At 33.8% G+C, this 60,948-nt stretch overlaps 3 protein-coding genes across 6 annotated transcripts; 2 read left to right on the top strand and 1 right to left on the bottom strand.

Annotated features, from left to right (window-relative positions):
- The first annotated feature begins 13,417 nt into the window (after positions 1-13,417).
- On the top strand, positions 13,418-18,537 carry LOC128206313 (uncharacterized). The gene is made up of 6 exons (XM_052908688.1): positions 13,418-13,430; positions 14,664-15,115; positions 15,240-15,380; positions 15,630-15,912; positions 16,294-17,229; positions 17,385-18,537. Exons 2-6 carry the CDS (start codon positions 14,672-14,674, stop codon positions 17,927-17,929), a joined length of 2,349 nt encoding a protein of 782 aa, XP_052764648.1. The 5' UTR covers positions 13,418-13,430; positions 14,664-14,671; the 3' UTR covers positions 17,930-18,537.
- A 13,091-nt stretch (positions 18,538-31,628) lies between these two features.
- On the bottom strand, positions 31,629-47,526 carry LOC128206312 (receptor-type tyrosine-protein phosphatase kappa-like). 3 transcript variants are annotated; one of them, XM_052908686.1, is made up of 21 exons: positions 47,390-47,526; positions 43,666-44,986; positions 43,366-43,474; positions 43,089-43,162; positions 42,153-42,287; positions 41,189-41,355; positions 40,929-41,016; positions 40,338-40,402; positions 40,177-40,213; positions 39,822-39,925; positions 39,337-39,462; positions 36,516-36,664; positions 35,547-35,682; positions 35,023-35,151; positions 34,632-34,734; positions 34,342-34,418; positions 33,941-34,072; positions 33,577-33,714; positions 33,217-33,365; positions 32,999-33,071; positions 31,629-32,593 (listed from the first exon to the last, which is right to left on the bottom strand). In XM_052908686.1, the coding sequence occupies exons 2-21, from the start codon at positions 44,618-44,620 to the stop codon at positions 32,510-32,512; spliced, it is 3,030 nt and encodes a 1,009-aa protein (XP_052764646.1). In that variant the 5' UTR covers positions 44,621-44,986; positions 47,390-47,526; the 3' UTR covers positions 31,629-32,509. The 3 variants fall into 3 exon arrangements, with proteins under 3 accessions (XP_052764646.1, XP_052764644.1, XP_052764647.1); XM_052908684.1 differs by having other exon boundaries at positions 43,089-43,165; XM_052908687.1 differs by lacking the exons at positions 31,629-32,593; positions 32,999-33,071; positions 33,217-33,365; positions 34,342-34,418 and having other exon boundaries at positions 33,584-33,714; positions 33,941-34,063; positions 43,089-43,165.
- A 2,238-nt stretch (positions 47,527-49,764) lies between these two features.
- Positions 49,765-58,038, top strand: LOC128206314 (multiple epidermal growth factor-like domains protein 10). Of its 2 annotated transcripts, none has more exons than XM_052908689.1 (5): positions 49,765-49,902; positions 51,481-52,956; positions 56,230-56,365; positions 56,788-56,873; positions 57,404-58,038. In XM_052908689.1, the coding sequence occupies exons 1-5, from the start codon at positions 49,830-49,832 to the stop codon at positions 57,529-57,531; spliced, it is 1,899 nt and encodes a 632-aa protein (XP_052764649.1). In that variant the 5' UTR covers positions 49,765-49,829; the 3' UTR covers positions 57,532-58,038. The 2 variants fall into 2 exon arrangements, with proteins under 2 accessions (XP_052764649.1, XP_052764650.1); XM_052908690.1 differs by having other exon boundaries at positions 49,843-49,902; positions 51,608-52,956.
- Positions 58,039-60,948: the final 2,910 nt, after the last annotated feature.

The raw sequence follows: 60,948 nt of genomic DNA on the forward strand, positions 1-60,948 counted from the left end.
ACGCCATTGTGTAATGTAAAGATCCGTTTATCTTAGTTTTAATTGTTAAACAAAATAAGGTGAATTTAATACAAAGTCTCCAAAATGTCCACACATCACCAAAACCTGTCCATTGTAACATAACCTTTACATTTGAAATCCAGTTACGTTTGCCCTGACTGTGCTAAAAAAGCGTTATACATAGTGTACAATATATAGTTGATATTGTTACAGTTGTAATAATTTTAAGGCAATATTTTATAATATTAACTTTTCTTTTTACAAAGAGTGGAATAACGTCTATTTTCATCGTATAATGCTAGATTATTTATAGACATTTTTACATTAAAAAAAAAAATTGATAAGAATATCCATTTGCAAAACTGTTCTGCCTGAAAGGCAAGCATCGAATGGCCATTCCTCATGCACCGCCACCTAAATACTAGTCGAGAAAGGACAAATTGCAGTGACCATGTCAATGAATCGTTATTACCGTTAATTCCATTCGTTCATTTCTATTACATTCTAAAGTGGACATAAATAAATAAATAAATAAATACTACTGATGCAAATCAATAATGGTCTCCGACGGGCGAGGACTTGGCACGTGTCCCCTCTAAAAGTGTTCATGTTTATTATTATTTACGAGAAACAATATGATACAAATGCACTTAAATGCATTATTTAAGACTTGAATGGCTTAAAAGTCTCTTAGGAATGACCCCTAAAAATATTTACTCACTAAAACTATCAAAAATATTTTAATGAAATAATTACTTTTGTTTTGTTTTTAGTTTAATTATAAGGGAACAGTTTATTTTATCACTATTTAAATTAAGGAATGAATTGCGGGGTTGATGTCATTATCGGGGTATGAACGCAATTGGGCTTGTCAAAGTGTGTGGAGTCCGAAGGTCCAGCCCAATTGCGTTCATATCCCCGATAATGACATCAACCCCGCAATTCATACCTTATATTTACACCAATAGTTCATTATATTATACAAGAAACCTTAAAAAATACTTTTATTTCAGATTACCTTTCAGTAATTCTGTTTTACTCATTCTGTAAATAGGACGACCCGACTGTTACCGGAAACATTTTTTTTCAAATGAAGTCACAATAACACGGGAGAAGATCATCCACTAAAAATCGCTTTTAAACGTAAAATTGAAACACTTTTTGCAACAAAACATTAAAAATATAATAACTTAGTACTTTCTTAAATATTGATTTATATTTTACGGGACCTGCTGACACAATACAAACAATAACAAGATCAATAGTTTTCATGTATATTGTTATGCGATGAATTGCGATCCGAACATATCCGAAGATGTTGCGTTCATCGATTGATGAACGCAATTGCCGAAAGGCAGTTCATTGAAGGAATGCAAGTTGAGGTGTAAATATGTAAATATACATAATTGGTTTTATGTTTTAGGAAGAGATGTTTATCTACCATTGAAACGATTTGCCTTGCTGTCAACTGTACTTGAATATCACTGTACTACCAACTAAACAGAATTGGTTAATAGGTCAATTTTACCAATACACAGTAGGTAATATAAAATTGACGGAGAACAGGTTTTAGAGTTGCATAGCCGTTCATTTTGTGAAAGAACATACTTACAATCTTTATAAAAAATAAGAGCTGATTAAGGCTACTTTTAACATAACAATATTATGATGAATATACTAATATCACTAAAAAGATTTTAGGATAACATGGCATATTAGCCTTTCACTTAAAATATTTTGGTTTTAAATCTCACGCCAAATAAGAATTTAATTGCATCTTCAATATGATATATTTTTTCAGGTTTAAACGCGTTCTCCGCACTTTATTAACCGCAAAACATAAAATGACTACTCCTTCCGCGCCAATTGTAGGAAGCAACTTATATAGGCAGACCACAGTCCGTAGCTATTAGAGCAGATTGGTTACTAGGTAATTAAGATGTTAATGTTAATGTAAATTAGGTCGTTGATCACCCAATTCTAACAGAACACCCAAAATGCACCCACCTAACGCCAAGTCCTGAAACCGACCCTGCACATACATATAATGTCTAAGATCATCATTCAAAGCGAAATGGTTGTTGGTTAAACGAGTGTCTGCAAGGATTACTATCTGCAATTTAAGCACTTGACAATACTAGTTGTTCTGTATAGAAATGATATATACAAAATGAAATTTAACAAAGCATTAAAAATGACAAGAAATGATATAATAAAAAAAAGTTAAGTGTACACAGAACAAATGTATTTGGACAACTTTGGTGTTCGTCCGAACGAAACCGCTTCTTACACTGTATCTATAACTTCTGAAGATTTCTGTAAAATACATTACACTATAAAACCAATTAAGCCCCATCAATTCTCAGAATGTTATATGTGTAATATTTGTCGTTTCATTGTACATTCATGAAATAAATAATATATATATTTATATATTTTGTATGTATGTAAGTTAAATTTATAAACGTTATTGCTCCATATGTATGCGTTTATAAATGTTTATATTTGTCGCCATTTCGCATGATATTCGGAAAAAAAATCTATGACCATACGCTTTTTCTTATTTTGCTACGCGTCAATCTAAGTTCGCGGAAACATACTATCTATTTGACTCCAAAACAATACAGTTATTTCGAAAATAAAATGATAGAAAAGCTTCACTATGTATGCTAGACATCGCATCATTTTCGACGATTCAACGTAGTAAAAATCATAAAGAATAAACAAATATGCCACTTCGACATCGTCAGATCTCTCACTATTTGAATATTTTGAATAATTCAATACTAAAGGATGTTTAAATCTTGTTCCAGGTGATGACTCTTCACTGGCTTTGACCTCTTTTCCTTAGAGTGATAAGGGTCAGCTTGCAATGCATATCAATCAAGGACATATTTATAACCCTAACGGCGAAAACTTGTCATTAGGATTGCTCTTCACCATACGGATAACATTTGCTAAATCCAACCGTTTTATTTTGAAAAAGAAAGATCGTTGTGATACCAACGGAACAGTGTCAAATGACAGAGTGATTGCTCAGGGTTGCTTGGTGTTTTATAACTCACCCATGTGAAAACTTATTAATTGCAAGAGTATAAAATGTATTAGCGGGATTATTCTATCTAGATAAGTTACTATAAAAACTATAGAAAATTTACTTTGAGTCAAGATGCAAAATGTTGACAAATTTAAAATGTTCAGACTATGTTGTTGTTGTTTTTTTCACTTCTTTTAATGTATTAATAGGTGTTATTTTTGCATAATGTAGACACTACCTTAAAACCAATGTATGACGATTTGATGTTACCATTATTCCTTGCACCATGTATACATTATCCATTTATAACTGTATGTCAAAATATAATCACCAGATTTTACCCACCTGATAGGATGACTTAATACTTGAATCAAAATGTTAAAAAATACAACTGTATCTTTTTTATGAAGACAGGAATAATACTAGAAATCGTTATGAAATTATGTGAATCTGTTTGGCATATTTTCTGTGTATAGTATCATTATAGTATTTAACATTGCTTGAGTTGGGAATCTGAAGCGTGGAAACATGCGTAATGCAACCGCAAATCCAATTTATTGGTTTCGCTCAAAAAAGCGTTTGTTTTTCTTGTTTGCAAAGTGTATCTCATTATTATATCAAGGTTGTTGACCAGATCAGTCGATTTTATAGTCTAAGTGCTTTTTATAAAAAAAATGCCCATTTCAATTTGTACTTTTAATGTAAAGGGGTTAGGGGAAACAAAAAAACCCCACATATTTAACTGGCTTCGAAACAATAACCATGATATATTCTTTCTTCAAGAAGTACACTGTAAAACGTTGGAATATAAGAAATGGAAACTAGAATGGGGATCTGATGCATATTTTAATGGTAACAGCTGAAATAGTGCAGGTACATGTATATTGTTAAAAAAGAATAACAACTTTAAAATTATAGAAAATAATTAGATCATAATGGGTCGACTACAATATTTAAATATTGAAATAGAAGAAAGAAATATTATGCTAATAAATATATATGGCCCAAATACAGATGATGGGGATTTTTTTTAATATTTTAGAACAATTTATCGCGGAAAATGATGAAAAAACAATAATTGTCGGTGGTGCTTTTAATATAGTACTAAATGAAGAATATGATAAGCGAAACGGACAGAAAAACACACATAAGAAAGGAAGGGACAAAATAAATAGTTGTATTCAAAACTATAATTTAGTAGATATATGGAGGATTAAACATCCAAACAAAAAACAATTTACGTGGCACTCATAATAAACCCCCATTTTTTGCAGACTTGATTACTTTCTGGTTTCGACCAATATATCGAACAGTATATCGGAGTGTAAAATATCCACTGGCATAAGATCGGATCATTCAATCGTAACTTTAAAGATAGATCTGTCTAAACATCAACGAGGTCCTGGATATTTCAAACTTAACAATTCTGTTTTATTAGAGGCTGAATACCAAGCAAAAATTAAAAAGGCCATTAAAGATACAGCTGAAATTAATAATCATGCAAATCCAAACACTTTGTGGGAAATTATTAAACGTGCCATTAAAAATGCTACCATTCAATATTGCACATGTAAAAAGAAAGATAGAATCAAGACAGAACAAAAACTAACAGAAGAAATTAACAATATAGAAATACAATTCGCCAATAATCCTAGCAATAATTTAGAGAATATATTATAGGACAAAAAACAATCACTAGAAGACATAACAAAACAACAAGCTCAAGGCTATTTTCTTAGATCTAAATCAGAATTTATAGAAGGCATGGAAAAAAACTCAAAATATTTCGGTAATCTTGAGAAAAAGAAAAAAGAGCAAAAAAACATAACTAGATTAACTGTCAACAACGTCGAAATAACTGAACCCAACAATATACTCAACGAAACTTAACTGTTCTATAATAACCTTTATAAAAAACAACAACTAGACGAATCTAAAGATGACTTCTTTAAGCACAATACCAATAAACTAAATAATGTACAAAAATAATCATGTGAAGGAAAGCTAACAGAAAAGGAATGTGCTGAAGCTTTATTAGCAATGGATAATAACAAAAGCCCGGGTTCTGACGGTTTAACGACAGAGTTCTATAAACTATTTTGGATTGATATTAAGTTGTTTCTTTTAAATTCCTTAAATTATTCATATACAAATGGGAGTCTTACACAATTACAAAAGCAAGGAATGATCAATTTAATACCAAAGAAAGATAAAGACTCCTCCTCATTAAATAATTGGCGTCCTTATTAAATATAGATTATAAAATTGCCACAAAATCTATTGCCAATAGAATGAAACTGGTTATTCAGAGTGTAATTCATAACTCTCAAACAGGTTTCATGAAAGGCAGATATATTGGGGAAAATATCAGACTAATATATGATATTTTAGATCATTTAGATAATACTTATAACCCGGGCCTTCTACTGTTTGCAGACTTTGAAAAAGCCTTTGATAGTATTGACCATGAATTCATGCTTAAGACTCTAAAATATTTTAATTTTGGTAACTCTCTCAATAAATGGATAAAATTATTTTATTACGATATGCAGGCTTGTATAACTAACAACGGTCATTTATCAGATTTCTTTACGATAGAACGCGGTGTAAGGCAAGGTTGTCCCCTATCCCCTTATCTATTTATAATATGTATAGAAATGCTTTCCATAGCAATAAGAAACAATTCTAATATAAAGGGAATAATCAAAGATAATGAAGAATTTAAAAACACTTTATTCGCGGATGATGCAGCTTTTTTTGTTAATGGTACTGAAGCTTCTATTTACGCCCTTCTTAACACAATTAACGATTTTAGCAAAAGTTCAGGTTTAAAATTGAATATGAATAAGTCTGTGGTATTAAGGGCTGGTTCACTACGCTTCACTGATATGATTTTTTGCAAAATTAAGCAATTTAAGTGGACATCGGATCAAGCGACAACGTTAGGCATTGTATTTACAAATGATATAAACAAACGCATAGAATTAAACTACAAATGTAAAATTACAAACTTTATTCAACATTGAATAGATGGAAAAAACATGGTTTAACATTGATTGGTAAAATAATGGTTATTAAAACGTTTGCAGTTCCAAAAATTGTGTTTCCATTAACGGTTCTTGAAAACCCACCAGAACAAATTAATAAAGACATTGTAAAAAACCTTTACAGTTTTTTTTATGGGATGGAAAGCCAGAAAAGATAGCAAGAAACATCATAACACAGGATTATAAAAATGGTGGATTAAAAATGATCGATTTTAATATGTTCATATCAACAATAAAAACAAGCTGGATTAAAAGAATACTTGACGATTCTAATAATGGTAGTTGGAAAGTACCGTATCTAAAGGAAATAAATAAACTTGGTGGTAAAATTTTACTTGAGGGAAATTTTTCACCGAAATATATCTTACCTGATATACAGAATAAATTTCTAAAAGATATACTTACAAGTTGGACAAAATCAAAATTTACTAAGGAAATAGAACATATTCCAACGCAAATAATTTGGTATAATGAATATATCAACACATGTAAACGCCTATTCTTTTACAAAGAATGATATACATGGCGTCATATACATACACCACTTATTTAATAACACGACAAAACAATTTTACACATTTGAAGAACTTAGAATAAAGTATAATTTAACACAGATTTTCTAAAATATCATTCACGCATACCAGATAAATGGAAAAGTACGTTAAAAAGCAACTGTACAAACATGAGTCCAAAAGTCAAATTGATTGACAAAATACTAGGATTAAAAAACAAACAAACAAATATGTATATGAACATTATATGAAACAAACCAATAAAGGAGTGATAAATAAACCTCAAAATAAATGGAATAATATATTTGAAGACCTCGACTGGAAATGGATATATTTAAATCCCATTAAATGTACTATAGACACAAAACTTAGAGCGTTTCAATAGATTAGTGCCAACGAACACATATCTTTTCAATTGTAGGATAGTACAATCTACCCTTTGTGATATGTGTAACATGAATATCGAAAAAATCAAGCACTTGTTCTGGGAGTGCCATCATAGTCAAGTTTTTGGGTCAAATATAAAAAACCTAATCAGTAAAAATAATATCCCAGAACTAATTGATTATAAAACAATATCATTTGGTGTACAGCCCAAAACAGATTATTCCGTAATAACTAACTTCATTATATTAGCAGCAAAATACTATATCTACAAGTGTAAGGTGAACCAATCTCAACTTAAATTCGAATATTTTATTAAATTCGTTAACGAAAGAAAAGAAATGGAAGCACATATAGCCTTAACTAAAAACAAACTGAACATACATAATAGAAAATGGAATCGACTGGTCTTGGAATAACCACTTAAAACTCAAATTTTTCTTTGCAAAACATACCCTCTGCCTCAACTATTAATTAAAAAAAGTATATACATGTATGTACATAGCAGTTCTACGTACAAAGCAGACTGAGATAATTTTTGTTCAGTTTTCACCCGGAACCAAACTATCTTTCTTTTCTTCTCCCTTCTTTCTATAATTAACCTACCTTTAATCTCTCTCTAACACTCTCCACAACAGCAGTAAATATTGTTAACATAACCTGTATATGTTTTTTGGTATAGATATACATGGATATTAATAACATGTAACTTGTTCAACATAATTATGTGTATGATATTTACTGATGTAATAATGTATATAAAAGTTAATAATAAAAAAAGAAACGTGTTTGCTTTTTAGCTTACGAAGCTCAAAGCCTAGGCCCATGCGGACGTTTAACTACTGTTTAAATTACAAAATGGCATGGCCTAAATAAATGTTATGTTCTGTTCATAATCACTGTATATCATAGTCAATACATGAACAAATAGACAAACATGTATCTATATAATCTATAGCTATTTATTCAATTTATTGGCATTTGTTAAATTTATTACCGCTTACTCGATCGATCTCATTACATTTCGTTCACATGTTTAAAATGACAAATACCACGCACTAGATCTATTTGATAAAGGGATTTAAATGTTAGACTTTCTAGTGCATATCATGTTACAGATGTGATATCATTTCATAGTTTAAGAAAAGGATCGGTTAATTCGTTTCGTCTAGTTCTCTTCTCGGTTATGTTTTATTTCATCTTACGGAATTCCCGGGAATAAAGTTATTATTATTAACACACTATTTTGTGATTTTCATTGTGGAATGAATTAAAAAGGTAAACTCTTTCAACATGTGTTTGTAATGTAGTAATTGTACAGGTAGACATAGCCCAATATTCAGGTGAATTACCATATTTAAAGTGATACTCTTATTCAAATCAATATATACACATGTATAACAAACATACATGGACTGATAAATCTTTAACTACTTACTAAATAATGCATTTATGGAAAATATTAATAACTGATAACAAGATTGTGACCATGTATTTAATAGCAGAAAACGCAAAAATATTAATTGATTGGTAAATGCTAAAAGATTAACTGTGGTCTACTATAGTATCACAAGGTAGAAATACCGTATTTTATGCTCATTTCGTTCAAATTAAACTCTGTATCCTTTACTTCATAAGAACCATTGTTTTGGACAACTTTTATGGAATATTACAACAATATTATTAATTGTGTTGAATCTTATTTAGGAGTAAAAGTGCATCTTTAATTAAATTTCAATTCCATACGTATTTTGGACATTTCGCACATCGTCGCGATGTTTCCTTACTGCGGACGTTATCTTTTTTAATCTAATTTTCACTATACTATATTTAATTTACATGTACAATCTTCTTTTTGTACCAAAGGTACCTGTTAAAATATATGCAAATCGTGGTAAGCTGCATCGCGGTAATATGCCGCGTGCATATTTTTGATAGTCGTACGCTGTAACACCAGATGAATGCGTTGATGACGCACACCACCTCGTTGTCTGCCGCATAATATATCGCCGCGATTTTTCGTGATGACACAATCTTGCACGCGGTAGCAACGCGAGTTTAGTTGTGTAGTGTGTATATGTATCGATTTACAAACCGATAGTAATTCTTAGACTTTGTTCGAATGATTGAAGCGAATGACCAGATGTTACAAGAACGGAAACAAACGAACACAAACGGTCATTAACGGATGACCTTCCCCCCTCCCTCCGGAAAAAAAACGATGATGTGTTTAAAAGGAACATTGGCTTGAAGAAATTGACAAGCATCCATATACTATATGACAGGAAAGTTTATTTTATTTAACCTTAGCATTGAGGCGAGCTTTGTTTCTTTTGAGTCAAACACGCACGCCCATACATTGCGTGTGTATGCAATTTGATCGTAGTGTATAGAGGCGACTGATCATATTCATTGGGAGACGCAGTATATTGCTATAAGAATGTACCTGGCGAGATGCCAATATACTTTGATACAATTACGTTTTGCAATATTGGTAGTTTGAAAGCATATGGAATATATATGTTCGCATAAACATAAGTTATAATTTCAAAAATATAACTTATGGCATATTGAACTGCTTTTTGTCAAGCTTTACTAGAATATCGAAGATACATATTCCTCCTGAAGCGCAATTCCCAGCTGTGTAGATCGGTTCCACTGGCAACGGATTTTCAAACTCAATCTTTTAAAAAAAATGTAAGTGAACTGAGTAATTAGATGATAACTTGACCCGTGTTAAGAAACGTGCAATACCATGTTAGTATATTATACAGAACAAAGTGCATATTTATAAAAAACATTTTTCACATTTTCGGTATTATAATTTTTAGTTCGTAATATGATTGAGTTTGAAAATCCGATGTCAGTGATCGGTTTCGAAACAAAACGTGCACTAAGTACCTGTATGTGTGCCAGGAGAAAGTTGTGGCTATTTTTTAAAAGTTGTCTGCGATATTTTTCTATTTAAGTTTCTACTTTTAGGCTGGCTGCTTAGAAATAGAGTTTCGCACCATCTTTTTATTGTTAACATGTTCATGTATCTATTTGGATAAATCCACATAAAATAATCTTACTTTTAATTCATTCTTTTTGTAATTTCAAGAGGTAAATAAAGTTTGACTATTTATTAAGCATACAAAACGCGATATATATTTTTTTCATCAGAGCAGTCAATACGTATGGGTGAAGTATTTTTACTATTATTGTATAGCATAGCAGCATCGCCGCATAAACGTGATATTTTGTTTCTGCGGTGATTTTCAACGCATAATCATGGCGACCACGTTTATGCGGCGACGCTCAACGCATAAAGCAGAAATTGCTAATATGGGGTGCAACTGTGCCATTTTGCCACACAAAGAGAATTTATTAAACCATTTAGTATAAAGCTAAATCATAGAGCCCTTATATTTCAACGATGGTGATTACGTTGATGATGATGATGATGATGATGATGATGTCCGCCCGTCCGTCCCGAAATCTTGTGACATGGGAATTTCCAGAGTCACTTACATTTATTCATTGGTGTATAAATGATGATGGTGCTGGTTGTGATTGGGCAGATGATGGTTGTGGTTGTGATTGTGGAGATCATGGTGACGGTTGTGATGATGTTGTTGATTATGATGATGACTAAGATTAGGGCGTAGCATATTACTGTCATTTAAAAAAAATACGGGAATGATGATAATAGCGATGATGATGATGATGATGATGATGATGATGATGTTGATGATGATGATGATGATGACGATGACGATGATGATGATGGAGGTGGTGGTGGAGGTTGTGATTGTGGTGATGATGATAGTGGAGGTTGTGATGACGTTGTTGATTAAGATGATGATTAAGATTAGGGCGAAGCATATAACTGTCATTTTTAAGAAAATGCGGGAAAAGAAAGCAGGCAAATTTGTCAAATTTAAGGTAATATTTTAAAGTAGAGCCAAAATTGAAAATAAATTATTACTCCCCTTGGAGTATTCACATCTACATGTTCTTTGTTACAAATGACTAGTGCATAAAAACATAATCAATGAAAGAAAGACGTCCATGATGACACTATATCAGTCATCTGAGTGATCTTGTTCAAGTGTCCAAAATTAATGTTGTGTTGAAATTTTTGGAAACAATATCATATTTAAAAGTGTTCCTTCCGTTACTCTGGTAACCAGAGATATACGTTTGTGACCTAGACGTGAATACATTTCACAATCGCACAATAACCGGTTGTTCTTGACATTGAAATGATTCTTAGCTCATCTGAGCACATAGAGCACATGTGACGCTGTGAAGATTGTTGGATTTATTTTGTTTGTCCGTCGTTAACAATTGACTTTTCTAGAGACCTTTGAAATGACGTTCAAAGTGCGTATTGTCAAGGGTACATGCTTATCAGTCTGACAAAAAGGCGAGAATATATGTTACGTCATACGACGATTCAATTTTCTGATTGTCCCAAAGGACAGTGCTGTGCGTTGTTGTAACATATATTCCCGCCATTAGTCGGGCCAAACGTCATTTCAAACGCGTTCACAGAAAGATCAATTGGTTTGGTTCACATTTAAATCGATCTTGCTAAATCTTTGTCAGAATTTACGTCTCAAAATGTCTAGGTCAAAGCTTGGTTAAGTGGACACAAACGTCCGTTCTTGATGAAACTTTATCAACTACTAGTGTATAAGTATGTGTTTTAATTGGGGTTTTTATGCGGCGAAAGTGTGCATTTTAGCCACATAAGAAAGTCCTGTTTATGCGTTGAAAATCAATGGCATACACCCGGCATCCAAAATGTATATACTTAACTTTTACACCCTAGTACTCGCGAAACTGTTGTCAAACCTTTCTATATTACCAAACGAAATCAAATCCGAACAACTGTGATGGCAGGAGTTTATAACCGTTTTTGCCATATTGTTGTGCTCGGAAGTATTGATGGATGAAAGAATGAAAAAAAAAAACTATTATTAACAAGACGTACTCATACCTCGAGCTATTAAAGTCAAACGGACCGACTTTGAACTTTATGTATGAACATGTTAATTTATTAATGCTGAGGCAAATGCTTGAAATGATATATATCTACATGGGCCAGAGTTGGAGATTTATCTATTCCCAAATGTAGATTATTTTACGTACCTTTTACGTAAACTCGTAAAATGTCGTGCACTCTCGGGTTAAGATGCATCATCCTCCACGACGACACACGGCAGATGCCTACCGCTTCCAGTTAAGCGAAATATTCAACGTTTTTGCTGGAGCATATTGCACATTTTGACCATGACATGACCAACATGAGTAATACATAACGTCTAAACTTTGGTCATTAATTGAAATAAACTAGTTTCCGGTCCTTATTAAAGATAATTACAGAATAATGACTGTATGACAGATTTCAAATCAAGAGAACACGTACTCCTTAAAATTGATACTATACAAGTATTAACTAATAAACTATGAAATATGCTCTCATATTGATCAAAAGAAACATTATTTACCGAGGCGATAACCGAGGTTGATATTGGTGTTGCATTCAATATGAACTGCATATTTCACAGCTAATAACTTTTTTATTATATATGATACCGTATTAATTTTTATGACGTCAAGTGATAAATTGTTTCCGGTCTATAAATAGACAGGTAGATCTGCCGTTTATGAAGTGAATATTCCCGCATTGTTATGACGTCATATGATCAGCTGGTTCCGGTCTATAAAAGACAGGCTATTATGGCGTTTTAATCTGATTATAAAAATTGTTCTCCGTCCAATCATAGACGGTTTATTGATAGATCATATACTTAAAATTGTTTTGCATTCATAGAAATACAATAGATATAGATGAACACCACAAAACTATCTCTACCGAAAGACCTCTTTTATTCGATATATTTATTCTCTATCCGTGTATATAATTACCTTACAGATACTTTTTATGGTTTATGCGTGCATGGGAAACTATAAAATATGGCTCTATTCTGTATTACTGTTCCTTGTATCGTTATATCTTGCGGTCTTAAACTTCATCTTAATGCATGTTTAAGATATGTCATCGAATATCAAGATATTGAAATAGTTTATCGAAGACAGGATAAATATACGGCAGCAAATACAAAGGCAAATCAATAAGATCAAAATATCTTTGAAAAATCGAACATAAGTGCACTTCTCCATTGAAGTAGATAACATTTTACCCAAGTTATGATCAATAGTAAATGCGCATTAATGAATTTAAAATTGGCTTATGGGATTGAATAATTACTCTTATTATATTACAATTTGTTCTGGTGTAGGAATAAACAGGAAAGTGTTTAGGTTGATCATAGTTATTTTTGTATCATTAACAGACGAAGTGACCTCCGTTTAATAGCGTTAAGGACGCTTTAACAATCTTACACGAAGATATATCATTTTCCTAGTATTGGAAATTCCTTGAGTCCGAATTTTTACGTAATTAGAAATATGCTTTATTTATAATTTTGAGGAAGAAATGTTTTATTTTAATTATTTAAATGATATTTCATTTTATTGGCAAGAACAACCACAACAACACATTTATCAGCAACAACATCGGCAAACAACAATAACAACTACAACAACAACAATGCAATGGCGCAATTTATTCGCCACATCATATCTAAGCACGTAGTAAGCATATGAGGATTTTAAATAAATTAAATATAGTTATGAAATGTATTATGAGAACATCGTTGCGGGGACAATGGAAATATATGTATTATAAATATAATATAACTTAATTGTACACCAAAATAGTTAAGAATATCTTGAAATATGAAATACTTTTGTGAGTTCTAAATATTTATAACTGCAGATGATGATTCATTATGTACTAGTCGCAATTTGTCGCTTAACTTCATAAACATTTACTTATAAATATGTATATCGAATATATATATATATATATATATATTGGTATGTTTTACATGTATTCGTTTTACAGTTGTCAAAAATGTGTTTTCACGATCTGGGTCACACGTATTGATAAATAATGCATTGGAAAAGGTTATATAAAAGTGTACCATGTTCTCGAGAAGGCAATATGAGTTGAACTTTATTTGAAATAGCTTTAATCAAATTTAAAGCTTAATTGTAACCAGATCTAACAAGGACGAGTGTACGGAGATACTTATTAATTTGAGATGCTGAGCTGTGTGCGTACTTTTAACCATATGATTTGAGCGTTTTACACTATTTTGGGAGAGTTCTGTCGTCGAATACACTTTTAATGCTACGAATCCATTTGACACCTGACATCATACTGAATGATGTCGGACACTTAAATAGGTTTTTGTGTGATAAGGAATCAGAAAACACAAGGTGCAATATGGAGTTATTTTTCTAGTTTTCATATTTTATATTTGAATCGTTTTAGACAAGTATGAAATAAATGTATATACAGGTATATTATATTCAAAATACAGTTTGTTTACTGTCGTTTTTTGTTTTGTCTCAATGAACCATTATCAAGTAGAGATATTTGTTTTATTTCGAACAAACATAACAAGCCACAATATCCACATATTTATATGAATAGAACAACAGATTATCTGAAATGAAAAGATACATACAATTTATGATTGCAATAATCGCATATAAAAAGTGCATGTTTTCACTGTCAGCTATTTCTTTCAGGTATTTTATTAACACACCAAAATATTATAGGGATCCAGATGCATAAGGCACCGACTGATGCAATCACGACATTAGTTACAAAGAGAACTAAGAAGTTTGTCGAAATACATTTTAGGAATTTCCATCATGAAATAATTAAAAGTGTGCAAGGTGAAACAAATGCTGAATGTGGCAAGTGCACTTTGAGACAACTGTTGGATAGGTCGTTTACTTGTCCAAAACTGATATGTGACAAAATCAGGGACCACATCAAGTTAAGCCATAGACATACCAATCCCTCATGGTCAAACACAACACCGCCAAACTGGTGTTATAGTCATTGGGAGATAGCGAAGTGTTTTCTGCCCGCATCCGATACCAATGCCCGGACGACCAGCGCAGAGGATGTAAATTTATTGGAGCTGATCGATTGTGTTTGCAATTGCAAGTATTTTGATCGTTTGAAGGGAAAATCAACAGCCAGTGAAACTGTGCCTATTCAGGTATATAGTATGTGTTTCTCATTAAATTAACATGCTTACAAGGTATATCCAAGATAACATTAAAATTGAAAACAAAAGTATTTTATACAGCAAAAAATGTTATGTCATATTTTCGTTTCTGCAGTTGCGAGATATTCTTATTCAAAAGAAGACAGAAAAGACTTTGCTCGATTCGGAGGAAAATTATCTACGGTATCAGAAAACACTCGAAGAATTCTTAACTGTAATAACGCCACACACACAACAACACACTCTGCCTGAGCTGGTATTTAGATAGTGCTTTCATTTTAAAGCTGGAAAACCTTAATTCCCTTTTAACATAAGAATTTTCTTAATTTGTTTATTCAAAGTATAATTGAAAATACATTTATCGAAACAAATAGCATTCAATAAGTTAAGTTTGAACATCGCCATTCTTAACCAAATATATAATGAAACTTTGAAAACTGCAAGAAATTCGAACAAATTTGTAATTTAATGATGTATATTGTATAAGTGTTTGCCTTTTTTTCAGATACAATTTGCAAAACAATATCCAAAATTGAGTCGGTCACTTTCTACACAATCAAGTGATGACTTCAAGGATTTCATCAAGACTGGAAAGACGTACGATTCGATAGAATGTGTTCTTCCGAAACCCATTTATAGACGACAAAACTCCGATGAAGATGCGCCTATTGCATCGACGTCTATTGAATTACCAAGAACAAGCATTTCGTTACCCGCGGTTGAAAACATAGATATAACGGAAGGCGTTCGTCGTCAGAAACGGCATCTACCAGTCGCATTTCCTACCAGTAAGTTTACAATTTTACAAAATTGTTTTTTTAAATTTTGTCCTGGGTTCTAAAGCCCCAAACACGTAGGCACAAATAACACATAAGACAGCACATTCAAGATACCTATGGTTCGGCAAACAAATGACAGCACACACACGACATCAAAAACACTAAAAATGATTTTCAAAATGTTTCACCCGGATGTCATATCATAAAACATCAATAGTATATTTCTCCTTTTATTCATTTCAGATTCAGCGAACATTTCAAATCATAAATATTTGAAACGATATTATATTGTAATTATAGCCTATGACCGCATCTTGAGATATTTAACAGTATTTCGATTGTTATGCTCGAACATAGCCATTCACTTTTTATCCATACTATGTTTTACAGACAGACACAGGGAAAAACAAAGCCAAGAATGGCTTGATATCCTTTATGAAGGAAATCGTAACGCTTTTCAAAAAGAATGCAGCCATATTTGTCAAGATATAAAATCGTCTAGTCCGAATATACTCGATGTTTACTCAGCATTTTTTGATCGTCCAGACAAATCAAGACAAATAACATTTGTTGCCACTGTCAGTAAGGATCAAGAAAATGATATTACTTATTCTAATCACAACATCGTAACGAAGGTTATGAACCGATATGAAGCTGAAGGAAAGATAGTAGCTAACTCAGAAATCACAAGACGAAATCGTCTATCTCCCGGTGATCAATCTAAATTGAAACAACATCTATCCGAACTGTCACCACGGCTTATGCAAAAGCATAAATACCTAAACATGATAACTGCAAGTGGTGTAAGATCAAAAGGTTTTGGAAAATCTCACACAATTGATCCAGAGGTATGCATTGTCCTGTATGTTCACGCCAAAGGGTACATTCCAATAGACGAGATGGCATTTGAAAGAAATTATTATGACATACCTGTCGACGTGAGAGAAGGAGGATTTTGGCGCTTTAATGAAACCGTTCGTATTGGCGATGCCATCTTCCGTGAAGGCGTCGGTTTGGCAGGAAGTTTGGGCGGGTTTTTTGAACATCCTTCGCTTGGACTTTGTGGAATAACTTCAGCACACTTTGTACTCAAACCAGATGAACTAAAAAAGTGCATGAAAGATGGACGTTTTCCTGCAAACAAAGAGGGTGAAATATATCAAATTAAAACATGCAATGATTTTTTCAATATTGGCCATCTAGTAATGGCATTTTATGCCGAAGGAAATGACCAAGATGCAGGTGTGGAACTTGCCGTTTTTGTCATTGATAGTAGTTTGTCATCCGAACAGGTATCTGTGTCTTTTGAAGGAATAAATCGCCAAGGTAATTGCTTTCTAATTGTTTAAAGGTGATAGTAGAAAATATGGACATTTTAAAATATTCGAAATCGTCATTAAACTGATTTAACTTAAATTTCAACGACATGAATTATTAAAGCTCATTCATTTATATATAAATTAAATGTTTTTAAATTTTAGGTCAACCAGCTACATTTTCATTTGAAACAGGAAAATCACTAGGAAGTGCATACTTTTACCCAGACTATCATTGTTGCAAATATGGAAGCGCGACATCCTTTACTTCTGGTAAAATCAATAGTGACTTTGATAACGATGGCTTTCTAAGCATTAAGGAAAGGAAAATTGACGAGTTAAAACCTTTCGTTTTACATAAACAGTACGAAATCAACGCTTTTTCGAAGGACAAGCCTTTTGCAAATTTCGGTGATTCTGGAGCTTTTGTTTATTGTTGGCGTTCGACGGACGATTTGGTATGCGTTGGAATGATAGTTGGTGGTACATCAGATGGCAAGACTGTTGTCACTCCTATAAACTCAATTTTGAAAACGCTCGGCGTTCCAAAATTAAAGAATTTCAGGAAAATAAAAAGCGAGCAGTTGCTTAAACAATTAGATGCTAAAGTTGACCAACTTGAGTCGAAAGTTGACAATATGCAGTCTGGTATAAATGAGATTTTGCATCATTTAAATTCAAGGTCCACGAGTGGACCAACTGACTGTTGAGAAAAAAAACACAACACAACTTGACGCTTTAAGCGAAGCAAACACATAACACTATATTTTGGGTGTTCTGAAACACAATGCAGTTCCTATCTTATTATACATGTATGCCTTCCAATTTTATCAGAAACTAGGCCATTGACATGTAGGCGGCTTATTTATGTCTTATGCACTTGCTTTGTATTGAGAATGATGTTTATTACAAATTATATATTGAAACATTCTGGAACAGTGTGGATACTTGAAGAAAGTTATAGAATAGTATGGAAACTTCTGGAATGTTTGTTACTTATCAAGTATATTCTAGAAGAAGATTATTCTAGACAGATCTTTGACTATATATATATATATATATATATAAGGTATAGCAGAGTAAGAGGGGAATCTTAGGTTATCTTTTGTGACATTCATAAATTTTTAGATACATATTTACATTTGGATTATTCATTGGGGAGTTTACTGTGTGGACTATCTAAATTATAAGTGCTCAAAAACATGTAGCTTTTTGGACTTTAAAATTGGAAAAAGAAAATAAACCAGATTGGAAATATCTAATCTATTTAAAAGTGTAAAACAGATATTTAAATTGTATTTCAACATTTTTACTTTAACAAAATAAATCTTGTAAAGTTTGTTGCTGGCTTTGTTTTGCTCGTTACACTGGCTCTTAACAGAAATGTAGGGCTCGTCCGGGATAGAACCTTTTGAACAGATATGGCGAAATTATGTATACATTTATTAAACTAAAGCTAACTTATTATTATATATTTTTACAGTTTAAAACAAGGAGCAAACTATCATGTTGTTCAATCAAGAATCCTTCATAGCTGAACCTTCGCAGGAGATGTTTAATTTGGCCAAGAAATATGATTTGCTTAACCTTGCAAAACATTACCATTTGTCTGAAGACAAAACAACAATACGCAAGCAAGAGGTTAAAATATTTTGACTCAGTATTTGAATGATGAGGGGTCATTTGATGAGAGTGCTCATGCGCTCATAGTTGAAGCTAAGTCTGATACTAACCTTAGGGAGCATGGAATCAAACTTGGGTTAGAAGCAATGCAAGAAAGAAAATTTATAGGAGAGTTAGAATTTGAAAAAGAAAAAGAAGAAAGGAATGTTCAACTAAGAATAAAAGAGTAAGGAATTCAAGAGAGAGCAAACCAGATTAAATCTCTGTCAATTTCTGGAATTTGATATTCCAAAGAATATTAGGCTTGTTCCTTCCTTTCAAGAAAAAGAAGTTGATAAGTATTTTCTTCATTTTGAGGAAGAGCTGAAAATTTGAAATGGCCTAGAGAGCATTGGACCTTACTCTTGCACAGTGTCTTAATCGGCAAAGCTCGAGAAATTTACACACAGCTCAGTGTCGAACAAAGTTCTAATTACGACACTGTAAAAAATCTTATTCTTAAGGGTTACAAGTTAGTTAAAGAGGCTTATAGACAGAAATTGTGAAGCGTAGAAAAATGGTCAAACTCATGTAGAATTCGCTAGAACAAAAGAACACTTATTTGATAGATGGTGTTCTTCTAAGAAAATTGACAAAACCATGAAAACTTAAGACAACTTACGCTGTTTGAAGAGTTCAAACGTTTAATTCATTCTGACGTGAAGTCATTTTTAGAGGAAAAGCAATTAGAAACATTGAATGAGGCAGCTCGCTTGGCCGATAATTATTCACTTACACACAAAGTTACGTTTGTGAACAAAACAAAACCAATTTTCTCACCCAATAGTTCTAAAGTAACTCCCAGTAATTATTCTAGTCTGAACAGTCAGTCTAGTGCATATAAACAAAGGTCATGTAATGACACCAAAGGTCAAAATCCCTTATCTCGGCCTTACATGTAATTTTTGCAAAACATCTGGTCACCTAATTTCCGAGTGCTTAACATTAAAAAGGAAGCAACAACAACATGATGAGTCTAAACCTACAGGTGTCACATCTCTAAGGCCAAACCTCATTCTTGTATTGAGAACCAAACCGTTGTCAAGGTTACAGAACCTAAGTCTGATTCTATTATCGAGATTTATGAACCATTCCTTTCATATGGTTTTTGTGTCACTTTCAAGTGATACTTTCACACCTACCCCTATTACCATATTAAGAGATACCGGATCTTCTCAATCTCTAATTTTAGCCTGCCTTTTTCTGAGAAGACTTCTTCTGGAACAAATGTTCTTATTCAGGGAGTAGAGTGTGAAATCTTAATGTACCGCTCCGTAATAATTATTTAGTGTCAGATTTGGTTACTGGACCTGTAACTGTTGGTATTCGACCTTTTTTACCTTTCAAGGGTGTCCATTTACTGCAATGATTTAGCTGGAGGTAAGGTTGTGGTTATTCCACTTGTAACTGACACACCAAATATTGATCAGACCTCTAACCCCATTGAGGAGGAAATACCTGACCTTTATCCTTCTTGTGCAGTTACTTGAGCTATGGCACAGAAAGCCATTCAGAATGACAATCATTCAGATCTGATTCTTTCCTAGGTCAGATTTTTGATAAGGCTAATGAACTTTCTACCCCTAGTCTGGCGGAATCTCAGTCAGACTTGTCAATGTCTGATCAGTCACCAGAGTCACCAGAGTCAAAAGACATAGGTCATGACTAACTGTCAAGGTCAAATTTTATCCAGGAATAACATAATGATCCTGAAATTCGAAATTGTTTCATAGAGTTTTGAATGAAGATGAAACTTCACAAGACTCAGTCTGTTATTATGACAAGAATGGGATTTTTTATGAGAAAATGGCGACCGCCTGATGCGTCAGCTAATGATGAATTGGCTGTACACCACCAAATTGTGGTACCTAAGACATATCGGAATGAAATACTTAGTTTAGCCCATGCAACACCCATGTCTGGTCATTTAGGTATTAACAAGACCTATCACAAGATTCTTAATCATTTCTTCTGGCCTGGCATTAAAGCAGATGTCCTAAGTATTGCAAAAGCTGCCATATTTGTCAGATGATAGGGAAACCCAATCAAACGTTACCAAAAGCTCACTTAGAACCCATTTCTACTTTTGATGAACCTTTCAGTAGGATCTTAATAGACTGTGTTTGTCCTTTACCCAGAACTAAGTCAGGTGCTGAGTATATCTTGACAATCATGTGTGCTTCAACCCGCTTCCCAGAAGCCATTCCTTTAAGAAATATCAAGACCAAAACAATTGTTAAGGCCCTTGTGAAAGTTTTCACTTTTGTTGATCTAACAAAGTCAGTTCAACCTGATAAAGGATCCAACTCCATGTCTGATATTTTCCAACAGGTTATGCTTGAATTGGGGATTAAACAGTATAAATCTTCGGCTTATCATCCAGAAAGTCAAGGTGCACTGGATAGGTTTAACCAAACATTGAAAAATATCAATCATACTGTTTTGACACTGAAAAGGAATGGGATGAGGGCATTCATTTACTGTTATTTGCAGTTAGAGAATCTGTGCAATAATTGCTTGGTTTCAGTCCATTTGAATTAGTATTTGGATTCACTGTTCGTGAACCACTGAAATTATTAAAAGGGAAAATTCTTTCTGATGATGAAATTTCACTGAATTTGCTTTAGTATGTTTCTGACTTCAATAATAAATTATCAAAGGCATGTGATCTGGCTCGTTCAAATCTCAAAACTACACAGGGAAAAATGAAATTAAGATATGACAAGAATGCAGTAGAAAGAAGTTTTAAGCCTGGTGACAAGGTCATTGCTCTATCGCCTATTTCAGTAAAACCTTTACAAGCTAGGGTCCATATACAATTGACAAAAACGTTAGTGACTTAAACTATGTTATAAACACTCCTGGGAGGCGTAAACAAAAACAAATGTGTCATGTAAATATGTTGAAAGAATATATTGATAGAGATAGCTCAATTTCAAAACCTGTGTCAGTAGCAAGCTCTGTCCCACATCAACAATGTATTCAAGAATAGGAATATAAAGGTTGAAAACAATTTGAAAATTCGAATCCTGGTTCAGTCAAAACTTCAAAACTCGGACATTTTGAACAATTTAGACCAGAAACTTGCACACCTGGATCCAAAACAACAATCTGAGATGAAAAATCTAATTTAGGAGTATGAGCACTTATTCCCTGACATCCCAACAAGAACTCATATAATTTAACATGATGTCATTCTTAAAGACTCCAAACCAATCAAACAACATCCTAACAGAATGAATCCATCAAAACAGGAGTATCTCCGAAAGGAAGTAAACTATCTTTTGGACAATAATGTCATTGAACCTAGCCAAAGTAATTACAGCTCTTCTTGTATATTGGTGCTAAAACCAGATGGAACAAACAGAATGTGTACATACTATCGCAAAGTGAACTCTGTAACCAAATCAGATTCTATTCAAATTCCAAGAATATACGACTGCATTGACAATGTTGGAAAAGCAAAATATGTTACAAAATTTGATCTTCTAAAAGGATTTTGGCAGATTCCACTGACTGAGAGAGCTAAGGAGATCTCTGCATTTGTTACACCTGATGGTCTTTATCAGTACAAGGAGGTGATGCCATTTGAAATGGAAAAAAACACACTCACCAGCGACATTTCAACGGCTTATAAACATGATACTCGCAGATCATCATGGTTGTGATGCCTACATTGACGATGCCATTATCCACACCGACGAGTGGAATGATCATCTACAGAAAATCCGAGAATTCTTCAATCGACTTACAAGTGCCAACCTGACAATTAATCTAGCAAAAAGTGAGTTTTGTCATGCTACTTTGACATTTCTTGGTCATGTTGTGGGACAGGGTCAGGTTAAACCTAAAGATGCTAAAGTCATAGCTTTCTCTGAATTTCCTTGGCCTACTTGTCCCGTTTTTCATTGTTTTAATTCGGCAATTGTTAAGAGTAGACCATCCAAGTCGACGAGTATGATCACAAATTTCACTTTAAGTTTCAATATTTTATAGGTTTGCTTATATATTATTTGTAATCTTTATCAATGATATGTAAATCCATTTATCATATCTTTGAATCAAAGGTAACTGTTTATGTTCCGAGCCTGTTCAAGTAGCAACCACAGTGACAAGACAAGGAATTAAAATGGAAGCGAATCACAAGGTTAAAACAAGAAACACATAAAATCAAAAGTAAAGAAAATCAAACTTAACATTAACCAAATAAGATTACTTTATTATTATTATATATTGCGGTTATCATATAAAACATATATAGTGTTGTCAATACTATCTTTGGTGTCTAAAGAGTTCTCGAGGTAGCATACATAATAACTGGGTCCCTCAAGCGGTAACATATACAATGGTTTTTCGGTTCCTGAGTTCCTTTGGTCAATGAGGGCTTTCACACTTCTTGAATAATACATTCTCTACAGACTTGGGAGGGATAAGAGTAGAAAGTAATAATGTAAACATAACAGCTACTGTACTAAGAAACTATATACTATGTTCATATTTTCCAGAAATCCAACTCTCAACTCTCAACTCTTAAACTAAAGCATACATTTTATCGATTTGTAGTGTGAAAAATGGCCACAATATACTTAACATACCCATGTTTTTACCTACAATAAACGATAACAAATATTAAAACAACCTTAATAAAATACTTTATAAAAATTTGATTTAATGATGCAACTGAACGCACTTTAGCTTATATCATATAATTTCTATACTTAGCGTATTATTTCATGTCTAGATGTTATTGTAAACATTTGGTCAATGGTGTATTTAAAAAAAAAATAGTATCATTGTTGGCACTATAAAGGTAAGATAGAAAGTTTTACATTCATTTCTTGTGAAACATTAAAGCTGCTTTCATAAACCGATTTTAATTTAAATAAATCTCATTAGTGTTTCATTGTGTGTTTATATTTCTTTAGCGTGTGAATTTTGACTAATATATATTAAGTTAATCTGTACACATTATAGATGTTGTTGTAATAACCATTGCTTCTTAAAATCTTCCTTCAGTGTTATGAACAAGGTCATAGGCAAATAGTCACTGAAATACCGAGAAGAAATGACGTTCATCATATTATTCGGTGTTCTTTTATATTCCCGAAAAGCTTAAGAAACGCGATATGGTGACAATTAAATGTTTATACGCTCTGAAAGAAACTCAATGAACCTTTTTACAGCTCATTTTTATTAAGATACTATGCAATGTATAATTGCATGAATGTAAAACGATAACTTCATGTCTCTTGGCGCATTAAAGTAAGATGTCAATACTTTAAAACATACCGATGCATGTTTTAAAATTTGGATTTAAGAATCATTTCCAGAATATAGAAAGGCACAATTGGATCATTTAAGTACGGCTTTATTAAGAACAGAAAAGGCACATTTACATAGTAGTATCATCTTTATTTGTCACCTATACTAAATTTTAACAAGGAAAAAATAAGGAGGTGTGTAATGATAAAATATGTTTGTGTAGAAGATATATCGTTTTAATGTATTAGTGTTTATACTAGAATAAAACCGCCGATTTTTTTAAAGGAAACTACAGTGACAAGCCGAGCAGACCGAATTGGATCCAACTTCATGTTTGAAGGCAGACGATAAGCCAAATTAGCATGAGAGGTTAAGTCAAATTGTAAACTTACTTTGTTCACGAGATAAAATAGCTAATACCCATACCTTACTTAAGCAGTTTTTATTGTTATTTTATGTCGAAAAATATTTCAACACATAAGTTTACATGTCAACTGATAGGTGCCTTATGTGCGTCATATCGGAAATGACGTCACACATATTTTACACAGATGTGAGCGCACTGAATTTGTTATGCATAAGACAGTTGGTAACAGTTACAAAGTGGATTATAACATAATGAATATCTCACGGATACATTTTTAAACTACCGAGAAATTCATATTTTAAATTTTTAACTGTCTATGTTAGATTTGCTTCAATGTTGTGTCTAAGGGGAAATGTTAAAAACATTATTGTTAAATTTTACTTGACCAGAAAAGATCAACAAGAACTTTGAACGATTTCCTCCGTATTTAAACAAACGCGCCATCAATATGAATAAGTAAGTAAGGTCAAATGAAGATTAAACAATCACTGTGATTGTTATCGGTATCTAATTTTCTTTAATTGTATTCTATTAATGACTTACATAAGATATACCTTTGTACTTGACTTGTCTGTGTAACCTTAGTTTGAACAGAAGCAATTTAAAATAAACATTACAATGCATTTACACGATTAACTACATTTTAATGCGAACGTAGGCCCTTCAAAAGGATATGTCATATGGTATCTTACAAACGGTAATGATTCACGCATAAATGCTTTGTTATAACCAAACAATATAAGCTTCATGTACGCAGAAGCATTTTTGTTTTTGGTTTAAAATTGCCTCCTTGTACGCACGTTTTGAGAATTTGAAATACGAAAATGTCTTTACAATCTAAATATAGTGACAAAGAATAACGTTTAAGCACACTTTTTTGTTTTTATTTGTTTTCGTCCAGAAAGAACACTACCACGTTATTTGTTTGGGCATGGAATTGTCATATAAGAAGAATAACAAGTATTTTTCTAAGATCTTGGTTTTAGCAATGGTAAACTAAAATATAATTTATTATTTATAATGCAACACATTTCATCCCCTGAGGCATACCCGAGGTACAAGCAGACATGTCAAAACGTACACCGTCTCAACCGAAAAAGCCATAGACTCATTACAAAATGTGGGGTTCGAGATGACACGAATGTTCTGGGATTTGGAGATGTCGTCATAAACGTTACATGTAAAGGTCAAAGTGACCTCGTCGACGTCAGAACATTATTATTTAAACATGTCGATTCCAGCAGGATTCAAAGTAAAACGTTAAACGTTGAAGAGTTTATAAAACTCAATTGTTCCAGCTTTAGAGAGGTTCTGAAGATACCTACTATTTTCGTGGCTGATTTTCAAACATTCAAATGTTAGGACATTCCAAGCTTCTTTGGGCGCTTAATCATACTAGTGTCAGAAAACCCTGCAGAATATGAGCATCGGACGAAGGCAGATGACCTTCATATTTGGATCTCGACCAAGGAAAAGCTTTCCCAAAACATCAATAACATGCTTGAAATGTACGCACTTAGACATATCCGAGATAGAGCAGACACTCTTTTAACAATGACCGGAGGATGTAATAAGCAGGCGTACTACCATGCCTTACAAAGGTGTTTAGGTGGGCAAACAAGTGCAACAGATAATTCTGTTATCCATCCTTCGACTGTTAGAGGTGACCACCCTCCCGACAAACCCCACAGGCAATGTAAGTAGTTTGATCAGAGAATTTAGCGTTTGCATCTATGTTTTAAATCTATTTTGCCAATTGTTCGAAATACTTAAGGAGAAAACAGTCAGTATTAAGTATACAGTTGAGTATCATCCGAACAATTATTCGTGGTATCGATATTATTTATGATTTGAAATAAAATACAAGCTATGTAAGCTTTAATTGTTTTTGCAAAAACAAATAATTCAATTTTAAGCTTTCGGTTATTCTTTCAGACAGCCGCGATTCGTCTGTGGAGGAATATATAACTGTTTCCAAGGAAGAACATGTCCGACTTGTTGACGAAAACATGCAGTCAGTAAGGGATTTACATGGTGAAATCATTGCTATGTATGGGCGAAGTAACCTACCAGATAACAAAAAGCCCAAACCACGAGATATCGACCATAAAGTGCCTTTTATTTATTCAGTAATTCGTTATTATATATAAGCGTTCGGAAGTATGTATCAGTGGCTTTAGTACGTTCAACGAAGTGTTTTTGTTAACATACAGAGATAAATTAATTATAACAATAGTCTACTTTCTCATTCTAAAAAAGAATCTGTCTTTCTTGCATGTACATGCTATTCAATGTTCATTTCAGATCGCTGATGCTATTCTACAGGAAATTGCAGGAATTGAAGGTTTAGGCTACAAATTTGGGACACTAAATTTCTATGCAAAAAGTAACATTTTGAACGACGAAGAAAATCAAAAACTCGTTTCTGATATCAATGCAACCTTAAAAAGGTTACGCATTAGTATCGACAATTACGTTATAAGGTTCGGGGCAAGCGATGTGAGCTTTTCATCAAACTGCCGAGTAGGTAGTAAGGTGTTTGCGAAAGAGGGAAGCTTTGGTACGCTTGGTGGGTTTGCTGAAAAGACTAAAGAAAATGCTACAAATATGCGCGCTTTAACCGCAAATCATGTCATTGCAGATTCTGAGAGCAACGTGTTGAAAATGGTCGGGCCACAAGGAAGTTTAACCTTAGGACAAATTTTACCTCCCAATGTTAGCCTGCAATTTAGAAATCCCATTGACATTTGTGTAACGAAAGTAAATACTAAACTATTGAAAATTTGTGAGGCGAAACAAAATAATTCGGATGGGAATGAAAGCGAAAGTCAAGTATTTGACTTTGCAACTGAACAATTAAATTTACTTACAGGTGAACTTGTATATAGCTGGGGCGCGACCTCGTCGCCCGGAAAAGGGAAAATAGCAGTGCTATAGTATTTTGAAAGACATCGAATGTATCTAGTGGGGGTTGAAGACGAATAGTCATCAGACGAAGAGGGAAATGCCGCTACTGGCAATCAATACTTTGCAACTCAAGGTGATAGCGCTTAGGAAATTTTGTACTGAATTCTACCCCATACCAGTGTACGAAATACGAATCTGAACATAATTGAACTATTATATGAGCAAGCTTAATGCAAATTAAGACCGTTTTCTTGATATAATATTGATTTGATAAAATTGCCTTTGATCGACACAATGAAATCATCAGGCTTAAAAGATCATTCAAAAATAAAGGTTGTCACTTTAGGAGCGCTATTATTCAATTTAAAGCTGAAACACTACACAAGCAGTAAATGACTTTCAATGAACAAAAAATATATATCTCAATAGGTTATTCAATTTTATTTCGTATTGGATCGGTGACAGAGCATTTGTTCCGGGTTTGTATAGGGTCTCTTATTACGTTATAGTAGTAGTACCAACCGCTTGCGTACCGAATATGCCTTGGGAGTAGGATTAATGAAATCATATGTTAAATCACACGACAGTCTGAATATGATAACAATGACTTGATCAATATCAATGCGAGCTTATTGATTTACATAGGTGCGGTATCGAGTAAATACAGGTGTACCTTCACGAAAATCGTCATAACTTATAAATATGGCATTTTTACAATTTATACAGCGATATAAGGCTGAAGAAATTACCTTTCATTTGATATAAAATACTATCAAAACAACAATATGGCATTGAAACAGCGAGTTAAAAAAGCAGTTGAATGAAAATCGTCAATATTTGAGGTACAGGTTTAAAAACAGGAGTGGTCTTTTGAAAATTGTCCTAATGTTTTTATTAAAAATGTTATTAATGCATTTTTTTTACACCGATATTAAGTTAGAAACATTATCTTTCATGTGATATAATTGTTTCGTTACAAAATTGTTTGATTGGCAGAGAAGCAACGAGTTAAAAACAAAACATTTGTATAGTGTTAATTGGCAACAATGGACCGAATCTATGTAGATAATATCTCCACTTTAAAAAAATATAGCATATGTAACTTTTTAAGTCATATGTAAAATGGCTTTGCTTAACCGACCACAAATGATCTGATCATATTTGGATTTCGTATCTTACTCCTATTTCTTATTTGTGCATTAGTACTAATTTACCCTATCATAATTTTGTTTCCATTGTCTTAAAGTAGTTTTTAAAAGGGATTAGCAAGGGTATTTTGCTCAAATCTGTAAAAAGATGTATTGATATGTGTCTTAGTTGTATGATAAAATTGATAGTCTCTTATTACTCTTACTAGAGTGGCAATGCACTTGTATGTAGTGTTTGTTGGATGTACATTTATGCATGAATGTACAATGCATTGATGAGACTGAAATAAATAAAATATAATTAACTCTGGGTTACGATTATGTCACTAAACCTTTGTAAAATGATAAGTATTCGCACCTCTTTGTAAAAGCGGACTCGAAACGATAATTTCTCTGGGGACATCAATAATAATCCTATTCCCAGCTCGTATGGAAAAAGTAAAAATTAAACTTAACTCATCGATTATCATTTAAAAAAAAGGTTGAATCTCATTGAAATCTTAATTAATTGTAGTCGCTTAAATGTCCCACCAGCTTACCGTGCTTATATTCTTCTTGGATTGATCTTGAAAATTCACAGAGTATTTATGTTTTCTTTCCGGAAGAACTGCTTAATATAAATCCAGCAATGACAAAACAATCCATGAATTAAATATATCATAATATATGTAATCAATGTTTCCATCTATCAAGAGCAATTCTTGAAACCTTTTCATGTAATGATGCTGTAACATTTATGAACAGAATATATTAAAAACTACATGGTACAGCTCAGAAAGATAATAATTGCCATTGAAATGTCACGCTTACTTCAATGTCGCTTGGAAAAACGAAACGAGCGTGGACGAAATCACTAGGAAAATGTATAACATTGCTTGACCAGAAAAAAAATCGAAAAACAAGTACAGTAACGTTATGTCTGTGAGTTATATAAAGATGGTCACCGAAGTAATGGTTCCCCATTTTGCCACGTTGTTTTTAAAATCAGTTCATTGAAGATGGTAACACCTTTTATAACAACAAACGAAATGTTCTTTGGAAATTTTGCTTCCGGTTTGACCAAATATATTCGGATAATTGTATGGGTTAATAGTGGTATAATGTTACTATATTATCACATATATTGGTTCAGATATATACCTCAACACTTTATCATTTAAATATTGCCACATATATGTATTATAACACATGAAATGAAATACAAATGTCATTACACCATCCAGGCAGCAATCATCCGATGCCTATTTTGACAATGAATAAATGGCAAACTTCAAGTCACAAATTTAGCAATATTTTTACTTAGTAAATTATTTTAGAAAAATGCATTAACATTTATTAGCATGCTACTTACAAAATGATGTCAAAACTATGATGAAAGTATATTAATATACATAAACAATTTGAATGAAAATACAATGTCACCAGAGAGGCGCAGAGTTTTTAGAAAATTGGAATCACAATTTCCAAAAACAACCACATTTCAAATCATAATTGACAATTCATATTTAGATAAAATTTGTTAAAAAGTGTACAATAATGTCAAGCTTTGTCATATTTATACAATAACTCAGATAAGTTGCACATATTTATATTCGAATGTGGAAGTATATACAATAAACAATCAACCTTTAAAATTTAAGCAAAGCCGATATTTTGAAGAAGACGAAGACTTACATTGTCTTAAAATATGTTAACAAACCTAGAAAAACTCAGAAGTTCTATGGAAAAATAAACATAAATACTTACAGTATATACAGTTGATGTTTTTTTTCAGTGTACTAAAACATAATATGCGAAATCTTTGGCGAAATCATGAACATTTTCACGGCATAGTTTGTTATTAACACGATTCGTCAATGGAGGGTAATGTGCAATGCGCATGTGCGGAACAGCATTTTTCAGCCATAACGGCTGGTTTTTAATCCCTTTGTTTTTGGTCCCACGTTTACCGTAATTTAAGAAGGTCATCTAACTGGGTGATTTGAGGAATTGGATAGACAAAATAAAGAAAATTGAAAATTGAACAAGTAATATGTTGTTTCGCGTCTTTTTATCAATCACGTTTTGTTTCACTGTTTAATCTGATTTTCTCGGCATCATTTTCCTCGACAGGCATGATTTTGTTGATCCACGACAATGCTCCGGTGATCCGGAAACAATCGTTTGCCTAACCTATTTTTCGACGTATGTTTTGTTGATCACATAACTACTAAATTAAACGCTTAATACGTGTAAACGTGCAAGTGAATGCACTTGATTGCTGAATACATGCACGTATTTATTCGAGGGTGTATCTAATTGGTGTACGTTTATCAAATAATAGACAATACACATCTTGCACTGTCTTGTCGTGTGAACATTTCGGAATGAATCATCAAATTTCAATTATATTATGTTTTATAAGGACACCTTGTTCGGAGACTAACTAAACAATTAAGTCAATTGTATTACCTATTATATACGTGTGCGTGCCATTGCAATGTCTATATAATGTTCTTTGGTTGTCTCAATTTCTTATGAATATTTTAAGGTACTATCATAGAGTTGCTTCCAAAATTTGAGTAATTGAAATAGTTGATAACACTAGAAAAGCAAGTGTATGTCTTACAGCCCCATATCGTGCGTGGGATACTGCTTATTTGTCAGTTTATATGACATATTGATATTACACAGGATGTTAATTTAAACATTTACCACAAGCACTGTTTTAACAAACAATAAAATGTATTGTGCTCAATAGTGTCCCTTTTTGACTATATTTGTTAAAAAACATAGATGATTTTATCATCATATTATTCATTTGCTGAAGTTGTTTAAAGTTTTTACGTTTGGAGCCCACGACCGAGTGGTAACCTTTCTATTTCATTTGTTGTATAATTACAATATAAAGAGAATATGACGTTGGTCGGTTGAACTAACCCAATGTGTCAATGATTAGTTTCATACAATCCATACCACAACAGTCCGCATGCTGATGCATTAACAAGTATCTTACACAACCAATATTAAGGTTTTTTATTCAGTACAACACTCATTCAAAGCAAATGCATCACAAAGCACAATGTTATCAATAGAAAATAGCAAAAAAGCGGCAGTTAATAGGTTTTACATTACTTATTACAATACCAGAGCATGTCATTTGTGCGGAACCAGTCCTTGGCGTATTCGACACTGTGAACGTCCTGGGTAGTTATGAGCAATACAGAAAAGTATGGCATCTCTTCAATATAGATACATTTGTCCAAATTTCAATTAACGAAGGAAACTTATTACATGTTGAAGAAGTTCTTAAACATTCTATTAAGTTTATACAAAAAGAAAACACGCTCAGATTTTTAGAATTAGAATAAGGTAGATGAATGCAGAAACGTGTGTATAACACATCTGTGAATAGATAAAGCCGATTTGGTAGGGTCATAACTACAGCTTTACAAAATCCAAATAAGAAACGTTCATATGATGTACAAACGAAACAATTTGTTTGATTACACACGTAAGCAGCAGCAGCAGCACCACCACCAGCACCAGCACCAGCACCATCAGCAGCAGCAGCAGCAGCAGCAGCAGCAGCAGCAGCAGCAGTAGTAGTAGTAGTAGTAGTAGTAGTAGTAGCAGTAGTAGCATCAGTAGCTCATATAAGTGTAGATATAACTAGATTTGAAACAGTATGTTCAGAATTTTGAGTAGATACTATTTTAGCTGTCCAAGTTGGTAACGAGTTAATAAAAATAATTTTAGTTCAAGCATAAATGTGGGCTTGCTGGGAGCGGTGACCCCAAATATCTGTTGGAATTATATATTCTAAATATAGCCAAGACAATTGTGTTGGCTGTTTGAACTTGGAATACTTATATTGTAGGAACCGCTAAATTTGAAGTGTCCAGAACTTTACACAATGGTATGCAATTTAAAAAACAAACATTGTTTTCCAATCCACATTTTATTTATATATCTTCGCTGAAATTGGAGTATGTTTTGAACGAGCGGACGAACTCCAGAACACAATCATGGCAGAAGTCGAACTGTGCCTACAAATAGAAAATATCAAAACACATTGGTTACATGCAGTAGAGTAAGCTATGACTCACCGTTCTTTGCATTGTTAGTAAAGGATATTAAGTTGAATATTTTATATCGTACACTACTTAATTGTATCGGGGTTGTCATCGTTATTCCCTGCGAATACGTAGCTTATAGTAAGCTAACTATTTGAAAAAAATAAAGAGGGTTTTAAAGAAGACCAAACATATATGTACATATATATTTAATTTATTATGTTGACTCTTTCGTTAATGGGCATAATGCGCACTTGTATTAAGCGCAGATATATGTTAATTCGAAATTAAAACCAATTAAAATGGTTAGCTAATCTGATTGGCCACTGCGTTGGGTCTCCTGGCTTTGACCCTCCTGACGGCATTTACCACACTGACCTCGTGCTCTACTACCATTTTCGCCAAGAGGAATGCCATAACACAGAACAGCCCGCTCTTACTACCACCATCCCTGATAAATATAGCATATTAGATTGATTAAAGTGAATGTAAGTTCAAATGAAACCAAATTTGGTCTAAAATCCCGCAATCCAGATAGTAAAAAAGTGTAAAATCCAACGAGAACGCATGGATTACAAAGCTTGAATTTGTACTACCTGCAGTGGACAAGAACAGGCCCATTGGACGATGCCATTTTGACATCTCTCAGAAATGCAACATAGTTAGCAGGGTTGCGTGGAACATTTCCAGTCTGGTTCCAGTCTGTAAACTCAAAGTGTCGCAATGTGCTCTTGCCACCTTCACTCTGTAACGAAAACCAAAGCTACAATCATTTATGAAAGCATACTTTCATTAAACAAAATCAATAAAATACATTAAACTGTTCAATAAAAGCAAAGTAAATTTCAAAACTTCTCTTTGTTCTACGCCGAAATTACTTTATTGTTTTAAAACCCCCACAAATAATCTTCTTATAAATGATGTTAATTCATGTATAAGATTGATATTAAACTAACCTGTGTGCTTCCCTTGAACTCAATAGTTAGCCATTTCTGGATACTGTACTCGTTCTTGACTTTATCCCTCCCACATGAAATAGACAGTTGATCTTTCTTGAGTTCTTGATTGTCCGCTGGATAATATTCACCTATATCCTAGTGGAAATAATGTTAAGTTCTTTTTAAATGAAATTCCGTTAATAAGGATTTGATTAAGACTTGTGCAAAGAACATTTTCTACAGTAGGAGATAGTTGAAATTTATCATGTTCTTCCGTCTTGAAATGAAACAGCAGCAAGAGAGAACTTCATGTTATTTCATCGAGTCGACTCATTACAGACTTTCGACAAAATGACAGGAATATATATTTTCTTAATCGTACCTTTTTGCCGTCACTTTGCTCAAAGCTGACAATGCATGAACAATTTTCTTGGTATGCCAAAGTAAGGAAATCCAGTACAGTATTTGGCATTGGAGACTGTGCGACAATGTATTTCGGTTTCGCCTGAAACGCCTGCAACATTAATTGAATGTACGGCGATGGACGAACACGATATACGAACATATTACTGCAGTTAAAGGTAATGGTTTGAATGTATTGATTTTAGCAATCGGAATAGAATTTTCAAACGAAGGTTCTCATAACGTCAATACTTAGCAGCTTTAACTGGCTGTATATGTTTGGAGAAACTACCGTTTATTAGAGCAAATGTTAAATGTAAAAATGTTTGAACTTGATTATGTTCTTTGAAAATGTTGAATAATAATATTATATACCCTTACATGAACAAAGACAGCGTTGACATAGTCTGAATCTCCATGTCTTATTCCCAAATAAAGTCGAGGGCGGTATTCATCGCCTGAAAGTAATAACTCTTTTAATATATTCCTTTTGAGTTAACATCATTTTACATTTTGATAGCACACTATTTCATTACCGAATGTCATCGCGCAGTTATACTGGTTATGGTATTAGGTCAGCAGAGCTGAAGCGTTACGTATGGCTTGTAGATATATGTTGGGTATTTCATAAAGTGGGTAATGAGTATGCGATATTCTTTAGAAGCGTGCACCTGGAATATCTGCTTCACTTCTGTTCCTTCCTTTCTCAGTCTTGTTTCGTTCAATAGCAACGACTTCATCGGTAGTGTGAACGTGGGGAGTGTCCTTTATTTTCTACAAAGGAGAAATACTGTCATTTCGTTTGTGTTATGAGCATATATGAGCATATATATATATATATATATATATATGCATTCTGGGCATAATATATATTTACATCTGTTTCAAAGAAACATATTACTCATTCAGTTACTTTCGTTTGACTGTTTGTATCTGGATAAATACACTTTAAATACCAAGTGAACATCGTTATGTAATTATCAGTTTACCACTAGTTATTGACCTCACTGAATATTGATTAGTATACTCACTTTGGGCAAATGCAAAAGCACATTCCGTTACCTTTAACTGCCTGATAAGATCGCCTTTGCTGGTTTCTATCATGTAGTCCTGAATCTGTTTTCCTGGTATCTGCTCACAGTTAAAAGTCAGGGTGTAAACCAGGGCAAGGTGTAGAAACTCGTACTGTTCCTGAAATCAGGAAGAACACTGATATACTCATGGCTCGTTTGTGTGTGCATAGGTTCTATGGAAACGCATATCAGAAGTCAAGCATAAATATTGTGTAATTCCAATATGACATGTAAACGTAGAAAAACAATATTGCAAGAAGAAAATAGACAACTGATAAGCCATTGAGGTTGCAAAGAGGACAGAAAATATCCAGCAATTATGCAATATATATATCTTTTAGACGTGCATAGCTGAGTTACAACTATATAGCACACAACTTTTAAGGTACGACAAAAAGTAAGAACGCAGTTTATATTGATATTTTCTGAACCTTCCTATATTTCTGCACTTCTCAATAACTTTGTCAATCACGTTACGTTTTTTGTGGTTCAAGGATTCACATATCAACCTACCGCTGTCTGGACCATGTTTGGCCTGTTCTGTCTCATATTGATGATGCATCCTGGAATCTCAACGGCCTTGTTCGAATTGCCTTCCTTTGTTAGAATATCTAACGCAATATATGTCCCTGTTCGACCGATTCCCGCACTAAAAGGAACATCCATATATGACATTTATCGATCATAACAAATGGTAAAAGGATATGCGTTATTTATTAATTTATACAAATGTATTTTACACTCTATTATAAAGAGTGCTGAAAGCTGATATAAATCATTCTCGAGTCCGTTTGGAAACCAACTGTGTGATCTGTGTCATATTTTATAGGCCAAGTAATGGTTCTGGTGGCGATCGAAAACAGGACCTCTTGTGTGAGAGGAGGACACCTTTATCATTAATTTTTACATGAGCTTTTTAAGCGACATGCAATAGAGCTTCAAATGTGTTTATTGCTGGTTCTGTTTCAACACGTACAACGAAAACACTCACAGTATTTGTGATATCTTGCTCACTGTCTGACCTAATGCTCGTGCACTTGAGAGCGATTTCAGTTCCCCTAGTTCTGTGTTTTTCTTTGTAATGGTCCTTTATAGCTTTACCAGTGTTGTAAAACATTCCCTTTAGGACAAATTTATGATAAGAACTTATAATTCATTATTTACTTATATGCGACCAGCGTTGGTGGGTCATCAACATGTACAGGGGCAATCAGTGAGTACCATCTTTCTTAACTGAATCCATGACGCTCTTTGACGTTCATAACATGACAATTGCTCTTGAATATGCAATAAAAAAATCTCACACTTGCAATTACAGTCGAACCCCGTGAGCTCGAGCTAGCTTGGCGCGCATTCCTCCTTGGCACGAACTGTTACAAAGTGAGAACATATCTATATGCTTGGAATGCCCTGTAACGCTCTCAAATAGTACTTTTATAACAGGTGCAAAGGTTTAAAAAATGAACAATATATAATCTACACCTGCAATGGACCAGTGTTGGACCTCCGAGATGAGCAGGAGAATTGAGCACTCTATGTCGGAACTCAATCAGCGCTGTGACGTCCTCTGGGATTCCCCTATCCGGCCAGGCCGTGAAGTGAAGGTGGTGCAGCTGCCTCTCAGATTCTCCCTGAAATAGTTTTTATTTTGTTTTCTAGTTGATGGTCTTTGCCCCGATTATAAATAAAACATACTTGCATGTGGTATTTTGACACAAGTCAGATATTCCTATTTGTGAAATAACCTGCTTTTTGTGGACTCCATATTGTCATAATACTTTACGGAGCCCCCCTCCTCTCCCCTCCTCCCTCCCTCTCTCTCTCTCTCTCTCTCTCTCTCTCTCTCTCTCTGTTTTCCGGTTTAATAATTTCGTGGCGTTCGCTTTACGCTGATTTCCATAGCATTTCGTTGTAACGCCATGAATCTGCTTTAATGAGATTGTCAAGATTGGTACATAGTTATGAATTGTATATACCTCAAACAATTGATCGTTGTTAGTGTACTTTAGTTGATGCCATGCATCCATGATGTCGTAGTCAAGGGGAAGGCATATTGCTATCAAGTTTTAATTGATATAGTTCTTTACACTCTTATACATCACGTTCACCCTGACCGACCAAATCACCTGACTCCTTTATGTTTATAAAAACTCCATTAAGGAAGTGGATTTTAACAATCTTTACATTTATCATTCGGAGCTCCTCGGCCATTTTATTAGAAAACAACCTCGGATGTATGCCGGTACATCTGTTGAAGTAGTTCGTAAAATTTTGAATTATATCATTAGTTAAATGTAGTGTTTTAGAGTTGTATTTATTGATCTTAGTTTAAATTTATTGTCATTGAATTGTATTATAGCAAACATAATGAAGAATCCCAAGAGTTGAGTCACAAAGTTTAACTGCTAAATAAAATTACTACGCGATCTACTTGCAGCGGACTTAAACGTACGACTTTTTAAGTGTGTAAACCGTCCAAATACATCCGAGGTTGTTTTCTAATAAAATGGCCGAGGAGTTCCGAATGTACATTTATGTATACTCCACACAGAAACATATAATTCAACTTCGTTCTTGACAGCTTTGATCCTTCTACAAAGAAAACGTGTATGTGGAATGGTGTTGTGTAATATGTATTATTTATTTAATGCTTTAACTAGTTCACTTCTTTCCACCGTTCAGCAACATTATTATTAATATTGTATAAGTTCGTATCAATTGTGGAAGTTTTTAAACAGCCACTCATAAGGAAGCATATAACGAGTAAAACCTGGTTATCTTTCCTTCTAAGGTTTATACTGATATTAATATTTATAAGCAGAATCATTGGGTGCATCGATTTAAAAATGTATTATTAATACGTAAATGGAAAGAAAATACACATTTTATCGCTTCACTCTCAACTTAACGCAGAAGGTTAAAAGCATTCTTCAATCGGTGTCTGTCGCTCCGTAAATCTTTTGTGTTTATTCCGGTAGCGTGAAGTCAAAATAAACATTAGCATTCACGAGCGCTTGAAGTTTAGTATTGCTTACTTTTAAACTTCCGTGTATTTTGCCTATATTTCATTTAAACCTTGTCAAACTGTTAAGTTGAATGGTTATGACGTTAAAGTATTTGAACTATGTTTAAACATATCCGAATCATAGATTGATTTGATGACTACGATTATGTGTCTTAAAATTTAAAATGGTCGTCTAAGCACACTGGTTAATATAGAAAAGACATAAGGTACACCATGGCTTAAATCTTTTATGCGCTAAAAAAAGTGTGTGGACGCAGCCCTAATGTACCTTTTCAAAGGTCAACAAATAATTGCTTACACTAAGTTAATATTCTAATTCGAGTACTGCATTTTGACTCAGTCGCGTCAACGGAACGTTTATGTCATACTTCCTCGCTCTGACAGGTGCCCTTGACCGCGCTGTAGTTGACCGTAATATTTTAATTATTGTAAAAGTGTGTTTTGTTTCATTAATTACCTATGTATTTTAAGAAATTTTCATAATATACCGAGGTCATTGCTTTTAAACATTGTCCTTTAAGAGATGGACGATACTGTAGTGTAATATTATGCACAGGCACTGACAATAAGGGTTGTGGGTGTAATTTATTTAACCAAAATCTAATAAGATCGAGTACATATGTCAGTTTTCACTGTTTGATATAATTCGGTCCACTACCAAACTAAAAATAAATAGATACAAATTAAAGTGTGTTACCTTTGTTTGTAATGTTTATATTGATATCAGTGTTTCATGTAATTGAGCAAAATACTTTAAACAGACATATTTAATGCTTTCTATAGTAATGCTTGCACAGAGAAGGTATTGGATATTCTTCCATACAATGGCAATAGTTTTGTGTTCTTTTGTGCTTATTCACGAAGAGTGAAGTGAGAATAATCATCAACATTTACGGACGGTTTACATTTAGTTGAGGGTACGTTTTAATCTTCCGTGTATTTTGCCTAATTTGCACAAGTAATGGTAAATGTTTGTAGCGTCAAATGTTTGAATTGGAAAGTACATACATCCGACTCACTGATTTATGTTAATGCATATGATAATAGTTGTTAATATTCAAGTTCGTTAATAAGGAACAATATTTCATTTAGAAAAAATGTATATGCATTGAAAACTATTATTTTAAATGCAGTCGCGGCAAAACGGTTCTTATTTTTCCTTTAAGTCACATGTTAAAACAATATTTGATATAGGTACGCATTGAAATTATTATTAAAATGAACTCAAATTGTGTATGTAATAATAATTTTATGTTATAATAATCGAACTACGCTTACATCATTTAGGAGCAGCAACCTTCTCGTAAACTCTGCATACTCATACTCGCTCTGACAGGTGACCTTCACCCCGCTGTAGGTCAAAATGGTCCCAATATTGGGCCAGTACTGCTCGCATTTCTCCTTCTGAATGACGTGAAAGGGACTTAGATACCAATGATAGAATCTGTTTTAAATGTTGTTTTGCTGACGTGTGTTATTGTGTGATAATTTTAAAAATCCGAACGCCTTAGCGATTGCACTAATTGAATTTGACTAACGCATACTTGTTTGTCGATTTTTGGTCATTCCAATGGCAACATTGCAACAATGTTAAACAATAAAATGGCATTCAAATAATCGAACAAGCATTCAGTAAATGATACCTTTTTTTAATATATTTATACTTTCGAAATATGGGTGTACAAATGTTTTCATTAAGGTTTTCTGTTTTACAGTGTACATATATCAACGGGGTTAAGTTTGGACAATCAATGACTTTATACCCCTTCCTCCATCAGGTTGGTAACCATGACGATCTTCTCCACCTTCTGTTGCCAAATCATATTCCAGAACATGCCAAAGTCTCCCATCTGTTTCGACATTGGACCTTGGGATACAAAAACACCATAGAAACGGTAGCAATCGTGTTCTGTATGTTATATCTGTCATTCATGCATGTATATCATTGGTATGTTTCGTATTGTTTATCTCTTTAAAGAAAGAGTGTAATAAAGTAGTCCGTCTCTTTTTTAGAAATAGTACACCGGTAACTGATGCAATTAATTACTGGAGGATCAACGCTAGCCAAAAATGAAGGTTCCTCGGACATGTAAATGTCAAAAATGTATATATCTTTACCTAGCGATGCAATATATGCATTTCTCTCCTTGAAACCCTGCAAATAGAAGATCAAGTAAAATAATTATAGTAATTATTGTTAGTGTACTTGATACATTTGTGACTTATTTCATTTAAAGTTCAGTTCAACTTCAAAATGAGTATTTGGTTCTTATACATACATCGATGTAGTTAGCATTGATGTAATCCGTATCAAAACCAGTCACTTTCACCCTTGTAGCATCATCTGGAACAGAATAGTACAATTAAAGAAAATAGAAAATAAATAAATACTTTTAATACTACTATTTCTACTACTACTACTACTACTACTACTACTACTACTACTACTACTACTACTACTACTACTACTACTACTACTAATAATAATAATAATAATCATCATCATAAAAATAATAATAATAAAAATATTAATAATAATAATAATAATAATAATAATAATAATAATAATAATAATAATAATAATAATAATAATAATAATAATATAAATAATGATAATAATAATAATGATGATAATAATAATAATAATAATAATAATAATAATAATAATAATAATAATAATAATAATAATAATAAATCCTAGTTATTATTTAGAGATAAAGATATATAAGCAACTTTGTAGCCTTGTTTTAATTTAAAACACTAGCTTCAAAATACATTTTTAAATGAACTGTTGCAAAATAAATGTTTATTAGAAATCAATTCCTATGGATCGGTGAATTTCGATAATTTAACTTCTAAGGTATTGTTACATGCATATATTCCCTTGTATCTGTTCTTCGCCCTGTTTCGAGGTAATTTGGCAGCGTCACAGCTCCTTGTGAGGCCGTCGGAGAATTTCTGCAGGACAAAAGAGGCAAATAAATATGCTAAAAGTAATTCGTATTACAGTGATATAAATTGCTTCAAAGTTATTTTCAGCTTTTTGAATTTGTTTTAGTGGCGTTACTTATTTGATATACACAAACAAAAAAATAAATATATTCGTGATGCTTATGTAAATGGTAAGTACATCAAATTCCTCCCCATAGTAATCCAGAGTCTTTCCAGCCACAAAGGCCGCCAGTTCCTCCACTCTCACTTTCCTCTTCTCTATGTCCTGTATACCGATGTAGTAAACATTCTCCTCAACCTTCTTGGTCAGTTTCCTCTTCTCGAACCTTCTCTCTTCGTCTAAATCTGTTAGGGTGATGTGTGGTTTGATATAACAATGTGGTATTGTCTAAATCATAAACTGTCACAGCTGTAATTTTACATGGTTAATACTTTAGCTTTATTTATCATCTGTCCATCCTCGATGCAGCAGTAGTTGTTTCCAATTGTCGATCAAAAACCAAAATATTGCAATTAGAAGTCATTTATTAACAACACTCTTTGATAGTGTGTGGTTATATCAATGAAAGAAAGGCTACATTTTGGAAGTTGTGACTTAGAGCTCCACACGTTATTTTGATTTTGTTGCCTGTGAATGCCCGTGTAACAATGCGTTTACGTTTTACAGCCGATAAAACAGATATAGGATAATGGTTTCTTTCAGTTTAAGATATGTAATATATTTCACCGAGTGAGCAGCAAAAGAAATATTTACCTTTTGCGTTCGAAAAGTGATATACGTTGCAACTAACACTGAAACAAACCATTTTTCGTTTTGTGTCCATGCTCTAAATTCAACATTTTTTTAAAATGATATTGAATGGGAAAACCACCCGAACTATCAACCAAATGACGTAATACATGAAACGAAATGAAATGATGTCATTGCATTTTCTTCCCGATATTGTATACGTTATTGTAAACCCCTTTTTAATGAAACGGGAAATATAAACACAGCTTATTGGATGATGCACTTGTGACAGTTTAAATAAATCCAATGTCCGATGACGTACAAAGGTGTCAAATTATCATCTTAATGACACATACTAACCCTTTTGTTCCACTTATTCTAATAAATATGTAATATTTCTTTTCCAACTGACCAATTTCTAGATCATCATCGTCCGTTGCTGATTCTAAGCCACCATCAAGCATGACTGTGTCCGAAACATTGTTGTAACTGGGGTTTGTTGTTGCTAACGAACGTGCGGCTGTTGCATTTATCGAACCTTGCTTCTCTGGAAAATCGGTATCACAAAACATTGAAACTAGGTCGAATGAAATGCTAAAAATAAAAACTTACTTCCGACGTTAATTAATATTAATTAAGCGATTGAAACGTATTATTTCAGCCAAATCCAATTTACTCGGCCATCAACAAAAACATTGGAAGTGAAACAATAAGAATGTTTGTTTCTTATATCCGTGTTTTGTACCAACGTTATCTATGTGTAACACCAAAATACGTAGAAAATCCGGTTTTTAATTTGCTCAATCAGAAAAGTTGTGCAAATCAAACGTGTTATTAATGGGCATGCATATATATGGAAATGGTGTAATTCCTAATTCGCTATACATAATTGAGCTTTGTTGGCAATGAATATCGAACCAAAAATTCCAAAACGTCTGGCCAATTTAAAGCCAGAACAAGCAAAAATGTAATTTTAATCAAAACCCTTAAGTGTGACCATGACCTTTGAGCATTCGAATCAAGTTATTTCCAATTCTCTGAATGTATGGCAAAGTAACAACCCGGACAAGCCAACTAAGAAGCAATATTTACCATCAGTCTTGCACGCATCATACCATATTGACATGGTAAAAATGTGTACCAAGTCATTTCCATACCCAATGATGAACATCCAAGTTACAGCCTGGGCAAGCCAAGCCTTAAGGAATTTCGACCAAAGATCATGAAATGTGACCTTGACATTTGATCTACAGACATCGCTTTTGCACCTTGATTTAAAAACCTGAATGAAAAAATCAAGAATAATCATTTTAAATAACTTGGCGAAATGTAAAAAAACAACATTTACCTCCGTGCAATGAGTCTATTGTGTGGTATTCATTATCAATTTCCTCACTTCGATCTTCATAGGGCTTGCTTTTTCTTCTAAATATAAATCAATGTTTAATACTTTAAATAGAGTTACATAGAGTGAACAAAGAAGTAACTAATGTCTTATTGGAGAAAAATAGCAATTTGTATATATTTTTCATTTCGACAGATCTCTTAATTGCTATTAATTTCCATTAACATTGGGGTTAACCGACTTTAAAAGATAACCATGATATGTCATAAGAATTCCTTACCTCCTTTTTAGAAAAATAGCAACCAACACGGCAACCAAAGCCAGTAGAACAACTCCTCCCACACCTCCTCCTATAGCAGCTGCATCTCTTTTCACGTTCTTCTCACTTCCTGAAATGCATCAAACTCTTTTTCCTCTAAGTGGAAGACAATAAATAATATGAAATCATATTCCTATCATGACAAAAACTACAGGGACAAGCCGAGTAACATATGCATATATCTGATCGTGAAACTTATATTCGTGTCTGCATTATAATTTACTAATCATAAAATATTCAATAAAACAAATAAAAAGGTACCTGATGTACACGTATCGCCAATGAATCCGTCAATACATCCACTGTTGCATTTACCTTTTGAATCGCATTTTGATTCTGTCGTGGAATTTGCACAATTCTCAGAGCAGATATTGTAACACGTTGACCCATAATAATTAGATATACATCCATTTGTGCAGTGACCGTTTAATTGCGAACACATTTGATCCTTGCAATTTGTATTGCATGTGATATTACAAAATGTTCCGTAAACCGTATCATCAATGCACCCTTTACAACCACCAGTTTGCCTTTCGCATCCATTTGTTGAACATGCAGAGCTGCAGGTGGTGTTGCAAAAATTACCGTAGTTCGATGACGAATTGCATTCCACACAATATCCTGACTGTATGTCACAGAGACCCTGTTTACACATAGGGCTACACAATAAACCACAAACAAATCCGTAGTAAATGTTTTTGCATTTAGTGCATAATGTTTTATCTGAACAGCTTAAGCAATTCGAAGGACAAATTAAAGTACATGATCCGTCTACTTGATTGCAATTGGCAGAACATGTAGAAGGACATGTTAAGTTACAAAATGTACCAAAATATCCTGGGTAGCACTTGAGACATTCTCCATTTTGAGTACAATCACTGCCATAACAATAATTACATGCTCTGTGACAGTTTGAACCGTAATATCCATGTGAACATGCGTTACACACACCAGACGACTGGACACACCCACCGAAACAGTTAGCGGGGCACGTGTAGTTACATATTGATCCAAACCTACCAACAGTGCAGCCTTTGCATTGTGTACTGGAAACACATGATGTGCATGCTTGTGGACACGTAATATCAATACAATTACCAGTTATTGTGTTACAGCTCTTATCACAATACTGTCCAGATTTTCCAGACGGGCATATAGAGCAGGAACTACCGTTAGTACATTCTTTACAAGCAGAGTAACATTTTGCAGTACACATTGGTGAATAATATCCAGGTTTACAATTGCAGTGACCATTGTTCCGCAAGTGTTACCCTGGCAGTTTAGTGAACATTGACTTTTGCAGTCATGCCCGTAAAATCCTTCGATGCAAGTACACGCTCCGTGTAAAAGATTGCATATTCCATCTTCACAACCCACTCCACAGTCTTGGTTACACCGTGACCCCCATTTGCCTGGTACGCATTCTTCACACTGAGACCCATTGCTACAGATTGTACAGTTGGCCCCAACAGTAACACATGGAATACAGGCGCTGTTGGAATAAATTCTCCTGATTTGCAAAAACACACTAGGTTAGTTCCGACGCCGGTACAGGATTCGCAATATAGAGGACACTGGTTACCTTTGTGAGGAAAACAAAAACTATAAAACATAAAATAACATTCATAACATTTACATATCTCATTTTCTCATTTCATTGGTAGCATTGTTGTATGCTTATATGTGATCTAATTTTGATGAGTATTACTGAGCCATCAGTAATAGAAACAATATTCGACTTGAATTGGTGAAAGAAAAGTAATAACAATGTCATTAATGCAATCACATTTCTTAAAACTAGATAAGAATTGAGAAATGACGAAGGTAGCTTATGACGCCTGGAAGTGATCAGAGGTCAAGACATAAAGCCTGCAATTTATCAAGCCTGGAAGTAATAAGAAATCAGTTTATGAAGCCTGGAAGTAATCATAAGTCATTTCTAAAGCCTGAATGTAAGCAGACGTCAGTTCTAAAACCTAGAAGTAATTATAAGTCAGTTGATAAAGCCTAGGTAATCAGAAGTCAACTATTAAACCTTAAAGTGATCGGACGTCAAGTGATAAAACCTTAATACATCAGAAGTCAAATGATAAAGCCGGGAAGATATAAGAAAGCAGGATAGAAGGCTTCGAAGTAATTATAAACAGGTGTAATGCAAGAAAAATCGAAATTCAATTTAAGACAAAAGTCTGAAAATAAGCAGAAGTAAGATTATAAAGCTTAGAAGTAATCTGAAGTCAATTCAAACGCCTAAAAGTAATCAGAAGTCCGCTCTAAAGCCTAAAAGTAATCAGAAGTCAGTTATAACGCCTTAAAGTCATCAGAAGTCAGTTCCCAAGCCTAAAAGTAATCAGAAATCAGTTCGAAAGCCCGGAAATAATCATAAGTCATTTCTAAAGCCTAGAAATAATCAGAAGTTAGTTCTAAGCCCTAGAAGTAATTAAAAGTCAGTTCTAAAGCCTAGAAGTAAGCAAAAGTCAGTTCTTAAATCTACAAGTAATCAAAAGTTAGTTCTAAGGCCGTGAAGTAACCAAAAGTCAGTTGATAAGGTCTGGAAGTAATCAGGAGTCAGTTTGAAAGCCTATAAGTAATCAGAAGTCAGTTCTATGGCCTAGAAGTAAGCAAAAGTCAGTTCCAATGGCTAGAAGTGATGAAGTGAGTTTAAAAGCTAGAAGTAAGCGAAAGTCAGGTACAAAGGCTAGAATTAATAAGAAGTCCGTACTAAAGCTTAGGAGTAATCTGAAGTCTGTTCTAACGCCTACATGTTAGCAAAAGTCAGTTCCAAGGGATATAATTAATAAGAAGTCAGTTCTTAAGCCTAGCAGTAATCAGAAGTCAGCTTTAAAGCTTAAAAGTAATCAGAACGTGGTTCTAAAGCCTGAAAGTAATCAGAAGTCAGTTCGAAACCTTAGAAGTAATCCGAAGTCGGTTATATAGCCCAGAAGTAATTTGAAGTAAGTTCAAAAGCCTAGAAGTGATCAGAAGTCAGTTTTAACGCATAAAAGTAATCAGAAGTCAGTTCTAAAGCCGGAAAGTAATCAAAAACAAATTTATAAGGCCTGGAAGTAAGCAGGAGTCAGTTAATAAAGCCTGGAAGTAACCAAAAGTCAGTTTATAAAGCCTGTGAGTAATTAGAAGTCAGTATATAAAGCATAGACGTAATCAGAAGTCAGTTCTTAAGCCTGGAAGTAATCAAAATTTAATTCTAAGCATGGAAGAAATCAGAAGTCAGTTTTTTTCTAAATCGTAGAATACATAGGAAGTCAGATTTTAAAGCCTTGAAGTAATTCGATGTTAGTTTTAAACCTAGAATTAATAAGAAGTCAGATTATGAAACATGGAAGTAATTAAAAGTCAGTTCTATTATTATTAAAATGGCAATATAATAAGCATAAAAGTAATAATAACCAAGTTTTAATAACATTAAAATGACAGGAAATAAAGCATGAAACCAAGAAAAATCCATGTTATGAAGCCAGTATGTTTAAGAGGTCAAGTTAAAAGGCCTTGATGTAAAAAGAATACAAGGCATAGAGCCTGGAAGTAATAATACGCCTGGTTTTAACGCCTGGGAGTAAATCAACGCGAGGTTATAGAGCCGGGATGTTAGAAGAAGCCAATGTTTATGTTATTATTTTTGTTACAAGTTTGATAACTGTTAACGAAAATAAATATGATGAGCTTATGCGCCTCGCTGATATACGTATTTAAAATGACTGACGTCATTAAATATAAGTTTACAGCATTTTAATGACTGAATTGTGTTTAAAACACAATAATTGAACTGCGACTGGTATACGTTACCAAAGTTATTTAAGAGTTTACCTTTATCGCCAACGATGATCATTTTATCCTCAAACTCTATTTAATACATACTCTGATGAACAACGATGTATATTATCAAACGTTACTTATCAATATGTAGTTTAATTCACCCCATTACGAGTACATATAGTAACTTCTCTAAAAAAATAAAAGTTCCTACCAGTAGAGCTGCAAACATCCAACAGAAGATATAATGTGACGATAAAAACCAATTTCAGCTGAATGAAAGTCATATTTAAAAAAGATAATATTATTAATTACACATGTTATCCGAATTTATAAGTTAATGAAGATGTCTTAGTGATCTTTTAAAACGAAGTAAACCAGGAAGTCAACCGTAAACATAAGGTACGGCCTTGTACAGCAAGTTTCACCTTACACTGAATGAGTTTAAATGAGTGCTCTATACATAGAGTATATTATGTAAGTTAGAAAGAATACTACATTTTACGCGATATGTGGTTTAACTTAACATATTTTAGCTACATATTTTATTTACGGAATTGGCAATCGCGATCGCATTTTAAAAAGAAACTAAAGATTTAACGAATTGGTACAATCAGGCTATGGGCCAGGTAATGAGCACCTTATACCAACTCTCTCTCCCTCTCTCTCGCGCGCGCGCACACACACACACACACACACACACACACACACACACACACACACAAACTGACACACACACACACACACACACACACACACACACACAAACACGCACGCACGCACGCACGCACGCGCGCGCGCACACACGCACACACACACGCGTCGGTGGAAAATGGTTGATGATTCATAAAACAATTATCCAAAGATTTGCGACAAACACGCCTATAATATTGTGTCTCCATTTGAAATGATTTCCACTATTTGGTGGCTAACATAAACCTAGTTGAAGGTTTTGTTTGCTTTAATTATCTGCTCGACAATATAACCTACCAACTGGTGGTACTTTTCGCATTATTTAAACGTTAAATTTATTTGCCGTAATGGTCAATTTTCAACTCAATGCAGTTGTGATACACTAATTCAACCATGCATTGCAAGTTGTAAGGGAGATAATGATGCATGTAAAATATCATCTGCAAATTAGGATTAACTCCAATGGTTAAAAGGACCGAGCACCCTAGGTTGCTATGGTCCAGTTAATAGACGGTTATATACAGTTGCCAACATTCCTCGTTGTATGACGGATTTAAAGATTGCGATTGCTTCTAATAAATAAGGATGCATTGTCCAATGCAGGTTCAATGCAGCAGTGGCACACCTTAATTTTATCTGAAAGCTAGAATCTGAAACCTGTTAATGGTTTAAGTCAAATAATGCCGATTAAAGGTTATATTGACCATTTCCATTATTGAACCAAAATATGGCAATAAACAGATAGGTCTATCGACGCGGTTGGGTTTTAAATTTCGTCTTACCTGTAAAGCGGGATTATTAAACTGGCTTTCCAATTAGCAGGGTTCTTCTCTTGTGCCAGAATGAGATTAAGTAGATTAGATAACATACCCTTGCCGCCATGCATTACATCATTATTTAAAATATGTTCTATTCCCGGGCTTTTTACCCACTTTGATGCCTTGATCGCGCACTGTACCTACTCAGTGAAGTAGTCCAGTCACAGCTATTCATGTTTTTATCACAGTTATTTTAAGATTTGTCTAGCTTTTGCACTGTAGTTGAATCATTATTCGGCATAGCGCTTTTATAAAATAGCTTTTCCAAACTTTGATGAGTTTTTTACCCGAATTTGATATCATTTTTACTTTCATCTCATTGCAAATATCTGGCGTTTCCTTCTTTTGGTTCTCAGAAGCTTCTAGAACCCATCAGAGACTTTTGTTTTATAATAGCTTCGCGTGTTTGCCTGTGATCGTCAACAGTCACGTTTGGCGGCTTTGTATGGTGTATGCTGCTTAGTTCAAGGACACCATTCATCAATCCACATACTTTGCCTGAATCGAGCCTTGCTGTGGATGTCGTCACAAGGGCAGTAGGGTTGCGCCTAATTATCGAATTTGATATGCGGTAAGTGACATGCTGAATTTTGAGAGTTTTAGTTATTGCGGTACTGAGAACTTCAGTAGATCCATTGTTGGTATAGGGGTTGCTGAGGCCCCCGTTTATTGCTTCCGTAACAGTGACTATTTTTTGACACGCTACATTGCTGTATTTAGATTGAGCTGGCTGACATATTACTTATCCGCAATATAAAACCGGGAGTATTTAGATGTTTAGCCCTCCAATGCGGTACATGAAAGTAAACCACTGCAGACCTTGCCCCAAATCAGACGTTTAAAAATAAAAACCGTAACGAATATCATATATCATATATGTTTATTTTCAACGCATCATGTCGAACATTAAGACTTGCCGGTGAAGTTTTGTAATATAAGACCAAATAGTAGCTGCATAAACCTTTAGTCAATTTTTATTGTAAATGTCACTAAAGCGTATCGTTAACATACCTGTATTTACGATCAATGAATTGCCACCCGTTTTATAAAAAAATTATAATACGCTGTAACGAACTTCCTGGTTTGAATATAACATTGTGGACATATGAATTATACCAAATGCGTTAAGTTTAAAGCTGAATAATGGAGATAAAGGCTAAAAACGTTCTTTTGAAAATAGTACTATTGCTTTCCTTCGGATGTTGTCTGTGCGGTGGTAAGCTGAATATTATTTTGTACAGCATTTTAAGATTGATTCAAATTTTACAACAGTTATGTGCTAAAGAGATATGTAAATACTATTATAGCATGTTGAAATTCAAGTCATCTTTAAATCAAGTTATATAGTACAGAGAGTCGTCTCTTCGATTAATTTTGACAAAGTGTAAACGTGTACAAGTAGAACAATAAAGTATTTCTATTAATCGATCTGCAGCCATTATATAGTTGCACAATATGTATTTTAAGTGTAATGACATGCTGTCGCAAAAGCTAATGCGGCAGTGACTTCATAATTTTTACGTATATTTCCTGATAAGAAATAGTTTGACGATATGTTTGCTTATTATGATGAGTCCTTAGCAATTGTTTTTGTGTAAACAATATCAACATTAAAATGAAACAAATGAGTTACTATTCTTTTAATCCTTTCGTGAGAAATCAAATGTAAAAATCTCCATTAAATTTCTTCCTCGTCACTATCCATATCTTCTGAGGCATCCTCTGTTCTTGCGCTTATAAATCGGAAATAAATCAGAACTTCACAGGAGAGGGGGGAATGATATAGTCCGTTAATACTACCTATTTGTTTCACTGTATATATTAAGTTTTAGTAGTGTGTCTAAACAATAATCTTAATGTAAAACATACCAATTTTAATTAAACAACACAGTTATCAAATTAAGGTATTTTCTAACCTAATTATATACGTCTAACTTTACATAGAGTTAATCTACTTAAATATCAGATTATTGTAGCGTTTTCATTTTGGGTCAATATCAATTTAATATATATATTTCGTCTGCTTCGTGGGGAATAACAGAGTGTGTTTCATTAAGTTGTTTGTTTTATATCGTAGCAAGATACAGTGAATAACATTGGATATAACACCAAAGAAATATACCATTCAAAATATCTTTATCAAAACAAAATTGTTGATTTAAAAAAATAAATATTGCATTTTTGTCATTCTTAACAAAAATATGTTCCGGTTAACATATATGGTTTTAAATTTTCGAAGATGCTGTTTTAGTTACTTTTTAACTACTTTTGTTTTCTGCAGACGTATTGTATGGCAAGACACAGCAATAACACATCTGATTAAACAGGGCACACTCATACACCCATGAACGCATTCACTTTGTTCTTAAAATCAAGAAAGCATAATTCGTACTTTTCTTGATGGGTTTTCTCGAAAAGTATGGGTTACTAGTGAAAAAATGTATACCATTGGAAAAAACATATTGCTGCACGTGATAGACCAATGAATCTTTGAAATCAATCGAAATTTGTTTTTTGCAAGATTCGAAAGCACAATGACTTGAACTCAGGCTGTATCTCTACTACGTTACTATTACTCTCTCATTTCCAAGCATTCTGTAACACTCATACTAAAGTTAATCTCTTTCCGGGAACTAATTACCCGATAAATAAAATGAAAAGTCATTTAACCTTTTTTGATTGTTATTTTTATTTTCCCTAAGTATATAAGGTTGATATCGTTGAAACAATTAAATTGTTGGAATGATTTGTTTCGACTTGTATAAGTCATACTTATATTCTATGTTATATCAAGGTACCCAATGCGATTCCAACTGCATTGACTGTGACACCAGTGATTCCTCTGGATCATGTCGTAAATGCCGAGACGGTTTCTATCCAATCCAGTTTAATTGTCAACCTTGCACTTATCCAAATTGCAGAACGTGTTCTAATCCATCATATTGTGACTTATGCAAAGACGGTTTTTGGGGTGAAACCTGTGATGCAGATTGTGCAGAAGGGTGTGTTGATGGAATATGCAATACTTCTAACGGTTTTTGTTCCTGTCTAACGAACTATTACGGAACTAAATGCGATGGTCAATGTTCAGACAATTGCGTACCTTTCACTTGCTTTGGTGATACTGGTAATTGTGTATGTAAACAAGGTTATTTTGGGGCATCATGTCGCTCACAATGTGGTAAGGATTGCGCCGATTGTATAAATGTCACTTCATGTTCATTGTGTGAAACAGGAACGTTCGGTGATACGTGTCAAATATATTGTCAATGTGATGGCAATGCATGTGATATTGTGACCGGAATGTGTCTCCATTGTGGAACAGACTGTTTGTCTTGCAAAAATAACGTGTGCACTTCATGTGTTACTGGAAAATATGGAAGTCGATGTAAGCACACGTGCTCGTCTACTTGCTATGATGTGTGTGACATTCAAGGGAGTTGTCAGTCGTGTGTGTCAGGGTATTATGGTCATCAATGTGAATTTCAATGCAACTGCACGTTCGGGTGCGATCAACTTCAAGGCCACTGTTTGAATGAAGCCTGTCCAATCAACTGTAATATTACCTGTGATGATAATTCTCATACATGTTACTCATGTAATCGTGGTTATCACGGACCATATTGCAACTTAACGTGTCCTGGTAAATGTGCTGAATCACATTGTTATACAAATGGCAGCTGTTTGTCCTGTGTATCGGGATATTACGGTAACAGTTGCAACATGGAATGTCAACAGAACTGTGAAAATAATAGATGTCGTCAGAATGATGGATTGTGTATGTTCTGCCCTGCAAACTGTGTATCATGTGAGTCCAACACCACTTGTTCGCTTTGCCAAGACTCTAAATATGGAGAAATCTGCCATTTTTCTTGCAACGAGGAATGTACAGATAAAATGTGCAATATCAAAGGTGTATGTTATAATTGTTCTTCGTTATCTGCTTTTGGTAGTTACTGCAATTTAACGTGTAATCATAATTGTTTTTTGTCTACTTGTGATAGAAATACAGGTGCTTGTAGTAACTGTAAAAATAACTCAGTGTTTGGAATGTTTTGCAATGAAACATGTAGTCCGTATTGTCTTAGAAACGAATGTAACCGAGAGAGTGGCGTTTGTTTAAACCGATGCAGTGATGGCTACTTTGGAACTAAATGTGATCAGGAATGTTCTCAAGGATGCCGAAATAATTCAGGAACAATATGTGATCCAGAAGGTACATGTCTTGGAGGATGCACTGAAGGATACCTTAGCAAAAGATGCAAATCAGGTACAAAGCTCTAAGTGTTTAATAAATAATTAGCTTGCAAAATATCGAAAACAAAGATATCAAAAGTAAAATTTCCAATGTACGTGAAGTTAGCGGTCTAGCGGCCTAGCGGCGTGAAGTTAGGGGCCTAGCGGCCTAGAGGCTTGAAGTTAGCGGCCTGGCGGCCTAGCGGCCTAGCGGCGTGAAGTTGGCGGCCTAGCGGCCTGGCGGCGTAATTTGTTCTCTATTTCCAAGCAATTGTTAATGCGTTTTTTTTTAAACAATGAGTTTTTTATTCATACAGTTACATAGCGGCCTTAAATTGTTTTCTATTCAGAACATTTTTCTATACGTTTTATTCTAAAACAATTATAAATTAACTGTTTATGCACAAATTATCACTCTGAAGCGTTTTTCAACTTTTTTTCAAAAAAGTCGATCAAGCTCTTCAGCGGCCTAGCGGTGTGAAATTAGCGGCCTAGAAGCCTAGCGGCCTAAAATTGTATCCTATTTCAAAGCATGTATTCATGCATTTTCTCCTAAAACAATGACATATTAACTGTTTTTATGCACACATTAACACATTGAAGCGATTATCATTTTTTTTTCAAAAACGTCGATTAAGCTGTCAGCTCTTTCAAAGCATTAAACATGCCTGTTCTTCTAAAACAATGATGTGTTTACTGTTTTTGTGCACAAATTATCACTCTGAAGCGTTTTTCCTTTGTTTCTTCAAAAAAGTCGATCAAGCACTTCAGCGGCCTAGCGGCCTAGCGGCCTAGCGGCGTGAAGTTAGCGGCCTAGCGGCCTGGCGGCCTAAAATGCCATCCTATTTCAAAGCATGTTAACATGCATTTTTTTTTCTAAAACAATGATAATCGAGCACTTCAGCGGCCTAAAACAGAAAATATATAAAAACAATTGAAGGAGAGGCATGTTCACATGCTTTGAAAAGCTGACTGCTTGTTCGACTTTTGGAAAAAAATGTTGATAATCGCCTCAGTTAACAAAAAACAGTTCTAACTTCACGCCGCTTGGCCGCTAGGCCGCTAACTTCACGCCGCTAGGTCGCTAGGCCGCTAACTTCACGTACATAAATTTAGTATATTTAAGTAAATACTAACGGCAATACTGTTATACTGGATATGCCCTTATCTGTTATTCTTAAATGTGATGAGAATTATACCAATTCTATCAAAACTGCATTGGCAAATCCTTAATTATTTAGTGCATAGCATATATTATTACACAATGTCAAAAATAACACAGTCACTATTTTTCTGTTAAAACAGATATTATATTTATAAAGTTTGTTACTTTGCAATGACAACATAAGATAGTCATCATAAAAGAATGCGAATCAAACAAGAATTCCCTTCAAGTACATTTATTCACTTCCAAATACAAGAACAAGGCTTAACTTTTTCAAACTTTACTCTACAACCCTAGAAATGGCGCGATGTTCATCTTGATATGTATAGTATAGATTTCTGGCTCTCGATGAGAATACATTGCAATAATTAATAACACTTTAAAAGCAAAATATTCAGGAGAAATTATCAAACGCATGACAAATTATATCTGTGTTCAAAGCATAACCGATTGACAATGTTCACGGTAATAAAAGCAATTGTGACTATTTTCTAAACGGTGAAATCGGAGCCCCTAGTCAACCATATATTGTTCCGTTCAGTAGATATGTGTCTTACATATAACGTTTTCAAACTGTTTGTATTAGATAAGAGCAAGAACGGAAAAAGAAAAAAAACACACCTTTTCAGAGAAATATGTATTAAAGAGCAATGCGTTTAAGTTATTTTGAACCTAAGACTAAATCATGTTCCTAATGTTTTATTTTTGTCTTTTGATAACACTAAATTTAATTAACACTTCCAAACGTATATATAGTTGATGTCAGGACTAGAAACAATTTAACCAGATTCTATACTTGAATTACCTTTGTTATCACCAATAAAAGAAGATATTTAAGTATCATTACTTTACGATAATCACTTCGTTTGTTTACGTTTATCGACACCGCATGTGAACTTCCGGTATTGATAAGTAGGCGTTAATGATGATCCTGGTAGACTTGCTGGTCCTATTTTATGACCGGACACCTCCGAAACAGCGTGCGAAATTGTTTATTTGATTCTACTTTCTATATCCATTAATTTGTTAGGGAGCTGCTTGCTCCATGGTACTTTTTAAACACTTTTTGTGGCGTAACGCTGCACGAGCACTTCTTCGATTGAAATTATTCTAATGAAAGGGCGCATTTGAAAAGTTTCTCTCTACGTTTTGTTTTCTTTTTGCTATAAGTAGTAACATATGTATTATTAAGACATTAAAAATAAATAAGGAATAATTGAAAATAAACGTAAAATGTCTTTCATCTTTGAACACACAGATAGACCATTTATCCAGAAGAATGAAAATAGCAAAAGCCCCAAAAGGAATATGTAACGACTACCTTATTCTTTATTCAAACGCGAATAATGGATATAAACGATGAAGCTTTTTGTATATATATTGATGTTTTCAATGTCCTATTTCTTCACGAGAAAACAACGAATTATGAATATAAACGGTGAACTTTCCTTTTTTTTCTTTTTTTGACAATAATTATGCAGCATTAATCTTTACAGAACAGTTGTAAGAATGCATTAACTATTTAAGCAATGCTTAGTGTTTAGAGTGCTTTGATATTTGACGAAATGACAATGCAACATTAATCTACACCGACTGCTGTCTGCACAAATATTAGTCCTTTTAAGCGTTACTTGGGTCTTACCGTGCTATAAAACACATCAAACTTCAAACAAGGAATACGGAACTCAATTCGATTTTCTTATTCAAATGCTAAAAAAGAAAACATGCGATGATTTATTTCCGTGTTGATTATGTGACAATGGTCTTTACATGAAGTTAGCCAAAATGTATTACCTATTTAAGCGATTCTCATTTTCACGCAACAGACTGCAGTTGTCGTACAATGTGGTATTCCAAAAGTCGCCTATACGCGTGTTAAAATCCGAAAAACAATACTAAAATATGGTTTCATGTTCATTTGTTATAGAAACTTTCTATTCGTAATATGGAAATTATTCAAAAAAGAATACCTCTTATCACTTATTAGTCTTTAAGACTGGTGGTTTAGAATGCTTGTTAAGAACAAATATTATTCTTCCATTGCAGCAGCCGTCGATCACATCGTCGATTACATTGTGCCAGGAAACGTTATAGCAACGTCTCATTATTTTAGATTATTAATGATTTCATCATGGATTTTAGAAGGCCGTAACCAGCAAACTGAAGAAACTAACTCCGGTTCTGTGATCGGTGGAGCGGTTGGTGGTGTGCTTGGCGTGTGTGTTGTCATAGCGCTGGTGATGGTTTTCCTGGTATTGAAGAAAAAAGGGATTATCTGGTAAATGTTTCCTCATGAAATCATAACGTTAAAGCGATAAAGAATTACACTTTAAAGATAGGGATACTCAAAAGTCAAATAGAAAGAAGCCAAATAGTTGAATTCGTTACATCTGTATCGACTGCACTACTTGGGACTCATACGAAGTGGATTTTCGATTATAAACACATGCCTTAATGGCGGTGGAATTTGTCAAGTTGCATTGTGTTGTATAGACAAATTGAATATTCAGTACTTTGGAACAAACTTATACGTAATGTCGCATACGGTTTGCGTAAAATCTGTTTGGTATTTAGAAGTGTTAAACGGTCCAGTAAACCCTTTTCTGTATTACATCGTTGTCAAATATTAAATTAGAGCGAATACGCCGGAATGCCCATCCAATTGATAGTTTAACGTATTCCTGCTGATTTTCCATACAGGAAGGAGAGCAAGAAGACGTATGAGGATATGTCACCAGGAAGAAGCCAAGATGAACCCTACACAACATTGGCAGCTGCGAGCACGAGTATACACATTTTGTTCCTTGTAGTTTTGTTATACTGTCAGTGTATAGTTAATACATCATATTAAGAATTTCAGTGACAACATGTTATTCCTTATTATTTGAACTTTTATCAAAAGCAATGATAACTGTGACTACAGTTGAGTTTCCTGGTACATTTCAAAGCATTGCCTTCGAATACCACAGGTATAAGGATAGCATTTTATATACCCTTTTCAGATACATAGATGATTTGAAGGTGTTCATTTTGGCGCCTAAATTTTTCAAGTTAAAATGGTATAGAGATTATTCAAAAATGTTTTGGACAACAAAATAATGATCATAAGCAAATAAGCAAATATAATAGTTCCTATATAAGACAATCTTAAATCAATTTTCGCGGTAGTACAAACTTATAAAAACAAATATTAAACCAATTCAAACTCTTTTTGTTGGCCAAAATGTATGAGATCGAGATCATTGTTAATACTTGCAGCCTTCCACACTAAATGTTTTAGATGCTTAGTTAATAATCAGCATCATTTCCGTTACAGCCGAGTACGAAATACCCGTTTCGGAGCCAAGGTCCGAGCTGACCATCGAAGGTGAAGACAACAGGGTGTATTACAATGATGAGAGGGCCTACTACAAGAATATCGGGGGAAATGTTCATAAAACATGAACATGTACACAAACAGATAGAGCACATGTGTTTATAGTATGTTTCCACCGGTGTATATGTTTACAACCGCTTACTTATTGTATCAGCGCTATGTTTGGTTTAGATTTAACTGCATTACGAGGTAATCCATGTACACTGCACAAATTATAAAAAGTCATTAAAAACAAATTGTAGGTCTACACGAACGACTCGTTCCAACATTTGTATTATATACCTCATGCTGTGACTTTTAAAGTTTTTCATGCAAAGATAGTCTCATAGTCTCATTCTTCTGTAATGTGCAGAGTTATGGGGACTGAAGTATATGCAAAGTATTGAAGCTGTACATGATTATGCTTGAACAAGATATCTGATGGTTCCTCCTAGTGGTTGTAATGATGCAGTTTTAGCTGACTTAGTCAGATACCCTATTAATATCATGTCTGCTAGTTTTATAAATACGAAGAATGATAGATATGTTAAAAAACGTTAAGATATATGTTTTTACTATGATAATATTGGTTTTTGATGTAGGTGGTCAAACATACAATAATTTGTATACCAATGGGTTTGAATATATATGGGAACGACAAAATGTTGGTATTCAAAAACTGTTTGCATATCAATATTTTCAACTACACAAACCAAATAGCACTGCACCAAACGAATGGTCGCTGATGAAACACTAAACACTAAATTCACCCAAAAGACAGTTATTGAACAAAACATACACTGCAACAAACCAAACAGACACTGAAGAAATCAAACAGACACTGAATAGACAAAAATAGATACTAAACAAACGAACAGCATGCAAACACTAACCAAACTGAACACACGCTGATAAAATATACATAAAACTAAACAAAGAAACATGAGCTGAAATGGCCGAACCAACACTGAACACATCAAATATACATTGTTTAAACCACACACATACTAAACAATTCATGTACAGTAAAACCTGTATTAAGTGGCCACCCTTGGGAAATGATCAAAGTGGCTGCTTAAGACAGGTGGCCACTTAATCAAGGTTTGACATTTCCACCACTTTAGCTTTATTCAGAGATGGAGTATGTATCTTAACCACCACCTCACACCACAATCAATAACATCTGTATCAATATTATTGAAGAATGTTGAATACAAATGCATTTGTACAGTTAAAAAAAACTTTATTTCAATTTTATAAATAAAACACATAAGATAAAAGTTGATACAAGGCATAAACAAAACACACCACATATCAGTCTACACATTTACATGTTTATACACATTTTTAGTTCACTTTTTAAAGTAGTCCGTACATTAAATAAATGTTGATGCATAGGATAAACAAAACACACCACAGATCAGTTTACACATTTACACAACTACATGTGCATACACATTTCCTGTAATTTTCCTCTGTCTTTTTGCGTTTGGATTCCAATGCTTTCATATTCCTCCACAATTTCACGCTTACGCTTAAGTAAAAAATTGATTTGAGTCCTTCCACAGTTAAATTCCTTGGCAACACTTCTTGCACTACGGCCGTTTTCTAATAACTTTATACACTCGACACGTTCTTTTAGAGTCAAACACTTTCGATTAGTCATTTTTTCAACCATAATCAAAGTTAATAAAATATCAAGAACAATGCATTGTAAATATCCGTTCGTAGAAAATAAATCCGTGCACTTTGAAAAATAATATTGAAGTGAATAAAAATCGTAACTCGTTTCACGCTGTCGAATGACAATGCAAACTGTGAATTCATAATAACCGGTGTTTTTGTCGGTATTTAATAATTAACTTCTTAATTATTTAATTATCGTATTAATTGTGTCATTAATTGTGTCAATTCTGATCAAAACATTCGCCGACGTGTAATAAACATGATTTCTCGATGAGTAAACACGCATGGCAATCGTGTGATGCAATAATCATTTTCATTGGATGACGGAGATACCCGAGGCCGTCGTTCCTATCCGTAAACTTCTATACTTCTATACGCAATTAAAGCTGTGTATTGGAAAAAAATATAAGCGGAAGTGTCAGTGACAAGGGATTAGTGGCCGCTAATTAGTGATTATATGGCTTCATGGGGACAAAAATTAGTGGCCGTGGCCGCGTTTGACAGTTGGCCGCTTAATGCACGTACATTATATAGTAAAAACGTACGGGGGGAATTTGGAGTGGCCCGTTAAGGCAGGTGGCCATTTAAAGCAGGTGACCGTTCAACCAGGTTTGACTGTAGACATTAAACAAACGAACATACACTGCAAATTCAAACTGATTTGAACAAACAAAATATACACTAAAACAAATCTAGCGCACACTGAACAAACCAAACGGACACGGAATACACCACATAAAAACGGACAATAAATATCAATAAATAAAGCAAACAGACGCTAAACATCAAAAGGACAATGAACCATATATACACTTAGTGTTCAAACTGACACTGAACACGACAAACACTGAACAAATTAAACATAAACGCAACACACTAACACTGAACAAATGAAACATGCACCTAACACACCAATCGGACACTTAACCATATAGTAACCCAACAAACATACACTTAACAAACAAATATTTACTTAACATACAAAGCAGATACTGAACAAATAAACAGGCACTAAACAAACCATACAAACACTCATGAAACAAAGTATTTGCCCAACACACTGGACAGATACTTAAAATATCATACAACTATTGAACAAGATAAATTAATGTTAACTAACAGACACTTAACAAACCACATGGCCACTGAACGCAACAATCAAAAACTGAACGAAACAAACAAACTCTTAAGTTTTCTTTTGCAACAATTTTTAAAGAGTTATGTGATCGGCCAATGCTAACAAGGCCTATACTTTAAAGCAACGTAACAGTGTGTTAACTGAATTATGTTCATGAGCATAATCTCACCTATATGTTGTTGTTAAGGGTAAACATCTGGAAAGGTCTATAAAAATACACCTGTAAGGATGTCTGTATGTATTTATCAACTGTTAGTACCAAGTACTATTAATTAACTACTACGTTCTTGACGGCAGTGTTTTAACAGTTGACGAAAATATATGCCAAACCTCACCCAATATCGACCTACGTCGGCTAATACGAGTTTCTGCCGTTTGAATTGGCTACTTAACTCGCCTAATACGAAAATAGAGGAATGGACTATTTTCAACTCGTCCTAATATTTTGAGGTGAATAAGATAAATGATGAAGCAAAATGTTGTATGACCCAATTTTTAGGTCATATAATGTAACTTATTACCGTTGGTATATTCTTATATTTAACAGTGTATTTATTATTCTTAATTGCTAACCTGTAATCTTAAGCCAATACGGTGTAACGTATAAATATACATTTTTATCTTCACCCCATAACGAATCCTACAGTATACAAATTTAGAATAACAACAGGAAACGTCGTCC

Source organism: Mya arenaria, chromosome 10 (assembly GCF_026914265.1).
Source record: "Mya arenaria isolate MELC-2E11 chromosome 10, ASM2691426v1".
Lineage (NCBI taxonomy): Eukaryota > Metazoa > Mollusca > Bivalvia > Myida > Myidae > Mya > Mya arenaria.

Bases quoted from the DNA above. Each gene is read 5' to 3' on its own strand.
- LOC128206313 (XM_052908688.1), top strand. From the start codon at position 14,672: ATGCATAAGGCACCGACTGATGCAATCACGACATTAGTTACAAAGAGA. The intron at 15,381-15,629 runs GTATTTAGATAG...CCTTTTTTTCAG, and splicing joins AACACACTCTGCCTGAGCTG to ATACAATTTGCAAAACAATA. The intron at 15,913-16,293 runs GTAAGTTTACAA...TATGTTTTACAG, and splicing joins ACCAGTCGCATTTCCTACCA to ACAGACACAGGGAAAAACAA.
- LOC128206312 (XM_052908684.1), bottom strand. From the start codon at position 44,620: ATGTGTACTGCAAAATGTTACTCTGCTTGTAAAGAATGTACTAACGGT. The intron at 40,403-40,928 runs GTAACAATACCT...ATTCTGTTCCAG, and splicing joins ATACAAGGGAATATATGCAT to ATGATGCTACAAGGGTGAAA. The intron at 32,594-32,998 runs GTCAGTGTGGTA...TTCTATTTGTAG, and splicing joins AAATGGTAGTAGAGCACGAG to GCACAGTTCGACTTCTGCCA.
- LOC128206314 (XM_052908689.1), top strand. From the start codon at position 49,830: ATGGAGATAAAGGCTAAAAACGTTCTTTTGAAAATAGTACTATTGCTT. The intron at 52,957-56,229 runs GTACAAAGCTCT...CATGGATTTTAG, and splicing joins TAGCAAAAGATGCAAATCAG to AAGGCCGTAACCAGCAAACT. The intron at 56,366-56,787 runs GTAAATGTTTCC...TTTTCCATACAG, and splicing joins AAGAAAAAAGGGATTATCTG to GAAGGAGAGCAAGAAGACGT.